At 55.3% G+C, this 52,961-nt stretch overlaps 2 protein-coding genes across 5 annotated transcripts in view; one reads left to right on the forward strand and one right to left on the reverse strand.

Moving 5' to 3' along the window:
* The window catches only part of RUNDC3A (RUN domain containing 3A), a 9,251-nt gene extending 2,968 nt beyond the window's left edge, over nt 1–6,283 (reverse strand). For 2 of the 4 annotated variants that reach the window (XM_012726310.1, XM_012726313.1), the window contains exons 1-7: nt 5,914–6,261; nt 2,261–2,376; nt 1,757–1,890; nt 1,492–1,577; nt 539–628; nt 371–451; nt 41–206 (exon numbers count right to left, since the gene is read on the reverse strand). In XM_012726310.1, the coding sequence (XP_012581764.1) occupies nt 41–206; nt 371–451; nt 539–628; nt 1,492–1,577; nt 1,757–1,890; nt 2,261–2,376; nt 5,914–6,020 (780 nt within the window). In that variant the 5' untranslated portion in view covers nt 6,021–6,261. Of the gene's footprint in view, nt 1–40; nt 207–370; nt 452–538; nt 629–1,491; nt 1,578–1,756; nt 1,906–2,260; nt 2,377–5,913 lie in introns of all 4 variants that reach the window. The other 2 variants (XM_012726311.1, XM_012726312.1) reach the window with 2 other exon arrangements.
* A 17,709-nt stretch (nt 6,284–23,992) lies between these two features.
* SLC4A1 (solute carrier family 4 (anion exchanger), member 1 (Diego blood group)) lies at nt 23,993–37,293 on the forward strand. Its single transcript, XM_004684092.2, has 20 exons — nt 23,993–24,029; nt 27,018–27,091; nt 27,208–27,298; nt 28,209–28,270; nt 29,036–29,216; nt 29,314–29,449; nt 29,783–29,906; nt 30,019–30,103; nt 30,235–30,416; nt 30,882–31,092; nt 31,242–31,454; nt 31,582–31,730; nt 31,836–32,030; nt 32,832–33,005; nt 33,449–33,538; nt 34,002–34,168; nt 34,645–34,898; nt 35,701–35,870; nt 35,940–36,116; nt 36,683–37,293. Exons 2-20 carry the CDS (start codon nt 27,077–27,079, stop codon nt 36,761–36,763), a joined length of 2,757 nt encoding a protein of 918 aa, XP_004684149.2. The 5' UTR covers nt 23,993–24,029; nt 27,018–27,076; the 3' UTR covers nt 36,764–37,293.
* The last annotated feature ends 15,668 nt before the right edge of the window (nt 37,294–52,961 follow it).

A 52,961-nucleotide genomic window follows, 5' to 3' on the forward strand; every position in this document is an offset into this window, starting at 1 on the left:
CCGTAGCGCCGGGTGCCCCCCTGCCCGACGCCTACCGCACCTTCTGCGCGTAGACGATGCGGAATTTCTGTTCCATTTTGTGCCACTTGCTGTACCAACTGTCCTCGTCTGTGACGAGCGGCAGGTAAGGGTGCTCCGGGGAGTTGTCCTCGCTCGTGCTGCTCTCGGCGCTGTGCCGCTCCTCCTCGTCCGTCAGGTAGTCGTAGCTTGGGGGGAGGGAGCAGTGGGCACCCACAACCCGACGGCCCTAGCGTCCCATCCCCACCCACTTGGGCTGGAGACTAGGATGCCCACCCAACCGCTCCCCTCCCGCCCTCCCTACCCTTCCGGGCGGTGGTCCCTCCTCGAGGGCAATAATCTGGCGGCTCACCTCTGGGTGAACTTAAGGTAGGGCGTGTAGTCGATCACCACCGGGGTCTTCCCGTCCAGCACTTCGCCCTTTAGGCAGAAGCTGGGGACAGAGAACCACGGGGGTGGGGCAGGATGAGGGGATGGGGCAGGGACATCGGCACCCCGCACTCCACCCCTGGGACCCCACCTGAAGTCTATGGCGCTCAGTCCGATGAGCATCCCCGTGAGCACCGTGGCTTCCTCCCGCAGCATGATGGCTCCCGAGTCATAGAATCGCCTGCAGGGAGTGGAGGCAGGGACTGGCGGTGCAGCTGCTGGGCCCCAGGGAGCCCCCAGGCCTGCCTCTGTTGGCTTTCTACAAACCTTTCCTAGAGGGAGGAAGTATCCCCTTCCTGCTCACCTCTCAAATGTGGATCTTTTCTCCCCATCCAAGGCTGGGGCTCACTGAGGATAGCGCCTGTGTGTCCCCCAGTTAAACATATGTACCTGGGAAGAACAGACCCCTGCGGCCTCTGAACTACCCCTTCCCATCAAGTACTTGGTGGCCCAGATCCTTAAAGTAGCCAACCAGTTCTATTCACGGACAGAGTAGGCGCTCAGAAATGTTGACATGAACCCTGAAATGTGAGGGGCAGAATGCAGTAAACACACAGGTTGGGTGTGGCCACTTGGGGGGGGGGGGGAGGCCACTGTTTGTGTCTCTGTCCCAGGGCCCAGTCTCTATGCACCCACAGCACAGGGGCTGAAGCCCTGTACCCAGGACTCTGCCGCTCACGGGAGTGAGTACAGAGGGCTGCCATTGTTTGGGGAGACATGAGCTGTGTGTTAAAGGTCATGGGGTGGCCAGCAAGTAAAGCGGCATGCTGTTGAGGCTTGTCCGTGGGCGTGTCTGAGGGCAGAGCTGTGCATGATGGGACTGGTGCTGGGGATAATGCACTTAGAAGAGGTGGTGGTGGTGCTAAAGGTGTGTCCGGGACTGTAGGCTGGCCTGACAGGACAGGCTGGGAGCGAGCCGACAAGTGCCTGCTGGGACTTGTAGTCCAAGTGCTGCAGGTTGCCACAGGAACTTACGGTTGGAGTATGTTTAGGCAATGAGTTTGCACCCTGAAACTTGTGGTTGAGCTAACTGAGAGGTCTGACCTGGTGGTCCGGGTGTCCCGAAGAGCTGTGGTGATGTACTCGGACATGCGCTTCTCCATCAGTGCCACCCGGATCCACGCCCGGCCCTGGAAAGCACACTTGTCTTTACCGGCTGCCCGAAGGGACCCAAGGGTACAGCACTGAGTGGACTTCCTGGGGCCCTTCTCCGCAGCCTCACGGGCCGTGGTGGGGACCAAAGAGCAGGCGGCCCTCTGGATCCAGAGCAGGGAGCAGCTGCCTGGCCCTGGCTGTCCCGGCCCCTCACCTTGGCACGGGCTGTGCTGATATTCTCCATGTTCTCGATGCTGCTCACACAGTTGTTGGGCACTTTGCTGCAGGCCAGTCGGATGTAGTCCCAGAAGCCCCGCTGCCCGTCTGAGCTGAACCAGCTCACTGGACCTGCTGGGGCACAGGCTGAGCCAGGGCAGGGAGGGGACTCAGCGAAACCGCGGAGACTGGAGAGGTCCATCGAACGGGCCCCACATGCACGTGCGAGCACGCTCGCCAGCGCCCACCCCAAATGCATGGGCACACACGTGCCCAGACAGCAGCTGCGGGCATAGGAGGCGGCGGGCTTGTGGGTGCCTGCTGTGTTGGGCCCGGAAGCCCCTTCCCTCTTCCCAGCTCTGACCATGAGCTTCTGTGCATGGCCCAGAATTTGAGGGCACAGAGATTAATGATGGGGTTCAGGTGGATCAGAGGAGAGTGGCTGGAAGCTAATGGCTGCAAGTGGGGAGGGTTGGGCAGCGGGGCAGGAACGTGGGCCCACCTTTGAATCGGTGGCTGAGGATCTGCTCTAAGATGGCTGCAAAGTTCACAAACTCCTCAGATGAGTCGTCGATGGGCTCCGCTGTGTACTTCTCTAGCAGTGTTTTTACCGAGAACCTGGGAGGGGGTGCGGAGAAGGGGCAGTGGGAGTTGAGGCGAGAAGACAAGACGATGGTGGTGATGGTGGTAGAGAAGGGTGTCAGGCAGAGAAGAGGCCGGGAAGGGCAAGCTGTGGTGGGAGGCGGAGGGAAGCTGGTGAGGGGTAGGTGAGGCCACCGTGACCACAGAGGCGCCGTGACAGGTAGGCTGGCAGGTAGGGGGCTAGTTGACAAAATGGGTGTCAGGAGAGATGATCACCAGAGAAAGGAAGCTTCAGAAGCAAGGCATGAGAGGCAATGAAACGCGGACCGTCAGAGCCCCTTCCTCCAAACCCGCCCTGTGGAGTGACATTGTAGGGAGGTGGGAGTCACCTAGGAGTCAAGGACAGCTGGTGCGCCTACCTTGAGCTGACTTCTGCTATTGTTTCAACCGCCCCCAACCCCTTCTGGGCTTGGGGGTCACCTGGGCCGGGGCATGTGAGTTGGCACTGAGCACATGGAGCGTGGGCATGCATGGGTGGCCAGGTGGGCTCTCAGCACACGGATGCCCCCCGCCCCCTTTCCTTCCTAGCTCAGCCACCCACACACCAGCTGTCCAGAACCAGTCAGTGCAGAGCGGGCCGGGGGAGGTGCAGGGTGTGGGCCTGACACACAGCTCAGGTGGGAGGGGGCATCGGGTGGCAGTTCTCTGGAAAGGGGCTTGGGGCATAGGCACCTGGCTTCTCAGACAGGAAGGAACTCAGGGGAGTGAATGAGGCTGAGGGGCTAGAGCCTGGCAGCCCAGCCCCTTTCTCCAAGCCTGCTTGGAACTTCGCTCCCTCTGAAGACTCTATCCTGCCATCTGCACCTGCCATTGCTGGAGAGGGTGAGGCAGGGATGAGATTGTGGCTCCCAGTGTCCTGTTGTTGCCCAGCGTGGGCCACAGAGCAGGTGTGGGCAGCTGTCCAGGGACTTGGGGGCTGCTTGGAATTCTTTTCCTAAGTGACACCTCTGTAATGTGCCAAGCACTGTACCCCATGTACCCTCTCTTCCACCCTAGCCACAGTGGAGGTAGGTTTTCCTGTTGGCATCATCACCATCCCCATTCTACAGATAAGGTAACTGAGGTTGTGTGATCTGACCAGAGCCACACACCTTGTGAGGAGTCCTGCAGGAATTTGATTCCAAAGTCCTTGCTCGCTCTGCTATTTCTTGTGGTCTCTTGGTGTCTGGCATGATTACTGAGGCCCCCTGCGCCCTCCACTCTCTGCCTTCCACTCTGCAGGCTCCAGCCCTCAAGCACTGGCCTTGGTGACTCCCGAGCCAGTGGCACAGCTGAGCCCTGGCACTGCCCTCTGGGCTCTGAGCTTAGAGTTGGTGTGACCTGAGCTCAGAGCCTGATGAGTCTTGGGCTCACCAGGGAAGGCAGCCTAGTGGAGTCAAATCGTGCTTCCTTGGGATATCCCTATGGCTCTGAACAAGTCATTCCAAAGACATTTCTCTGAGGATTGTTTTTGCAAGTGGGGACAGGAATGTCAGTACCTTTTGGTTCAGATCCCAGGCAAGACTGGGAGAAGGTGAGCGTGCAGGCCACTGGGCAGAGGTGGCAAGGAGCTGGGCAGTTTGTGGGTAGGTGAGCCCTGGCAGGAAGGAGCCTTTGTTTAAGATGTGACCCGGATCCACAGACCTCATCCTCCCTGCCCCCAACCCCCGCCTGCGGTGCTGTCCTCTGGTGACCAGGGTCAGGCCGCAGTGGGGCTGGGGCTGAGTGCAGGGTGGCAGCCATCTGCCCTCTGTCCTCAAGTGCTGCAGAGTTGGTCATTGCCCTGGGAGCCCATAGTGTGCTCCCAGTCAGGAGGTACAGTGGCTGCTGCAGGTTGCCATGGAGACAGGGAGGCCAGGGCCCAGGGGAGCCCTCGGCCTGCTAAAGGGAACTGCTGTGGGAGCTGGAGGCAAACCACGTGACAGCCAGAAGGCAGCAGGAGCCCGAGGGTTTTCTGAGCTTTTGTGGTGCCCCCCAGCCCCCTTACCTCAACTCTAAGTCTACTAATCTACCAGAACCTATGCTTCTTCAGCCTCAGTGAAGGGGAGTTCCCCCCCAAGAGGCCTAGCCTTCCTGGCGGTCAAGAGAAAGAAGAGGAATGAACCCAGGAGGCCAGGCAGGAAGGAAGGGACTAGGAGGGGGTCATCAGAGGAGACGGACTGTTCTCGAGGGCCAGGCACTGGTCGGGACTCCTACATGGATTTGTATTGCCGGTCCTTGGCATGACACATCTACCACGGGGAGGAGGCACGGAGTTCAGAGTGGTTAGGAGACTCCCCCAGTTGCATAGCTAGTTGCTGATGAAGTAAGAGCTGGAACTTTGACCATCTGGCCCCAGAGGCAGAAATCTTCACTTCACCCCCTTACTGGCTGGGTTTGGGGGGCATGAGGGTGGAAGTAGCAGCCGGTGTTTGGGGCTGGGCCATTGCTGCATTCATCCCTTTTACAGCATTCAGGCATGTCGACAGATCTGATGTGCACAGCACTGAGCCCGGCACTGGGGATATAAAATCGTGTGAGACAGATGCAGTGTGGTTGGGTGTGTGCCAGGCACCTGGAAGGAAGCAGGAGCAGGGCATCAGGTGGACACTGACTCCCGGCAAAGAGTGGGACCAAGGCTTGTGCAGGCAGCAGACAGCTGGCAAGCAGACAGCTGAGTCTGCAGGGGAGCGCCCGACCTCCAGGGTGCCTGAGGGGCCAGGAGATGCTTATGGAGAAGGCAGCTGGCTTGTGGTTCTGGAGGGAGAAGTGGACTGAGGAGAGTCCCTGAGTTCCAGGATTTAGGGCAGGGGAGGGAGGGAGGGAAGGAGAATCACTGCAGAGTTGAATAAGGAAGGGTCACTCCCAGGTCCCAGGAAAGCAGACAAATTTTCCCAACACTGCGACAGCCCCACCCTCCTGGTCCTGCTGTCCCAGGAGACCAGGGCTTCTGCGGCCAGGCCCTCCGTCCTTCCCATGGCAGGGGTAGTGCCCCTCACCCTTTGCTGGGTGGACTTAGGGGCTTTGCCACATGCCTAGTTAACCCTGCTATAGATACAGGAGGGCACCGTCCCTTCTCCAGGAATCTAGCAACGGAAAATCTCCCAGGAAACCCCACCCCAGAGAGGCCAGGCTGACAGGGGTGGGAGTGAGGGTGTCCTTGGTGAACCTTCACCCCCCATCCCATCCATTCTCTTCTGCCCACCTGCCTCAGCCCCCAGCATGGGTGCCAAGCACCCACCCCTCCCCCACCCCTCACACAATGTCACTTCCTGGTTCTCACAGGAAGCTGCAGTGCCAATTAAACACCCCTCACCCTCAGGCCCAGGCTGGGCAAGGCCTGCTTTGGCCTAGAAGGGTAGGGACCAGACTTCTAAGCCCGCTCGCTCCCTGCCCGGGCCTGAGAGGGACAGTGGACAGGCTCCTCTTAACCCTGGGCTTCCTCCCTTTCCCCTTACTGCCGGCATCTTCCCGCAGGCTCGCTCAGTCCAGCTTCCGCAGCCGGTCCCAACGTCTGCCCCTGACCACCCCAACCCCGCCGCCAGCGGCGCCCACCTGCACACGGTGATCAGGTTCCTACGCTCCACGGCCACGTTGCGGGAAGACGCTTTCTTGGAGGACAGCCCCAGAGCCATGGTGGTCTGGACAAAGCTCGCTTCCATCCAGATGTGCGGTCACTGCTGTCGCCGCCAGCTGCCCCCCCCCACCCCGCCCGGGGCCCCGGCGCCCCTGCCGGATCACGGCTGGACTCTCAGCGCGCCGGGGCCTCTCGACCCCTTCACGGCCATCCCCCCGCTGCTGCGCCCGGTGCCCAGCCCCCTGGCTCCCTCCCCTGGCGGCGATTCCAGAGCAAAACAAGGCCGGGGAGGGAGCTCTCCGAGGTGCTGAGCCGGGGCCCACCCCTCCCCCAGCTGCCCGCCCCCCTCGGCCGATGACGTCAGGGCCCTCGGGCCCCGCCCCCGGCAGGCGGGAGACCAATCCGTAGAGGGTGCAGGGTTTGGGGGGAGGGGAGGGGAGAGGACCGCGGCCCCGGGGAGGACTGAGGGGGGTCCCCGGAAGACGCAGCGATTTAGCAGGGGAAGAGTGGACATCTGGCCTGACGTCCACCCCCACGCTCAGAGACCGGACCCCTTGCCTCACGTCTCGGAGCGCCGACGCCTCTACTCTGCTTCTAACCTGTGATTGCTCCTATCTGCTGATAGGGTCCCCGGGTGCCTGGGGGCGGAGGCCCTCACCTCCCGTGTCCTCATCCCAGCCCCCCACCCTGTCAGTATCGGCGTTCCCTAACAGTCCAGGGCCAGGTCTGCGGACAGACTGGCTTCCCAGGGACTGACCCCGGAGGCTAAGGAGCGGCCAGACTGCGCTGGGTCTGCGCTGGGGCTTCGCGTCTCCGCGGCAGCCGCTCCCAGGTTGGGGGATGGGAATCCCCACCGGCGTGGAAGCCCAGCGCCTGGGGAGGAGCCTGGCCGCCCGGGGTCTGCACTCTGTGGCGGTCCCCAGCCGTAGGGCTGGTGCCCACAACGGTGCCACGGCAAATGGAGGGGGTGCCGCTGAGTGCCCTCAGAGTTCACGGCCCTCAGACCACCAGGGCCGCAGGGTCAGCAGGCCGGAGAGTTAACCCCTTGGCGGCCAGCCAGCTGCTTGGTGCCTTCAACCCACTCCAAGGCCAGGAGGGCCCTGCAGACTAATTGCATCTTTCAAGGGAAGTAGGGGAAGGAGAATGGAGGCTTCTCCACCAACTCTTTACCTCCTGACTCATCTCTCACCTCCCTGTCCACCCTAGTCCCCTCTATACATCCTGGTCCCTTTGTACCCACTGAAACCCCCAGACCCCAAAGCCTCCCTGACCTTGAGAGAGACAACACTCAGTTTCTCCATTGAGCCTCAGAAATGTGGATCCTGGGGCTTCCCTCATATCTGTTCCCTAACTCTGCCCACCTGCTGGTTTGCTCTACTCTGCTAAAGGATAGCCAGCGTCTCCACACAGACCCACATGTGTAGCCACACCTGAATATGGCCAGCAGGGAGGGCCTCTGTTAGCAGAGAAGGAGATAAAAGACCCACAGTATTCACACCTCACCCCGCAGCCCACCACCCCCATCTGACTCCCTTGATCTTGGGAGAAGGTGCCAACTGCCAGCACTGATTTCATGCTCACTTGGCCTTGGCTTCAGGGGCCTCAGACTTGCTTTCTTTTTTAAAAGTTATTTATTTATGCACACAAGAACAGGGTGCAGGCCAGAGGTGTGGAGGGTGAGAAGTTTCACCAGAGACAGTGGGGAGCAGAACAGGTAGACTGACTAAAGTACACTGCTGAGTGGGGCAGTGGGCGGGTCAGGAGAGGTTTGCTGCGCCATGTGGGTCAGCTTCTGGCCTGGGATCAAACTTGTGCTGCAGTGGCTGGTGATAGCTTGATAGCGCTGAGACTTAACCCCTTGCACCACCAGAGAGGGCCTAAATTCAATTTTGACTTGCCTCTTTCACTATTATGTTTGGGACTTTCATTTCCTTGTATACTATTCCGGTGTCTGCCTAAGCACACTAGACATACATCATATACCATCGAGGATACTCTTGGGTATCAGACAGGGCCTAGTGAGGAAATAGAAACTACATTACATATTTCAAATAGGGAGGACTTATTCCTGGGAGTTGGTCACATAAGAGTTGGAAGAACTGGGCCTTCCCTGGTGGCACTGTGGATTAAAGCACAGCACTATGAAGCTATCCACAGCCACTGCAGCACAAGTTCTATCCCTGGCCTGGGAGCTGACCTCTCTGGCCTGTCCACTGCTCCCCTCAGCAGCATGTTTCAGTAGAACTTCCTGTTCTGCTCCCCACTCTGTCTCTGGTGAATCCTCTCCCCCCTGCACCTCTGGGCTGTCTCCTAGTTCCTATATGCATAAATAACTAACTATCATAAGGTGAAAATGCACCTTCTGAGGCTCACATTATTGCTGGACCCCGGGGCTCCCCAGCAGGAGGAAGCCCCGGATGTCCCCTCTGCTAACCCACTCGGTAGCACACCCTTCATTAGCCTCCTTCCTGTCCTGTGTCACCTTCCCACTCACTCGCTGGTAGTTCTTGGCCTCATTTCTCAAACACACTCGCCTTTGGATCTTTGACTCTGGTCCTACTTGGAGAGAACCCAGAAAATATACCTGGTATGTGAAATGGACCTGGGGGGCAGATCGTCAGGAGGGGATGCCATGCAGAAGGCCACCAGTGTGTTCCCGAGGGGAGCAGGATGCTGATGGGATCAGGCGCTGGAGCACCTGTGGCCCTGGAGCAAGTCGCACCCTAGTGACCGCGGGCTGCTGGCCTGTGCCTGTCGCCAGCATTGGAGATATGAGAGAGAACTGGTAGCTAAGATTGTGGAATTGGTGATTTATTGTTAAATGCCATCCAAGCGCTGAAAAAAATTACATGCGTTAGCCAACTCTCCACTCAGTGTGCAGCATAAGCCAGAGGCCGCTGTGGCCGCATTTAAGGAAACTTACGCCCAATGTGTGTGGGGCAGACTATGCTGAAAATTGCTCCCATCATTGGGTTGAGAGTGGAGGGTTGTACAGCTCTTCTCGATTTGCGGTGGGTCCAAACGCTTTCGGCTGAAAGAGCACGAGGTGAGAGAATGCATTTACTAGCTCTAACCCACGAGACATGAAGCTCAGCCTCGCCTGCCTCAAGTCTATGAACACCTAGGTTAGCCTACATCTGGCAGCTGGACAAAAGCATCTACTGTAAAGCTTCTTTTGAAATAAAATGTTGCATCTCTCATGTAACTCATTGAACGTTGTGCTGAAAGTGAAAACAGGGCTTATGGGAAGTAAAAACAAAATACAACACTGGATATCAGTTGTTTGCCCTGGTGATTGTGTGGCTGGCTGAGGGCTACAGCTTGGAGCATTGAAGACAAATCAAATCATCCATCACCAGCCCAGGAAAAAACAAAACTCTAATTTCTAAGTCACTGCTACTGAACATGTGCTAATTTTGCGTGATAGTAAGTCAAAAGATCCTAAATCCGACCATCCCAAGCCAGGGACCACCTGTGTATTCCAAGCGCCAGCAAGTCAGGGCCCTGGTGGGGAGAGGTAGGACCCTGAGATCTGGTATAGGAATATCTATTCTGGACCTCCCCCCACCCCATTTCCTTAAATCTTTTGGGGCAGAATAAGTGGCCTCTCCTCTTGGGAGAGAACAGATTCTCCTTGCCCGGATAACAGGACATGTCCTCACCCGAGACAGAGGTGTTACCTGCGTCTTTCCCTCTCCAAGACTGCAGGGTAAACCAAGTAATCAGCATCCCCACCCGCCCCCCAACCCCCACTACGGGCACCTGGTTTTGGGCCCCGGGAGCGTGGGCGTGGGCACGCGTGTAAGTGTGCACACCTGTGCCGCGCGGCCAGGGATAAAAGATGGCGTCACGCGGAGGCGAGAGGCTGAGAACGCCAGAGAGAACATCAGAGAGGCCAGAGAAAGAGCGGGAATGTTTGTGGGGGCAACGGAGCCCCCCAGCCCTGGGCCTTTCTCCCGGCATGCAGCCTCCCTGCCAGCTGTGCCTTGGTGCCTGGTTCCCTGAAAGCGTTAAAGCCTGTAGGAAACCCACCCACGGCACCAGACTCCTGCTAGAGCCAACAATGGAACTACCCGGCCTGGGGTGGTCGTTCAACAAAGATCTGGCTTCCTCCATGAGTCCAGACCAGGAAGGACCGCAAGTCTCATGGGAGCAAAGTGGGTAAGTACAGCCCAGCTGTGGGCAGAAAGGGAAAAATCACTAAGAGAAGGCGGGAGCTGGCTGACAAGGCCTGGAGACGGCTCTGGGGCCCGACGGGAGGTGGGCGGGTGGCCGTTAGTGGAGTTTGTGGGGTGCGCTACCAGTACTGCGTTTAACATTTCCAGGGCTGGGCTGCTGCAGAAGACCTTCAGTGTTCAGGAAAAACGACACAGTACAGCAAAGGAGGCGGAGGTGTTACCGCTTCTTGGCAGCGCAGCAGAAGGGGTCAAAGGTTCAGGTTTGTGGACACACCAGATTAGAACTGTAATTGCACCGAGAACCCTCCAGCCAGCCGCGTTCCTCCTGAGAGCCAACGCCACTACCCCCCTTCTGTAAAGTGCTACAAAGTGTGCTGAGGGTGGGCGGCCTGGCCTGCACCTGCTCACTGTTGGGTAGTGGCCCCTCTGCGGGCCAGACTGCTGGTGGCAGAGCTGCTCAGGAACCGGGTGCCCTGGAGCCCGAGGCTGTAACAGGTGAGGCACTCGGTCGCCCGTCACAGCAGCAAGGCAGGAGGAGCGCCATGGCCGCAGGAGTCTCTTCCAGAGGACCCGTCTTCTTAAGTAGGATGGACGCTGAGGGTATTTTTTGACCTATGTTGTCAAAAAAAAAGGTGCCTGAACAGAAAAGACTGATTTCAGTCGCTGCAAAGGAGAGTCACAAGCCCTCACCCAATATCTAGACCCAGGCCATTGCTCAGCGCAGAGCTGTAGATTGAAGGGGAGGCCAGTTCCCCTCAGGAGAATCTCCCCGAAGGTACTCCCAGCCATCTAGCAAAGTAACTAAGTAACTGCACCCTGGGAAAGGACTCGGCTCTTCCAAGCTGTCGGGCCTGAGCGGATGCTGTTACTAGGGAAGCCAAAGGCCATCACAGACCGTTTGGAGCGGGGCAGACAGCCCGGGTGATGATAAACTTGGCCCACTCCGCCCCACGGCGGCTCCAGCAGGTGCCAGCTCACCTGGCGGGTACTTAGCTGCTCCCTGAACACAGCTGGGAGCGCAGCTGGCATCACTCTGTCTGAAATAAGAGCCAGGAGAGCATAAAGGCCAAGTGGAAGCTGCCCCATCCCTGCCAAGACAGTACCTCAAAAGCAATAAAGCACCCCTCGTAGGATGACAGTGATCACAGTCACCCCCAAAGCTGCAGAGTGGGGTCCCAGCCCCTCTCCGTGTCACTCCATCTGGCCCTTGTGTCAAGCGGCTGGGTCACTGTGGGTGCAGGGGACGCGATCTGGTGATCGCCCCACCGGGCCGCTGCGCCAGGCGCTCTGAGCTTTCTGAGCCCATCCACACAGCCATTCACGGATGAAGGAAAGGGCTTGGGAGCGCACAAAACTACACCCCATTTCCTTCCTCGAGGACTTTGAATACTGTCACCACACACTTAGTTGGCATTTCCAGGCTGAGCCTCTCAGCGCTCCCTGACTGTGACGTTCCTATGAACAGCATCTTGCTGGTGTTCTCTTGGTCTGCTCTGTAGCTGCTTTGTTAATTCATCATTATTGTTGCTGTGTCTGTTGTACAGATGGACACAATTTACTGGTCTAATCACTTGCTGATGGACATTAGAATTGAAATTCTTTGCACTGTTTCTCACTAAAGCTGCAATAATGGTATTTGATGTGTTGTGTGTGACCTAGAAGTGGAATTTGGTGGAATTCACCAGTCCTTGTGCCTTTGTTCTTAAAAAAAACTTTTTATTATTGTTTCAATTTTTGTATTTGTAACAGAACTGTTCCAGCTATCTGTTTCTTCCTTGCTGTCTTGAAAGGTTGTAGGATTCTAAAGTTGACATTTTCTTCTAAGTCGTCCAGTTCTTTTCATAGAGACATTCATAGTAATCTCTTAAGAGTTGTATTTCTTTTTGTTTTAATTAAAAAAATTTATTTTTATGCATACAAGAACTGGGGAACAGGCCAGAGGTGTGGGGGGTGAGAGGTTTCACCAGAGACAGAGTGGGGAGCAGAACAGGTAGATCTACTGAAATGTACTGCTGAGGGGAAGCAGCGGGGAGACAGTAGAAGTCTGCCTCCTGGCCATTTGGCAGGCCATTCAGGCAGGCCATTCAGGTCAGCTCCCTAACAGGAGACCAGAGAGGGAGCTGCTTCCTAGTGCTGCACTTTAACCCCTGCAACACCAGGGAGGGCCCCATTCTTATTTTTCTAATATCCTTCCATCTATTGACTTTGACTGTTCTTTTTTTTCTATTTCCCCCATATAAGATCAGATTGTTTATTTGAGACTAATTTATTAATGTGGCAGGTATTGCTATGTACTTTCCTTTAAATGCCACTTCTGGTATATCCCATAGGATCTGATAGCTTGTCTTTTCATTTTTATTGGTCTCCAGATAATTTTCATTTTCTCTTGATTCTTCATTAACCCAATATTCAATCAGAAACACGTTGAAATTTATCTAATTTTTTCTTTTGTGCTTAATTTTTTGCTTTATATCAACTGAATCATAAAGTATGTTTGATATAACTTCAGTCTTGTTTTCTAGAAATACGGAGAATCTTTGTATATTCTAAGTACAAGTCTTTTGTGAGATGTGTTGAGAACATTTTCCCCTAGATTGTGATTTACCTATTTGTGAATAATGCTGCTGTAAACATGGGTGTACAAATATCTGAGTCCTTGCATTCAGTTATTTTGGAATTGTGGATCATAGGGTAATTCTAAGTTTGTTTTTTTTTTTTTTTTTTGAGCAACTGTTTTATTTGTCTATGCTCATATTTATATTGGTTATGTATATCTCTACCGTATATCTTGGAATCAGAGAAATTTCTCCAACTCTTAGTTATTTTTACTATTCTATGATATTTGCATTTATTTCTGTTAAAATTTTTGGTTCAACTTGGTAAAACAACTGTGCGTTTGTTCACTGGGATTACATTGATACTATTAGATCAGTTTCGGGAGATTTGCCACCACCTTTAACAATAGTGAGCCTTCCAGAACATAAACTTCATATAACTCTGTTGAGGTCCTTTAAAATTTCTCTGATATATAAAAAAAAATTCTCTGATAAATGTTATTTGACTTCACTGCATTGATCTTATAAGTAGTTGTTAGATATATCCAAAAAGTATTTGTTTTTGGATGGCATTATCAACACCACTTAAATTTTCTCATTTTCCTGTCATGTGTCAGAAACACATACCCAGCTGTGGGGGCTACTTGGGCAGGTGCAAAGCAAGTTGGACAGGTGCTGACCTGCAGTCCAGGCACAACTTCTTCCTCAAGGACCCCTTCGTTTTTGCTCTTAAGACCTTCGAGCTGATTGGACGAGCACCGTTCAGCATACCTAGGCTCACCTGAGAGTCAACAGACTCTCGCCATTTAGTCACATGTACAAAATACCTTCACAGCAGCACCGAGATTAATGTTTGATTGAATAACAAGGCATTGGAGGCTCGCCAGGCTGACATGTGGAACTGGCCACGAGCCTCTCTGAGATCTTCTGACGCTTCTTTCATGATGAGACTGAGGCCAGACGTTCTGGGCAAGACCAGTCTCATTTTCATCCCATCCTATCCCACATCAAGTGCGCAAACTAGCAACGTAACTTCCGATTGCTGAGGATGAGCTTGCGCCCTGGCTGTGGTAGAGTGTGTGTGGGGGTGGGGGTGACTTCTCTGTCAGGGTACGCCTCTGCTCTAATACACTCTCTTGAAGGGAGTCATGTGTTGCCCTACTTCAACAGTGAAAAGTTATGCCCCTTCTTGAGGGCGGAGTATCCAAATATACCATTTGGAATTCTTCTGCAGGACAGATTGTCTCTCCTCCCCATTTGTGATTTTATTCAATCACTTAAATATATCAGTGTGGACTCGTGGATGTTTCTTGCATACCTTAGGCCATAATCCAGCACTACTGTTCAATGTATTGCTCATATCAATACATCTCCCACCCTTCTGCATGCATATCCAACTGATTGAACACCTAGTGTGTGCCATACCCTGTACTAATTACACAGGATTGCATGTAGTTTAGTGCATACAGGGAGGGGAGAGGGCATAGAGAGGTTACCCAGAAGCTTCGGGATTTGCACATCAGGAGGGAGTGTCAGACTCTGATTTGGGCTTCAGAAAGGTCAGTCTAGAGACCCGCTGGCTGTCTTCTTGGTGACTGGCCAGGTAGTGGGTAGGTTTCTGTTTTTTAGTAAAGGGTGGAATAGGGTATAACTGGCAGAGAGACAGAGAGACAGAGTGACTTGGGAGAGGGCCCAGTTAAGAGGATGTTTAGAGTGGAGGGAGAAGATAGCCCAGGAAAGATGAACTTTGGGGAGCACCAACATGGGGGGAGGTGACAATGTAGAAAAAACCATCAGCGAAGGTGGGGGGGCCAACTGAAAACACATATTTCCAGGAAGGAAGACTCTACATGTATCAGGTGTTACAGAGAGAAATCTAGTTCGGAAACTGGGGAATCTCCATTAGATTTGGCAACTAATTAGTGGAAGGGAGAGAGGAGCATCTGGGCAGAGACAGGGCGGAGGAGGCTCCCTATAGGGTCAGAGAAGGTAATCTGGTCCCTTCAAAGGGGTGAACTTGCATTTCTATATGGGTGAGGGGAAGGAGAAAGGAGGAGTAGAAGATCTGGATATCTGGGTGGGGGTAGACAGAAACACCACCCCAAGTGGTGTATGTGGCTCTGGGCTGGGGGCCTAGAGGTCAAGGGAGGAAGCTGTCGCAGCTAGAGCCTCCTGGAGGCCGAGTGGGGTCACTACAGCCAAGTTGACCTGCCAGGCGCAGGAGAGGTTATTTATTAAATTTTTCAATATCTGAAGACGTTGACGGGAGAGAAATCCTCGTTACTACCTGAACTTAGTTTCATGTTTATACTTTATTAACTTTCTGAATCTATTAGATGTTCAGCATCTCTACTCACCCCTGTAAAAGTTAACACTTAGGAATTTGACAAATTAAATTTCACTAAACGCTTTGGGAAATGAATTACCAAAGCAGTGACACAAATAGGTCACATTCCCCATTGCTTCTGCTGCCAGCCAGGCATTGTTTGGTGTGCTATGCATTAGGTTGGGAATCCTCACAGCCACCTACCAGGGAGGCACCAGTGTTAGAGGAGACTGAAGCCCAGGGTGGTCAAGTAATTTGCCCAAGGTCACACAGCAAATGCTATAGTTGAACTTCAGAATCAGCCATCTGGTCTGGGGCCCTCCTAATGCCCTAATGAAAATACGTCTGATATTTGGGGAACACTTTGAATACTTCAGACAATTGCCGGAACATAAAACTATTTCCAAAAGTACTCATTTCCGGCTACCAGGCAAGCGGAAGCTTCCTTGCGGTGGTTAATTGCCAATGTCTTTAAAGTACAAAATGAGAAGGAACTTACAGCCTCTGTCTCTGATGCCTGGCTCATTTCTTGCCTTCCCTGTACTCGCGCTGAGGCTCGCCCTGCAGCCACCTGTCCGGTCAGAAGCACAGTTTGGCCCTCTGGCCGCCCCATGCGCTGACCTGTGGCTTCACTCACCAGTCACCCAGGTGAACGTGTCAGCCGTCCTTCCCCGAGTTCACACAGCCGCCGGCATCCTGGGAGATTTTCTTGCTCCCCAAGACCTCCACCATCATCCTGGGGGTCCTACCGCCTTTATGCAGAGCACCTGCCACGGTGCTGAGCCCCTCTTGGCCCTCCAGAGCAGAGGCCTGCAAGCGAGAAGACATGTTGGGGTGCATGCCAGGCTTGGAGTCTGTTGGGCAGATGAGGCAGGTGTCTGGTAGCCCCTCCTGGCATCTGCCCTCGGAGCCTCCCCGTGTCTGCTGGAGAAGAGATGGGGGTGTCTGGCGGCACGTTCCACGTCCTCGCAGACATGGGGGTGTCTGGGAGGAACACGGCACATGCCTCCATGGACACCAGCATTCCAGGGCTTTGTGTACAGCTGTTTACCACTCCGCTAAACCCAGAAGGGAGGCCCCGCCACCCTGAAGGTTTCCAGCCAAAATGATGTGTGACAGGGTGCCCGGGAGGCTCCCTTGGGTCTGGGTACTGCCCTCTGCACGGCCCCAGGACCATGGTGTGAAGGCTGGACTGGGCTCAGACGTCCCAGGTCCCTCTGCCAGGGTTTTAGGCTTCTGCAACCCCTAGTGCCTAGCACAGCGCCTGACGCATTAGTGAGCGCAAAGTAAACTCCCCGGATGCATAAAGTAACTCCCCTGTCCACTCAAAGCTGAGCCTAGGCGGCCCTGTTTCCTCCAAGCAAACATTGGGGTGTGGGGAAGCAAGTTGTGCAAGGGGTGCCCCCTTTCCTAAAGACTGGCCCCAGCGCTCACCCCAAACCAGCCTGCAGCTGTGAGTGGTAACGATGGGAGGGCTGCTGGGTACCCTGGTCTTCCAATGCCCAGCCAGGGCCCTCAGAGTGGAGACTTAAATCCAAGGTCATCTGACGCCCATTGCGAGGACCATGGTGGTACGGAGGGAAGGTGGGGGGTGTAGGGGACCCTAAACAGAACCCTACCTGGGACAGGCTGGCTGGGGACTTAGCGAGGGGGTGATGTGGGGTGGGCCCCACCTTCCATGCTGGCATCAGGCACAGCAGGGCAGGGCTGCTGACCCCAGGGTGAAAACCCTTCTCCAGTCATCTCCACCTCTCCCTCTCGCCAGCCCCCCTTCTCTTAGCTTTCTTACAAATAAACTCGAGAGGTGGAGCAAGAAGGCTTGGGCACCCAGAAAACAAGCCCAGTTGACCACGGGCCCTCTCTATTAAGCGAAAGAGAAACTGCTCCCAGTATGAGCAGAAAGGTGCTTGCAGAGGTTGGCTGGGGAGAACAGGGAGTTATTGTTTAGTGGGTTCGGGTTTCAGTTGGGATGGTAAACAGTTCTGGAGACGGTGCTGGTGGCGGTGCACGGGTGTGAATGTACTTTGTGCCACGAACTGTACTTACCTGGAGAACATGGTATCTTATTTACATTTTACCACAAAAAAAAAGTTATAAAAATAAAGATAAACGGAGGCACAGGCTGACAGGCCCTCCCTGCCCTCCTCTCCTGGGCCCATATCAAGACCAGTAACTTTCCTTCAAGACCAGATGGGCTGTACTGTCCCCTGCCCAGCCTCCCAGCTGACAGTGCTGGGCTCCGAGATAGAGGCCGCCCTGCCCCCCAGGGGCTCCCCATTCCTCACCCCACCCACCCCGCCCCCTTCACTGCCACTGGCCGGTACCAGTTGAAATTAACCAGTCCCCTGGCAGGGCTGAGACTCTGGGTCCTCATTGGTGGTTTCAATTTCATTCAAAAAGAAACAAGGAGCCAGTCTGGGGAGGCCTGGGGGCTCCCTGACCCCCTCCAGGCTCCCCGAGGCCCTAGAGTCACTGAGCTAAGACTGCTGGAGTCGGGTTGGTACCTGGGTCAGACAGACATCTCCCCTGAACTAGACCTCATGCTGGGTTGGGGTGGACAGCTCAAGGTCCCCTGATTGGGACAGACCAGAGCTAGGGGACAGAACCAGAAGCTAGGTTCACGGGGCCTTGGACCGAGAGGCTTGGCTGTTCCTCCTCCCCTCAGCCAGGCCCTTGAGCACCTACCCGCATCCGCTGGGAAGCTCGGACCTCAGGGTCTAGTGTAGGGTTTCCCCCCTGGAGACCCCTTGCGCTGACGGGTTTCTCTGAATCATGGCAACAGCTACCATTTATTGAACTTGACTGTGTGCCTAGAGCTGTGCCAGGGCTGTGTGCACCATCTCCCTCAGCCCCGCCAGGAGGCTGCTGGTTGTGGATGACCCTTGGGGCGCTCAGAGACCACTGGGAACTTATTCCAGGTCACACAGCTAGTAGGAGGCCAAGCCCAGTTGGCTTCATTCCAAAGCCATTGGTTTAATCACAACTCACCCCCCCTACCACCAGCGGTGGGGACACACCCACAGGCCAGGGCCTGGGAAAGCCTGCCAGCAGCTGTCAGGCAGAGAGCCCAACATCTGGCCCAGCAGATAGGAGGGACCAAGACAGGACGGAGCCCCCACGGGCAGGGCTGGCCTCAAGCAGGCCTGGTTCTGCTCTGGAAGAGCCTCCTGACCTGAGGGATGGAGGGAGGGAGTCTTCCAGAATGACAGGTTCCCCTCCCCCGGCACAGAGGAAGGATGGATCAGACACGCTTGCATCTGACTGTTGACACCCCTAGGGTGCGCGTAAGAGACAAGACAGGAAAGATGGAAGTCGGTCACCCCAATCCATTCTCTTCCTCCAGGTGGCCAGTGGCTGTCTTGCCACACAGACCCTGAGAAAGACGGACACAGCAGGCACCTGCCCCGGAGCTCCCCTTCCCCTCTGATCCCACGCCCAGACCTGCAGGGCTGAACCTCGGTGTTCTCACTACACCTGCCTAAATGTTTAAATGGGGTGCCATCCCTTCTCCCCCATGCTCCTGTGGCTGCCTGGCTGCCCAGTGCAGACTGCCGCTGCGCCTCTCCTGAGCTTGGAGTCAGGAGCAAGTTCACAGCCAGGAGAAGGCAGAGAGGCAGGCAGAACACTGGTCAGAAGAAGGAATTTGGACTTTACCCGAGGAGCAGCTGGGGGCAGGGGGAGAAAGGAGTACAGGTCAGCCAAGCCTGGCACTCAGAAGCTTTGGGGAACACAGGGCCCACTCTTTGCACACACTCCGCCTGGCAGGGCTCCCTGTGCGGGGACCCCCGTGCACAGGAGCCCAGACAGCTACTCCTGCCCTTCCCACGGGCCCTTGGGGTGTAGAGTCCTTCCCCCTCACGGCCCTGCATTCATATGGGCCCCACTGGACCCCACATATGCAAAACTGGGCTCTTCAGCCTAGTGGATCTGGGTTGGGAGCCGAAGGGCCAGCCACGGCCTGTCCAGCTGAGGCCAGCCAGCCCTCCAGGCCTGAGTCAGTCCAGTGGGCCGTGGTTTCCGGTCTACTGCCGCCCCGCCCCGCCCGTCGGAGTCCCTGCTGGTCTGACCTCCAACTCTCACTGACCCAGAAGAGTCATTTCCTTAAGGGTTTTCCCTCCCTGTGCCCATCCCAAGTTTTGGACCCTGTCCGCCTCCTTGCAAATTCTGTTCTGACACCCCAGCTCCTGGGCTGTGTGGCCTCTGGCAAGTTACTTCACTTCTCTGTGCCCTGTTTTCTCCAGTTATTGTGAGGATTGACCTAGAATGGCCTCCTGCCCCGTGAGGGTAGGTCTGGTCTTGGCCCCTTGGTCCACAGGGTGACCGTGGGCAAGACGACCTGCACCTTGGTTTCCAGAATACGTTCATCAAATAATCATTGTGGGAGTCAATCAGTCAGTCAGTAACAATTCAGAGAGGCCTTGTGCCAGGCAGTGTGCCAGGCTCTGGAGACAGTGCGGTGCACAAGCTGGCAAAGATCTTGCCCTCCAGGAGTTTGCACTCTAACAGAAAGAGATGACGGCAAACAAATGGTGAAACTGGGACTATCAGCTGGTAGGAAAAAGAAAAGACTTCAGCAGTGATGACTGTGGCTGAGAGTGTTATAGGGCACCCCAATGTGAATTGGATTGCCTGTCTGTGGGTCTTCACCCGTGTGCTTACGATTCAATCGTATTATGGACACACTCAAAGGTTAAATAATGGATTCATTTATAAGGAGAAAGGTAAAGGAATAACCCAGGGAAAGAGGGAGAGAAACACAGGTTAACTAGGATGTCCTACCAGTTCTGCTGACTTGGACTCCACCGGCCGCTGAAAACCAACTGAGAGCCAAAACGATCAGCTGCGAACCACCAGGCCCAGAGCCCCCCAGAGCCCACATGTCCGGTTTTATCCCAACCTGGCGGCTCAGCTCCGCCCTCACGGCCCAGCGTGCTTCTCCTTGGTACTGATGGGATTTGGAGTTCCAACATCTGGAGTGGGGGCGGAGTCCATGAAACCTGTACCTGTTACAAGAGAACTGGGTGTCCTCTCACTTCCATAGTGCTCCTCTTCCTGTGAAGCATAGCACAGGGTCCGGGACATCCCAGCATGAAGACTCATCTCCCAGGCTCCCTTGGAGCTAGGTGTTGCCATGTGGCTTAGTCCTGACTAATGGGGCACCAGGAGAAGTAACACTCGGGAAATGTCCTTCAGGTTGAGGCGCATATTTCTTTCTCTGCTCCTCCATCCTGCTGGTTGGAATGCAGAGGTGATGGCTGGAGCTCCAGCAGCCTCAGGGAGTCATGAAGAGAAAGCCACCTGTTGCTAAAGACTCAGGACAGAAAGTGCCTCACCCTGCGGAGAACCCTAGAGCTCGGAGATGGACCAGTTCGATGTCACCAGTAAGAAATAAACGCCTGCCTTGGCTAAGCCACCGAGATCTGGGGCTTTCTTCCACGCACCGCCCACCCTGACCTTCAGTGAGGCAGTGGCCGGGCGCTCTCACTGGGTGGTGTGGCAGGCCCCTCACAGGAGGTAATGTCTGACCTGAGGCCTGAAAGTGGAAGGAGCCAGGCCTGAGGGGCTGGGGAGACACCTCCAGGCAGGCAGGGGCGGGGCAGCACCTCAGCAGAGCAGAAAGTGGGTGAGCAGCAGGCGGGGAGCCCGACGACGGGGTGGGTGTCACGTGTGCATCACGAAGGCCGGCCGGTGGCACCCGCACTGCAGGGGGGCTCAGGCGGGCCAGGGGGCCGGGTGAGGCTCCGGGTGCTGAGGAGCAAGAGGGTCCGTGGCCATGGGGAGAGGAGGGTGGAGTGCTAGGACGGCCGCGGCTGGAACAGGGTGAGGGAGAAGAGAGCCTGGAGCGCGGATCGGGGTGCGGAGCCCAGTGGGAGAAGCTGAGGCCGGGGGTGGTCCTGAGGCTTGTTCGTGTTCAGGACGTGGCTGAGACTCTCCGTGTGTCGCTTGTCGCTTTCAAATACTGTCTGTGCCTTTGGCACTGGGGTGAGGGGCAGATTTCCTTACTGATCCATCAGTCAAGCAGCACACAGAAACAGGCCACAGTGGCCGACTCTGGCTGGGCTGGAGGGACTGAGTGGTGGTTCCCGTCTTGGGGCTCACGGTCTATGGAGAGAGATCCGGGGCCACCGATAGGCCGTGATAAGTGGGCTCAGGGCTGAACCCCTGGGTCTGCTGGGGCAAATCCTGAAACCCCAGCAGGCCTGCGAGAGCGAAAGCTGAGGGTGGCAGTTAGGTCCGGAAGGGAACAGCGGTCAAAAGCCCCGAAGCCGAGAAGGGTCTGGTGGAAAGTGAGCCCCCAGCCCTGCCCTGAGGACGCCCCACCCCACTGGCCACAGAAGCGTGGGTGTGAGACCTGGAGATGGTCTTGCTTCAGCCTCACAGGCCTGAGCTGCATCAACACTTCATCGCCAAGTTCACGGCAAAGTCAGGTCACACAGTGGCCACCGACTCCACGTCCAGCTGGAGTTGCCGCTTGTTTCTTTGGGTCCAGAGAGAGAGATAGAAACCCTCCCGCCTCCCCGAGAACCAGCCACATCTCGGGGTGAGAGAGCCTCTTTGCCTCTTGGGGAGACGTCTGCTTCCTCACACAGCTTGTCCTCGGGGACAGCCAGCTCCCGTGGCCCAGGCGGTGTGGAAGCCGTCGGGGAGGGCGGAGCGCCAAGCAGACCACCTTCCAGGATGGGCCTCGGCAGGCCTGGGGCTCTTGCCGGCACCTGGCCTTGGCTCCTCTCTGGACACAGGGCCGGGGCCCGGGGGAGGCCAGCCTGGCCCAGGTCTCCTTAGTGCTCTAGGAAAAGGCAGCGAGAGAGAAGGACGACGGGCAGGGAGCAGGGCCCTGGCCAAGTTCGGCCAATTCTCCTAAGCACCAGACTTTCCTAGCATCAGTGCCCAGCTCAGGGACAGGGCTAAGGGGAGGCCTGGCTCTCCTGTCCTGTGCCAGGCGTGACTGAGCCTGCAGGTGAATCAGTATGGCCCAAGTCCAAATTGGCACAGAATAAGAGGAACGGTCGCTTCTTCCCAGAAAGCAACAGCACGTCAACATGATGTCGGGTAGATTTGGGGAAGCGTCCACACTCCACCAGGGCAGCCCGAATGACCTAGAACACGCGGTCTGAGCAGGAAGGACCAGATGTCGGTCTGGGCCGCCGTGGCCTGGCTGTCTGGTGGGCTGCCAGGGGGCTGGGCCCCCGAGCGGCCTTGGCACAGCACCTGCTGCTGCCAAGCCAGGTGCTGTCACTCGTCATCCTCCTCTCGCCCCCAAGTCAGCTGTCAGTCCTCTCTTGGCCCCGGGAGGTGCTCCCCCGCTGCCTCCTGCACGGGGCTGCCCCCGGCTCCTGGGGCTGGGTGCCCCCTCCGTCTGGGCTGCGGCAGGAAGGCAGGACCTCGGATTGGGCATTTGCTGCACAGGCCACAGGAAACAGTCCAGTCCGAGCTGGGGTTTCGGACGGATCCCGCCAACCCTGGCGCGGGAGGAGGCACCCCGGCGGGCCTGGGAGCTGAGAGGGGCAGGCGGGAGCAGGGTGCTTAGCATAAGGCAGCTGGCCAGGGCCAGGCACCGGGCCAGGCTCCATCAGCGCTGGGGTGAGCACCCCCGCCCCCCCCAGCCCTCATGGGGAGAGGGGGTGCCAGCGGAGCAGCGCCCCCTCGCGGGGCTCGGAGTGCTCAGACAGCGCAGGGGCTGCTCAGCGCCTGCACGCAGGTGTGGCCGTCTTCTTCTTTCTTCTACCGGAGCCCTCGTTACCTCCTCACAAGATGGGCACGTGGGAAGGGTAATGAGGCCGTGTGCCGGGACAGAAGCCCCCCCAACCGGAGCATGCTGGCCCTGACCCAGGTGCCCTTTCCTCTCTGGGCCAGGGCTGGTGCCCCCAGGCAACAGCTGTGAAGTCACATGCGTCCTTATCTCTGGGTTTAAGACTGAAGTGGGGGACCCCTTCCAGCTGGCAGCCACAGAATGGGGCTTCCACTACACAGATAAGGACACTGAAGCCCTTGGGCGGGGAGGGTGCAGGTGCCTGCTGGGGTACCCCAGCACCAGCTCCCCAAGCCCAGAGCAGTCGCTGCAGCACCCCTTCCTGTCTGCACTTGGCCCCTCTTCTTCCTGCCCAGTGGGTCACATCTTTCAGTCTCTGGCTCTTTGGCAACCAGAGCCCAGGCTGGCTTCAGCCGCCCCCAAGAGCAGAGCCACCCTGCTGGGGAGGTGGGGGGGCAGGGTGGAGGCCGAGAATGTGAGAATGCGGGTGCTCTGGCCCGGGGGCCTGGGCCGGGCTCCCCACAGAGAAGCCTGTGTACCCAGACATTGGGGCTTTGTGAGCTGGAGCCGGGACAGTTGTTTTTGTTGACCTGACATTGTTTCAGGTTGACTGAGCAGCAGCGTCTTAGCGCCCAGGGCCAGCCCTTCGGAGCCAGTCGGGGGCTTGGGGAGAGGGTGGCTGGGGCGCCTGAGTCTGGGGCATAAAGAGGAGGAGGGTGCCTGGGTCCTGGGAGCATCAGGCAGGCCCCTGTGGGCAAGGCAGCCGAGGGAGCTTGAGTCTGAGGGAGGACACCCCAGAGGAGGGAGGAGACTGTGCGGGCATCTTGCGGCCAGAGCGGACACCTGGCCGGACTGAGATGGACAGAAGAGGGACTCGGGCATCAGAGTCTGGGCCAGAAATGCTGGGAGCTCCAAGAACCCAGCCATCACCCCTAGTCCACAAAGGGAGACCCAGGAGAACCCCAGGGTCCAGGAGAGCCAAGAAGACCTCAGGGCTGGCTACCCAGGGTGGGGTGGGTCAGATCACAGCTGTCCAGATGTAGGTGGGAGATAATTCTGTTTACTGGGCACCCAGCAGGAGCGTGGCGGGGGGGGGTGAGTGAAAAGGGGCGCAGGGCCCATGGGGCGGGCAGATTAGGAGGCGGGGGCATGAGTCAGGGGTTTGTGAGCTGCCCCGGGGCGTAGCACCAGGACCTGGTGCTGTCAGAGCTGGTGTGAGCTCAGCCGGTCACAGAGGGCACCACCGCTGCAGAAGGTCTTCGGGGGACCCCAGGCTTGTGAGCAGGTGAGTAGGGCGGGAGGGGCTGGGGAGGCCCTGCACATCTGTCCTGAGGGTTTCTGCGGGTGCCTGGCCTGGATCTGCCCAGCTAGGCATAGCCACCCTACCTCCAAGGGGGCGCAGGTGGGTGGGGTGAGAACGGTGCAATGTGCTGTTACCCCTAAGGGCTCGGGCCCTGGGCACTGGGCTGGGAGAGCGGCGGCCAGCGTCTGCGAAGAGGCCACGTGGCACAGAAGTGTGTGTGGAGGGCGCTGGGGGGCAATCTGATCCCCTCCCGGTGTGGGTCCTTGTCAGGTTCTTTTCACCAGGCCTTCAGACCCCCAGACTTAGATCTCAGCTCTAGCCTTCTCTTTCCCACCAGGACGGGGGTCCCCAGACCACCTGTCTCCCACCAAAGAGAAAAACTGTCAGTCCATTTGGGACACTTCCAGGGAGTCTACAGGTGACCTGGTGCTGTCCCCAGCCCAGGGGAAGTGTCCTCAGCCCTGGAGGACTGAGAGCTAACTGGGAGGGAAGGGAGGGAGCCAGGGAGTGAAGAAAGCAAGTCTGAGCTGCCCCCGTGGCAGCAAGCACTGACCCGGCCTCGGTGTTCTGGTCGCACAGGTAGGAACTCAGCGCTCCAGTGGGCCACAGGCAGCTTTTCTCGTCACCCTGCTCTACAGGGGAGAGAACTGAGACACAGGCAGTCACTTGCTCAAGGTCACCCAGGCCACGCAGGGAATAAGTGGGCTTTGAACCAGGCTGTCTGGCTACGGAGTCCATCTCTCTGTCTTTTTTTCTTTAAAGATTTTTTTATGCATACAGAACTGGGGTACAGGCCAGAGGTGTGGGAGTTACAGGGGGTGAGAGGCTTCACCAGAGACAGAGTGGGGAGCAGAACAGGCAGATCGACGAAGTACACTGCTGAGGGGAGCAGCGGCGGGTAAGATGGGGTCCGCCACGCCACGTGGTCAGCTCCAGGGCAGGGAATTGAACTCGTGCTGCAGCGGCTGCAGGTAGCTTCCTAGTGCTGCCACCAGGGAGGGCCCAGTCCGTCTCTGAGCCACCTACTCTCACCCAACTAATTACAGTTTCCTTTCCCGGGAGGCAACTGGGCTTAGTGGGAGAGATGTAGCTGGGTTTACCCCTGCCCACAACACCTGCCTACTTGGGGACCGAAGCGGGGAATCTCCCCGTATGGAAAAGTGGGCCTGTCTTGACCCGCTTTGCAGAGTGGCGTGGGGGTCCAAGAGATAGGTCAGTACAGCTCTGTGCAGGACAGGCTGACTGAAAAGGAGGTGCTGGGCCAGCGGGAGCCCTCCCCACATCACCCCAGCCTCTTCCCAGCTGTGCTCTGCTCCCAGCTGTGCTGGCTCCAGATGCCTGCCCCCCTTATCTGGCCTTGCCCTGGCCGGCCCGCAGGTGTTTGGTACAGTTCCAGGCACAGGGCAGCAATGGGGACCCGGCTCTTATCAGCGCCCGGCAGAGCAGAGGCTACAGCTGGGGGTGCTGGGCCTGCAGGGAAGCAATCTGGGACCAGGCGTTACGCAGGAGGACCCAGCTGAGCACAGGGCACCTCTGGGCGCCGTGTCCTCTCACTGGTGCCGCAGGACCCTGGCGGGAGGCCCTTGCGGGAGGAGTGGCGGAGGCTGGGGCTGCGGCAGGCAGTGCAGAGATGCAGCCTGGGGGTCTGGCTCGGGCCCTCCCAGCAGCCCACTTCTCAAGTGGGAAACTGAGGTCACAGTTGAAGTCACACGTTGGGACCGTGGCACCTAATGCTGGACTCCCTGAGACCGCCAGGAATCTGAGAGCTGAGACCTGGGAGCAGCAGGGCCAGGAAGGAAAAAGAGGATAAAGATGGGAGCAGAGGAAGGGGAGTCGGGGCCAGGAGACAAGGAGAAAAAACGGTGCTTGCCCAGGCCCTCGAGGGATGCGTCCTGAGCAGTGGACGCAGGCTTTGGGGCCCTCTGTGGGCTTCGGTGTCTCACCACCGCTCCAAGGCTAGAGCCCCAGCTCCCCAGCTTGTTGGGGCTCGGTCTTGTCCCCCCAAGCTCCAAGGGCTTCAGGGCCACCCGTTCTTGGGGAAGAAAGGCCTCTAGGTTCCCTGCCTGCGCTCTCGCCTCCCTCAGGCTCGGCCTTGTCTTGCTCAGTCCTGCCGCTACCTTTGCCTGCCTCGGACCCAGGCCAGCCTGGCCACCCGCCCCACCGCCCTTCAGGCCCCTCCCAGCCCCGGCCAGTGCCCGGTGGAGCCCCACTCTGGCTCCTGCAGACAGCCCAGCCCGGTGCACCTACTCCTCACATCTGAGCTCCCCTGGGACTCTCGTCCCCTGAACAGGGCGTTTCTGGAGGACGGGGACCGTGTCTGTTCCTCTCGGTGTCCCACCCTCAGCCCCATGCCAGGAAGAGTGGGCAGGTGTGTCAACCTGACCCAAACCCCGTCACCAAAAGTCCTGTGCTGCAGTGAGGACAGGGAGATGGAAGTCATGGCACACCCTGGGTGGGGCCACCCCTGGGCCCCTGACTTCCAGGCTTGTCCTTAATTTCCTGGGGGATAGGTGGGAGCGAGCCCTAGAGGTGGAGTTGGGGTGGCGAGACAGGGTACCACATCACCCCAGACCCAAGAGCACAGCCCCGAACCCAGCAGAGAGCAGCGTTCCTGGAACGGAGGGTATTGTGGGGTCCGGGAAGCTGAGCTCCCTGAAGAGGGAATGGCCCTGCCCCTGGGGTTGGCTGAGCCCTGGGGGAGACAGGGAAGTTAGGGGAGGACAGGAGGAGGGAGGAAGGAGCTGGAGTTGCAGGACACGCCCTCACCCTCTTGAAGCACCCTCTGATGCCAAACTCCTGTGCCCGCCCCACACCTGCAAACCCAGCCCCTTCAAGCCCCCAACCACCTCTTTCCTCTGACCCCCTGTGTCCCAGGACACGGCCCCCCTTCACCCAGAGGCAGACCCTCTGGGAGGGGACCAGAGCGCCCCAGGCGCCCTGGGCCTTGCTCAGCCTGTGCCCTCCCTGCAGGGGCCGCCGTGGGTTATGCTGGAGGGGCTGACAGCCGACAGTCACATCCACACCGCGCCATGGGGGATTCGCAGGTGAGTCCTTTGGGGACTGCAGGCCTCCTACCTGGGGACTCTGGGCAAGGGGCCCTGGACTCCTGGGGGCCCAAGGCAAACCCTCACAGCCCAGCCCTAATGGCCTCTTTCTGCAGGAGGATTACGAGGAGGGGCTGGAGGAGATTCTAGAACAGGAGGAATATGAAGACCCAGGAGCACCTGTGCCCCAGATGGAGGAGCCAGAAGGTGAGCCCCCTCTTCCCCTCTCTGCTGGACCAGCTGCTGGGTCCCAGACAGGTACAGTGGGGAGCTTGGCCTTCTCCATAGCACCCCGAGCCCCTGCCCCAGCCCAGGGCCAGTTCTCCCACAGTCCTGGTTGATTGAAGGATAAACAGTTTTGTTTGAAATGATCACAGGAGGTGACTGGGGGTGGAGGTGGGGTCAGTCACCCGGCACAGCGCCCCTTAGACTGGAGAGAGGGCAGTGGCCCATGGTCAAGGGCACGGCCACAGGCCTCCGCCTAGCCAGCACCGGCCTCGAGGCCCGGCCTTGGTCCACTTCCAGGAATGCTGTTGTGTGTTGGGGGTCAGGGACCCTGAGGAAGGTGGCTGTGGACCCCCCCAGGGCAGAGACATCAGGAAACCTTCCAGGGCTTGTCCAAGGTCTTAGTTGGCAGCCCCAGGCCAGCACCTGTTTACTGTCAACAGGGCATAAGTGCTGGCAATTGGTACTAAAGATAAGAGGCCCCTCTGGGAAATGAGGGGTGAGAGGGTGGGGGGCAGATATAAGGGGCACCCCACCCTGGCACCCAGAGCTCAGCTTGGAGGCTGTGAGCAGCTGCTGGGCCGGCAGGACTTTGCGGCAGGTGGGGTTAAGGAAGGCACTGCCGGCAGGTGGCGGGGGACCCTGGCGTAGGCCAGAGGACTGCGTCAGGACTCGGTCAGCGAGGACCCTCCCCACCGCCCTGAGGGTGCGTCCCAGGGCCACGCCCAGTGCACAGATGGGGAGAACAGGCATGGGGGCCCGCAGCCCGGGGTAGGGGGGCGCGGGGGTGCCAGGCTGGGGCTGCTCTCAAGGCTCAAGGCTGGTGGCGGGTGGTTCGGGGGCCTCGGGGCAGGGATGTCTGGGGCCACACTAACTGGCATCTGGGTTTCAGCTCATCCCACCGAGTCAACAGCCACAGACTATCAAACTACATCACACTCGGGCACCCACGAGGTGAGGACACTGCCCCCAATATCTCCCATGCTGCCCTTGACACCCACTCTTATACCAGAGAAGAGCAGACAGCCAACAGGGTGGGGGAGTCCCACAAACAGGCTAAGGATGGGGCAATAGAAGGGAGAAGCACACCTCCCCCCCCAGTGAGCTGCAGGGGCCCCCGGATGGAGAGGAACTGACTGCTGGAGCTCCGAGCCCCCCAGCCCTCTGGCCCTGGTTGGGTGCTCTCTAGGGAAGTACAAAATGAAACACTTATTTGCTCCGGTCCCCCATGACCCCGCTGGACACCAGATCACCAAGCTGGTGAGGAAACTGGGTCCCTCAGCTAGGCCCGGGAGGAGTCACCTGGCCCCATAGAACCCCAAGCACATCTATGGCCACTCACCGATCTTAGAGGCAGGATACTGACCCAGTGACCCCAAGGATTCCCTCTCCTTCCCTCCTACATGCTCTTTGGTCTGGGATTCCGGGGTGAGGGGCCTGGTCAGGAAGTTGGGGGGTAGCGTAAGAGGCATGGGCTGCACCCTTGGGAGTACCCCCTTCTCGCCTCACACAGCACTCCAGAAAGGCTGTGACCTTCTGGGCTCAGACCTGCGGCCCAACCCCCACCGCACCCCACCGGCCCAGGTCAGAGACCTCTCAGGGCCTGGGCCCCCGTCACGGACCTCGCAGGGCCTGCTGAGTGCCCGCCAGGCCTGGGGGCCCAGCCTCCCCATGGCCTCCCGGGACCCCAGCGACTAACTCAGGCCTGTTGGGCTGCAGCTCTATGTGGAGCTACAGGAGCTGGTGATGGATGAGAAGAACCTGGAGCTGTGCTGGATGGAGGCAGCACGCTGGGTGCGGCTGGAGGAGAACCTGGGGGAGAGCGGGGCCTGGGGCCGCCCGCACCTGTCCTACCTCACCTTCTGGAGCCTCCTGGAGCTACAGAGAGCCTTTGCCAAGGGTGAGCCCTGCCGGTCCCTCTGCGACGCCGCCCCTGAGGCTTGGCGGGCGGAGGCGGGCCGTGGGCAGCCACGGAGCTCACCCTCCGCTGCTCATAGGTTCTGTCCTGCTGGACCTGCCGGAGACCTCCCTGGCCGGGGTGGCCAACCAGCTGCTGGACACGTTCATCTACGAGGAGCAGATCCGGCCCCAGGATCGAGATGAGCTGCTGCGGGTCCTGCTGCTCAAACACAGGTGCCTGCCTGCCAGGCCGGTGCCCCCCCCAGTGGGCCCCCCAGCCCAGCCTCAAGGTCTCCCTGCGGGCCGGGGCGGCTCCCACCTCCAGGCCAGGGCCCAGGCTTCTTCCATGATGGCCCCTGAGGCTGACACCGTGGAGGAGGGACCCATTCCCGCCACCCATTCCTGGGGCTCCACCCAGCCCCCCAGACAGAAACCAGCGCTTGCGTCCAGATCATCCTGGGAGGCTGGCTCTCCAGGGTCTCTCTAGCCTGGTCCCCACGGGCTCCTCCCCCGCGCGGCTCCCCTCTGCTCCGGGGTGGCGGCTCAGCTGCGCCCTGTGTCCCGTAGCCACGCCGGAGACCTCGGGGCCCTGGGGAGCGTGAAGCCCGCGGTCCTGATGCGTTCTGGGGAGCCCTCACAGCCTCTGCTCCCCCAAGCCCCTTCGCTGGAGACACAGCTCTTCTGTGAACAGGTGAGGATGTCCTGGGGTGAACACAGGGGCAAATGAGAATGGGGAGGGGAGGGGAAGCTCAGGCACTCGGGTCCAGATGTTGGGGAGTCCCCTTTCACCGTCCTTCCTACAGGGAGAGGGGGGCACAGAAGGGTGCTCACCATCTGGAATTCTGGAGAAGATCCCCCCGGATTCAGAGGCCACCCTGATACTAGTGGGTGAGAGGCCAGCGCCCCCCTTCTCGCCCCCTGCTTTGACCTCCAGCCCCGGCTCAGCCTATGTTTCCCTAACCCTGGACCCAACAGCGCCCGCTCGGCCGGGCCTGACCACTGTCCTCGTCCCCCCGCAGGCCGCGCCGCCTTCCTGGAGCGCCCGGTGCTGGGCTTCGTGAGGCTGCGGGAGGCCATGGAGCTGGAGGCCCTGGAGCTGCCGGTGCCTGTGCGCTTCCTCCTCGTGGTGCTGGGGCCCGAGAGACCCAGCACCAACTACACCCAGCTGGGGCGGGCGGCTGCCACCCTCATGTCAGAGAGGGTGAGGAGGGCTGGCGAGGGCGGGGCCCAGCTCCAGGCTGCACGGGGCGGGGGGTCCAGCTCCAGCCTGCAGGGGCCTGTGTAACTCTGGTTCGGCCATTCAGGCTAATCCAGCGCTAATCCAGCTGTGTCTGTCCGGCCAGCGGTGGCCTGGCCGGTGTCCTCTGCCTTCGCCCTGCCCCGTCTGCCCTGGCCCCGTCTGCGCCATCTGAATCCTGCTCCGGCCAGCCTGACCTGGTCTGGCCAGGTCGGCTCCAGCTCCCCCACGCCTGCTCTGCTGCAGTCCTCTTCCGCCCCCCCATCCCCCCCCCAGCTCGCTGGAGCCCCATCTGCTGCCCCAGAGCTCTTTCATAGTTGGGGGTGCAGAAAGGAGGCAAATCTGTTCCTGGCAGAAAGAGGCTAAGTGACCCTGGCTTCTCCCGGGCAGGACTCAGTCCAGGTCTCTGAGCCTCTCTCCCGTCCCCAGGTGTTCCGCACGGAGGCCTACCTGGCCCAGAGCAGGGGAGAGCTGGTGCAGTCCCTGGAGGGCTTCCTGGACTGCAGTCTGGTGCTGCCTCCCACGGACGCCCCCTCCGAGCAAGCCCTGCTCAGCCTGGTGCCCGTGCAGCGGGAGCTGCTGCGGAGACGCTACCTGCCCAGCCCCGCCAAGCCCGACCCTAGCTTCTACAAGGGTCTAGGTAGCTGCCCTGCCCAGGTTCCCTGAGCCCCCACAGCCCGACTCCCCGCTGCCCTGGCCACTCATCCCCATCAGGCACTACCCCTGCTCCCCTTTCTCCACACCTCTCCCTGTCACCCCTGGTGACCATGTGCTCGTCCTTCACTGCAGACTTGAATGGGGGTCCAGGGGTCCCCGGTGGCCCAGATGACCCTCTGCAGCGGACAGGCAATCTCTTTGGGGGCCTGGTACGTGACATCCGGCGCCGTTACCCCCGCTATTTGAGTGACATCACGGACGCACTCAGCCCCCAGGTCCTGGCTGCCGTCATCTTCATCTACTTTGCTGCCCTGTCGCCGGCCATCACCTTCGGCGGCCTCCTGGGTCAGTCCCCTGCCGCAGCCCGCACCTCTGACCCGGCCTGACACCCCACCTCCCTGTCTGTCAGCTGGTGAAATGACCTGGAAATGGTCTCCCGAACTTGCCCCCGTCCCGCCTCCTCTACCCACAGGAGAGAAGACCCGGAACCTGATGGGGGTGTCGGAGCTGCTCATCTCCACCGCCGTGCAGGGCATTCTCTTCTCCCTGCTGGGGGCACAGCCCCTCCTCGTGGTCGGCTTCTCGGGGCCCCTGCTCGTGTTTGAGGAAGCCTTCTTTTCGGTAACCCTTCTGGCTCCACTGGGCCGTAGCCGGCCCAGGCCCTGCCTGCCCAGCGCCCGCACTCTGGCCCATGCGTCTGACCCCGCTCCCTCTGGCCACCTGCAGTTCTGCGAGAGTAACAAACTGGAGTACATCGTGGGCCGCGTGTGGATCGGCTTCTGGCTCATCCTGCTGGTGGTGCTGGTGGTGGCCTTTGAGGGCAGCTTCCTGGTCCGCTTCATCTCCCGCTACACCCAGGAAATCTTCTCCTTCCTCATCTCCCTCATCTTCATCTTTGAGACCTTCACCAAGCTGATCAAGGTGGGGAACTGTGGGAGTCCAGGCGAAAGCGCTCACACGGCGTGAGCGTGTGTCATCACGCCCGAGTCTGCGTGGCCTCGGCGTGGCTCACGGTATGTGACTGCAGCCACGTCCGTACGGACCCCTGCTGTCTGTGGCCTGGTATTCTCACCACACTGCACGCAAGGGCACCTCCGTGTGCTTGTGCTCAGGCCTGTATTTACGGCCACATGACGAGTGGCAATAGGTATGTGTGAGACTGAAGTGGGCACCTGAATGCATGGTGGGGGGCTGGGGCTCTGGGGGCTCTGGAGACCCCTCCTCCCTTCAAGGACCACGGAGTGTCCTTACAGCTCGGTCAGCTGTAACCAGGCCTGCACTTCACTTTACATGGGGCGAGGAGAGACCTGTTTGCCCTCATGTTGCGGGCTGGTCGCTGTTTCTATTTCCAAGTCTTTAAACCCTCGTGAGAAGCCCCCTCGGCCCTTGCATCCGACCCTCCAGCCTCCTCCTGCCTCCTGGGCACTCACTCGCATGTACACGTGTACCCATAGCCTCCGTCGCCCACCCACATGCCTGGCCAGGTCGTCCTGAAAAACAAGTTATAGAATCAGAGCCCCTCTGTTTCCATGTCAGTTAAAGAAGATGGATGGGAGGATGGATAGGTGGGTGGGCGGGTGGACAGACAGATGGGCGGGCGGAAGGGTGAGTGAACGATGGGTGGAGAGGCCGCTGAGCAGATGACGGGCAGACGGGACAGGTGTGTGGATGGCTGGGTGGGGACAGACAACAGGACGCACGACTCCTTGTTTTTTGCTGCAGATCTTCCAGGACCACCCGCTGCAAAAACATTACGAGCACAATGTCACAGTCATACCCAAGCCCCAGTCCCCCCTGCCCAACACGGCTCTGCTCTCCCTTGTGCTCATGGCCGGGACCTTCTTCTTAGCGATGACGCTGCGCAAGTTCAAGAACAGCTCCTACTTTCCCGGCAAGGTCAGGACTCCTCCCAGCCCGCTCCTGCAGCGCCAGCCCATTCTGAGCAGCAGCCTCCCACCTCCAGTGCCGGCCCCTACCCGCCCTTCTTACCTGGAGTCCCACTGCCAATTCCAAGCCTCCCTGGCCCCCCTCCCCTTACCCAGGGCTCCACGATTCAGGCTAGCCCCTCCCTGCCCTGCATGTGTCTTTGGAGAACCCAGAGGGCAGCCAGGGATAGTTCTTAGAAGGGAGTGGAGAAGGGAGTGTGGGGCTGGAGTTGAGGCGGCCCACAGGAAGGAGGAGGGGGAAGGTGCACTACGTGCAGGACAGAGCTTGAGATGCTGACGGATCCCATGGATGGAGCCGGGCCCCCAGGCGGAAACAGGGCAGGAGCGGAGGCATGGGGGAGGCGGGAGGCGGGGGGCAACTGGGCCTGACACTGGTCCCCCCACTGCCCCCAGCTGCGACGTGTCATCGGGGACTTTGGGGTTCCCATCTCCATCCTCATCATGGTTGTGGTGGACTCCTTCATCCAGGACACATACACGCAGGTATCCTCCTCCCTCTCCCTGCCCCCCCACTTCATTTCCCCAGCATGCAGCCTCCCCAGAACAGCTTTCTCAAACCTGGAGTCCGCTAAATCTACTCTGAAGCCATCCCTGCCTCCCTGGGGGGGCCCAGGTTCTTCCATAATCCTGCTGGACCCTCTGGCTTAAGCAACGACCTGGACCATATTGTCCTTTACTCCCTAACTTGGGGTGATAGGAAAGAAACTCAGCAGTTCTGCCGTCAAACGGCTGTGTGACACTGAGCAAACTACACAGCCTCTCTGATCTCGTTTCCTCATCTATAAAGCTGGGAATGAGAAGAGGGACCCAAAGGGCCGTGTTCAGTGACTGGGTACAGACCAGGTGCTCAGTGTAAGCAGGTTCCCGAGATCCTAGGGCGTGGGACCCCCACCCCCTCTGCCCCCATCTCCCTTCCCAGGTGTTCTCACCCTCTCCCCCTCTGCAGAAACTCAGCGTGCCCGAAGGCCTCACTGTGTCCAACCCCTCGGCCCGGGGCTGGGTCATTCACCCCCTGGGCTTGTACACCCCGTTCCCCATCTGGATGATGTTTGCCTCGGCCCTGCCCGCCCTGCTCGTCTTCATTCTCATCTTCCTCGAGTCCCAGATCACCACGTAAGGGCCGGCGTGGGGCGGGGGCTGGAGGGTCTGAGGCAGGGAGAGGGCCAGGTTCCAGGAGGGCAGGGCAGGAATGGTGGACAGGTGGGTGGCGGAAGTTCTGGCTTTGTGGGACCAGAGCATACATCGTCCGGGGAGCCCTAGTCAAAAAAAAGACTAAATGAGAGCTAAAAAGTTTAGGTGCTGGTCTTGGAAGGCGCCACCTCCAGGAAGGTACCCTGCAACCTGTTCCGGTAGCTTCTGGGTGGATCTGTCTGTGGACGCTCTAGGAGGGTCTGAGACACTTCTGCTCTTGGAAGCTAATCCAGCTGGGTTCAAGATAGGGCAGGAGGGAGGGAAGCAAGGGACATCAAGGAGAGGGCAGAGGAGGACAAACCGAGGTACAGAGGGCCCCAGGTATGGGAAAGGGAGCAAGGGGCACTATGGGTGTCGGGGGAGAGCCCTCCTTACCAAGCCCCCACCCCACCCCTCAGGCTGATTGTCAGCAAACCGGAGCGCAAGATGGTCAAGGGCTCCGGCTTCCACCTGGACCTGTTGCTGGTCATGGGCATGGGCGGGATAGCTGCCCTCTTTGGCATGCCCTGGCTCAGTGCCACCACTGTGCGGTCTGTCACCCATGCCAATGCCCTCACGGTCATGGGCAAGGCCAGCACCCCAGGGGCCGCAGCCCAGATCCAGGAGGTCAAGGAACAGAGGATCAGCGGCCTCCTGGTCTCCGTGCTCGTGGGTAAGTGAGGGCTGGTCGCACTGTCCACAACACTCTGGCCCTGCCCTGGCCCCAGCCCTGCCCCTTGGGGTCCGTTAGGATCCAGTGCCACCTACAGCCCTGCCCATCTGGCAGCTGGACCACCCCACTTCTGCCCACATCTTTCCAGCATCATTTAATCACAGGAGAGAATCCTGGAGGAAATAAATGCCCGGGCTCGGATGGGCTGTGAGAGGGGAGGGTCTGCTCTGCCACGGAGGCCTCAAGGCAAGACCCTGCATCAGAGTTTATCCCACAGAAGCTCAGTGAACTCTGGGCTCCGGCCTTGTGCCGTTGACTGCATGTACCTCATGTTTCCCTATCTGCACCTTTAGGGGGTTCATAGATGCTGGAATTGCTCGACCTCAGCTGTACAAATTACAGTGCTACAGGCATAATCTGGGTTTGGGGAAGCCAGAGGGTCACAGTTCTGGAAGAGTCCAGCTGAGTTTGGTGTGGACAGCACCAGGTCCCTGCTGGAGAGGCCGGGGGAGGCTCCGGAGACGCATTAGGATTGGGGTTGGTGGAGGGGGAGGGAGGCATTTGGGCTGAGCCGAGCGACCTTCTCTGCCCTCTGCGACCCCTCTCCGGGAAAGGAGCAGGTGTTGGAGGCAGGCAGGCAGGTGTTTGAATCCCTGTTCCATCACTGACCACACGTGTGGTCACCGCTGGGGGCCTGTTTCCTCATCTCTAAAATGAGGATGATACCGACTAAGAGCACCCACATGGTGCCCATGGAGCCCCTCGTGGGGCTCCTGGGGCTGACAGTGTGGCTGTCCCACAGGCCTGTCCATCCTCATGGGACCCATCCTGTCCCGCATCCCCCTGGCTGTGCTGTTTGGCATCTTTCTCTACATGGGGGTCACCTCCCTCAGCGGCATCCAGCTCTTCGACCGCATCTTGCTTCTGCTCAAGCCGCCCAAGCACCACCCAGATGTGCCCTACGTCAAGCGGGTACCTCCCTGGGCCCAGGGGGCGGGCGGGCCACGCGCGGGCAGGCAGTGACGCCCGGCTCGCCCGCAGGTGAAGACCTGGCGCATGCACATGTTCACGGCCATCCAGATCGTCTGCCTGGCGGTGCTGTGGGCGGCCAAGTCCAGCCCCACCACCTCGCTGGCCCTGCCCTTCATCCTCATCCTCACCGTGCCGCTGCGCCGCCTGCTGCTGCCCCTCATCTTCAGGAACCTGGAGCTCCAGTGTGTGAGTGGCCGCCTCTCCCTGGCCCCACCTCAGGACCTGCGGGGTGCGGAGGGGGCAGGGGCAGAGGCCGGACCCCCAGAGCGGGGAGGGGAGGGGCGGCCGAGGGCGGGCAGGGCGCGAGGCGGGTCTCGGGCTACCGGGGGCGGAGGGACATGGTGACGTCCTGGTCAGGCACCTGCACACATCAAATCCTGGGTCCACCTGGTCTGATGGCCAGCAAGTGGCCTCATTTCTCGGTGCCTCCGGGCCTGCTCCCCTGCGAAGGTGCTCCCCTGGGTGTTGGAGGCTTAGGGGCACTCGGGGTGTGTCTGTGCACTGCGGCGGCCATGGGCCAGCAGACCATTTTGGACAGTGGCTTCTCCAGGACACAGGACCCTGCGGGGCTCTCTTCAGGGCCCCCGGTCCCCAGGGGCAACTCACCCTTCGGTAACCACCAGGGACGCAGGGGTAGGGTTAGGTTAGGATAGGTCCTGTGGGAGATGCAGAGGCAGGTGCTGCGCTGCCCCAGGGTGGTCTCCCTGGGGTGGGGGGCGCTGCTCACCCTCCTCCTTCCCCCACCCCTCCAGCTGGACGCTGACGACGCCAAGGCCACCTTCGACGAGGAAGACGGACAGGACGAATATGATGAGGTGCCCATGCCTGTCTGAGGGGAGGGGCCAGGGCCCCCTCCGCCACCCCCTTCCACACTCCCCCAGGAAAACCTGAAGTTCACGGACACCTCCCGGCTTCCCAGACTCCTCCTGGGGCAGCAGCTGAGGCCCGGAGGCTGTGGGGAGGGGATACAGGGGTGTCTGGGAAATCTTCCCCAATGGGTAGAATGGCCACTTTAGGGGGTCTGCTATGCAGTCCCTCCTGCTGCCACACTGAGGAAACCCTGTGCTGGAGAACATAGACCTGGGCCCAACTCCTGTGGCACATACGGAGCAGCAGTGAGGGTGACGTGGGGGCGCTCCAGCCCCTGCAAGCTGTGTGGCCGCGGGCAGCCCCTCGCCCCCTGCTGTAAAGCAGGTCCACTGGTGATGACAGCGGGTCCAGCACGGTGGCTGAGGACCTCGGATAAATGTGAAAAGGGGTTTGTAAACCCTGAAAGGCCACAGTGCAGTCGGCGTCACTCATCTGCACCTGCCACGCAGCTCCCGAGCCCCGCCCTGGGCTTCAGACCAGTCTCCTGACTCCACACGACCTCCCAGCACCACCTCAGGAGGCGGCAGCCCCTGGCCACTCCGCCCTCCCTCTCTGCGCCCACCTCCTGCCCCGGGCCCCCTTCTCTGGGGGCAGAGAGAAATGTCCTGGTGAGACAGGTGACAGGCAGGTGAAGGCATGACCAAGGCTGGGACTCAGGACTCCAGGTGGTGCTCCTTCATCCATGCCGCACTCGCTCGCTCACTCACTCATTCGTTCACTCACTCATTCATTCACTCATTCATTCATTCATTCACTCGCTCATTCATTCACTCGCTCATTCATTCACTCATTCATTTACTCACTCATTCATTCACTCACTCACTCATTCATTCATTCACTCACTCACTCACTCACTCATTCATTCACTCACAAACATTAACTGAAGCCCTGGATCCTGTGGACACAGGTGACAGACCAGACCCTGCCTGGGGAGGGGTGTAGGGGGCAACCAACTTACACTCTGTTTTAGACTGTGGGAGGGGAGTGGGGAGGAGGGGGGGCAGAGGGAGTGGGGGGTATTTGTAATTTATTGTGTATTTTCTAAGAGCTTTCAATATATTTTGGCTTCACACACATATATATGCCCCCCTTTAGAGACCCAGTGTCCCAACCCCAACCAAACTGAATCTTGGGGAGAATCCAGATTTAACCAAATGGTGTGGGAGATAATGGGGGCTGTAGAATATGGACAAAATCTATTTTTTTACAAAACAAAAATATAAAAAGAGTTGAAGGACCTAGAAGTGGCGAGAGAGAGTTGAAACTGAGAATCAGGGAAGACAGAAAAGAGAGGCGCCTGTGGCCCTGAGAGAAGGCTCCCCGACACATCCTGAATGGACAGCTGCCTCCTCACCCCTTCACCCCTCAGCCTCAGTTTCCTCATCTGCAAAATGGGAACCACGATGGCACCTACCTCGTAGGGCTGGATAAGGACGCCATGCGATAGTGCTTCGCACAGGGCCCGGCCTCCGGCCTTGGAGGAAGAGCTCAGTAAATGTTAGCTGCTAGATAGTCACTCTGGCGCGGAAGGGCCTGCCCGCCCCCCACCCCGCCCCGCTCCCTGGACACCAGCAAGAAAAGTGGGAACATGTTGCCCACACTGTTCACGCGCTTCCCCTTGATGCTTGGGACTCCAATTTGCCAATAAACGTGTCTGTGGTGGAGCAAGTGCCTGCTGGGTCCCCTTCCTGGAGTTGGGGCTCCAAGGGGGAACAGGGGGGACATGGGAAGTGTGGGCCTGGGAGGGAGGGCAGGAGAGCCAGGCTGGGGTGCGCTGAGCTGGAGAGGTCAGCTTGTGGCAGCTGGGAAGACAAGTTGACACTCGGGACTGCCTTCCTCGGGCACCAGCGAGACCCAAGCAAGGTAAGGGGGGCATGAAGGGGCTGCGAAGGGGCCTTGCCCCCCACTCTGAACTCGTGGACCCCACATCCCCTCATCAGCCGCTTACTACCAACTCAAGCTGGCAGCACCTGGGAGGGGACCCCCAGGGAGGAAAACTGGGTGGCGGAGGTGGGGTGGGGGGAACATGACTTGTCTCTGGTGCCAGAAGAGCAGCTTCTCTTCCAGCTTTTGCTCGCCCACATCTTTGTCCCCCTGGAGCCTCTGCCCCCGTGCCCAGCCGGGGGGCTGCTGGGCCAGGTGTGGCCCACCCTGGAGAGAAGGCCGCCAGGACGTAGTGCCTCCGCACCCCCCCCCCCAGTCCTCCAGCGAGAGGTCAGTGCGGGCCTGGCTGCCTGGATTCCTTCCCTGTGTCTATATTTACTTGCTGCCTATCCCTGGTTGACCCCCTCCCGCTGGCCAGGGCAGCCATCACGGGCCAGAGAGCTAACGTGGCTCCAGAGAGGGCAGTGCCAGCCACCCGCCTCTCGTCCGCAGCAGCTTCCTCAGACCTCAGCCGGATCCCTCGGGCTGGCCAGGACCTGACCCCCAGAGTGGGAGGGCGCTAGGGCAAGGAGGGCCTGCGGAAGGCCGGCTTCTCCTTCCCCGCTGAGCCCTGGCTCACTTTGCATCTCCTGCCCCCAGCCACGCCCTCAGGATTCTGCTTCTGCCCCCATCCAGCATTCCCTGCCCACCTACACACACCCTCACAATCGCTGCCGTTTACTGCCCTGCTCTGTCTCTGAATCCTCTCACCCCCCCCAACTCTGGCCTGTACCCCACATCTGGTATGCATAAACAAATCTTTTTTAAAAAATGAATGAGAACCCAAATATCAGAAATAAGAAGGTAACAAGTCACAGAATCCGCAGCACCTCCGGTGATCCCGTAGAGGCCTCCGTGATAAAGCTGTGGATGAGCCTTCCGCTCGGTTCAGTGTGACCACGCGATCCTGGATCTTGGAGGCCAAGGTGTTTGGGATTTTAGCTTTGTGGTTTAGTAGGAACTGGACAAAGATGCCCATCGCTGGGTTCAGTTTTCCCCACTGGAGGTAATCACACTTCACGGAGACGATCGTTTGACATCATATACCTACAGGCCCAAGCCCAGTGCTGGCATTTAGTGAGTGAAAGTTCATTCCTGTTTCTTAAGTAAGGCAGAGAGTGATGTAACTGTCCTGGTGACAGCCTCACAGACAAACACAGCACAGGAATGAGGGTTCGGGCTTGGACGGAAGGAATGGAAATGCCACAGGGGTAGAGGCACGATCAGATCCCCCCTCCGCTGGGACTTTAGGAGCAGAGGGTTAGGTTAATCATGCCTTCAGCGGGAGCAGCGATTCTCTGCTGGCGATTCTCTGCTGCTCGCCCCCTTCTTTTCTGTCCTCATTCCCTATTTCTTCCCCACTCCCATAGGAGCCACTCATCTGTTGAACGTGCATCTGAACTTGTTCTTGCAAACATGGTATTATTTTAAATTTTATTATGAAAAGATTTTTTTTTTTAGGATGTATTTATGCGGGCCCTCCCTGGCGGTCCAACAGGTTAAAGCGCAGCACTGTGAAGCTGTCTCAGCCGCTGTAGCACCAGTTCGTTTCCCAGCCAGGGAGCTGGTCCACATGGCACAGCGGACTGCCCGCTGCTCCCCTCAGCAGGGCATTTCAGTCCATCTGCCTGTCCTGCTCCTCACTCTGTCTCTGGTGAGTCACCCCCAGCACCTCTGGCCTGTACCCCGGTTTTGCCTGCATAAATAAATCTTTAACAGAAAAAGATTTTGCCTTGAAATCTCACTTAAATCTTTGCCTAAAGTAAATTTCTTTCATTGTTCTCTTTTTCCCCTTTGCTGAACAAAATCATTTAAAATCCTGAACATAATCCTCTTCATGCGTATGTTTCAGCTGTGCATGTCCCCTCACACCCCACTGGACATTTTTTTCTCTTTTTTATTTTTCGTAGAAAAACAGGAGTGTAGGCTAGAGGTATGGGGGAGGCGGGTGAGAGGATCGACTGGAGACAGTGGGGAGCAGAACAGGTGAACTGACTGAAACACACTGCTGAGGGAGCGACAGGTGGGTCAGGTGTGGTCTGCTGCGCCATGGTCCACGTTTTCTTACCTTATTGCAGTGCCATCGTCACACCCAACAAAACTAACTATAGCACCTTGGTGTTATTACCATGCAACCCATCATCAAACAACCAGGGGGTGTGATTACACATTATTAGCATTATCTTGTACGTTCCCTATGGAGAATTCTTTTCCCCAGCATGATGGTTTTAAAGCCAGGGCCTCCCTGGTGGCTTGAGATTAAAGACACAGCACTGTGAAGCTATCTGAAGCCACTGCAGCGTAAGTTCAATCCCCAGCCAGGGAGCTGACCCACATGGCGCAGCAGACCTCTCCTGAGCCCGCTGCTCCCCTCAGCTGTGCATTTCAGTAGATCTGCCTGTCCTGCTCCCCACCCGGCCTCCAGGGAATCTCTTACTGCACTACACCTCCAGCCTGCACCCCAGTTCTTGTATGCATAAGTGAAGAAAAATAAATTTTTTAAAATAAATAAAACCACCCGGTCACTCCATGAACAGAGTCGCCTTAATAAGTGCTGTGTGGTTTCCCACGGTGTCCCCACAGCTGGCATCTCCGTCCTCCCAGAAGGACACACGCCGCCACACAGAGTGGGTGTGTTCAGGGACCCCCTGTATAAAATCTGGTGAAAATCACTTTGGGTTGTATAGTTATATGGGTTTGCAAGGTTTTATGGTATATTACGTCACTTAGTTTGACTAAATTTTGTCATATTTTTCTCCACAATGTCTGCACCCATGCACAGACGGCCAGGAGGTCCCTACGTCCCCAGCGAAGGACATTATCCAGGTATTATCTCATTGTTGTTTAATTGCTGGTCATTTCTCTGATCACTAGAGGGTTTAGCATTTCTGCAAACACACACACACACACAAGTATATTTTTTCATATGATTTGTTTGTTAGACCAATGCCTTTTGGATGTTGATTGGCATGAGATCCTGGAAGATTCTGTCCTTTGTGATTTTAGAACTTGCAAAAATACTGTCCTATTTTGTCACTTGTCTCTTAACTTTACCTAGCTCACTGAAGAGAAATCTTTAACTTTTATGTAATTAATGTACCCAAAGGAAGAGTTTGAACTTGACTCAGCAGGCACCAGCGAGTCAGCGCAGATTCTTGAACTGGGAGTAACAGGATTAAAGTGATTCACCAAGAGGACTGGTTGCAAGGAGGTAAATTGGGAATCTTCCCATATAAGTGGATCAATAGCAGAGGAAGGGAAGGAGAGCCCAGAGGACCTCCAGCAGACCTGGGAGACGACCCCCGCCCCCAATATGTGTGGGGAGCGGTGAGAGCAGAGTGGGGCTGGAGTCAGGTAGGCAACGTTTCCTGGAAGCTCTGATGTCGGAGGGAAAAAGTAAGAGCTGACCCAACATGAAGAAGGGAATATCTGGGGGGAGTAAGGATGTCACTCTCCCAAGAAGTTCCCTGAAGATAAAATGGGTAGAAAGATTTGTTGGGCCCTCCCTGGTGGCAATGGATTAGGATGCAGCACTGCAAGCCTGAGGCAGCCCCGTCAGTGTGATTTCAATCCCCCGCCCTGGAGGTGACCACATGGCGCAGCAGACCTCAGCAGTGTACTTCGTGGATCTGCCTGTTCTGCTCCTCACCCTGTCAATTTTCTCTGGTGACTCCTCTCACCGCCCCTTCCCCTCTGGCCTGTACCCCAGTTTTGTATGCATACATCAATTAATCTTTTTAAAAAATTGTTTAAAGATTTGTTTACTTATACATACAAGAACTGGGGTGTTGGCCAGAGGTGTGGGGGCGGTGAGAGGATTCCCCAGAGATGGAGTGGGGAGCAGAACAAGCAGAGCTACAGAAACATACTGCTGAGGGGAGCAGCGGGCGGTTCAAGAGAGGTCTGCTGGCACCTTGTGGGTTGGATGAACTCATGTTCAGTGGCTGGCAATAGCTTGGTAATGCTGTGTCTTTACCACTCCACCATCAGGGAGGTCCTGAAAGTGGGTAAAATTTGTTCAGCAAGGTCAAGTGATGTGGTAGAAAGCTTGCTGGGTGGGGCAGGCTAATGGTGACCTCATCCCCAGGTACCTGAACCCAAAGCCAAATGACAGGAGCGAGGGAGGAAGGGCTGATAAGGAAGCAGAGCTGGGGAGTGAGCCAGGGGCCGGGAACTCGCAGGAGTGGGGCAAGTGGAGAATGCCGGGTGCCTTTTCTTCCCAAATGGACCAGGGAAGTCCTTGCAGCCTGTGCAGCCAGGTGGATAAGCAACAACCATCTAGCTCTTTCCTTTTAAATTATCTAAATGTTTTCAAATGTCAAATATTTGTACATGATAAATCACCTAAAATTACAGAACTATTGAGTGCACAAAATAAAAACCTCCAATAACCACGCCCCTATAACAACTGTAAATAACTTAGAATATATTCCTCCAGCTTTATTTATAAGTAAACACTAACTTACATATGCATTTTGAGATAGAGCATATATATCTTAGGAAAGTTTCAAATACTTGAAGTAAAAATGGATGGAAATGAATAGAGAAGTAAATCAATCCACAATGATAGTGGAAAACTGCAAGTACCCTCTCAAAATCCATAGGACAAGTAGACAAAAAATCACTAAGGATAAAAACCATCTGAACAGCACTATTAACCTGTTCAATCTAATTTATATCTGTAGAACATTCCAACCAACAATAACAAATAAATACATTTTCTTCAACTGTACACTGATCATTCACCATCATAAACCCTATTCTAGCACAAAAATAAACACTAACAAATGTAAAAGAATTGAAATCATAGGACATGCACTCTAGGCCCTCCCTGGTGGGGCGAGAGGTTAAAGCACAGCACTATGAGGCTGCCGCAGAGTCCAATCCCCAGCCAGGGAGGTGACCCACATGTGCGGCAGACCTCTCCTGTCTCCCCGCTGCTCCCCTCAGCAGTGTATTTCAGTCAGTCTGCCTGTCCTGCTCCCCTCTCTATCTCTGGTGAAGCCTCTCACCCCTTACACCTTTGGCCTGTACCCCAGTTCTTATATGCATAAATAAAGAAAAATAAATCTATTTTAAAAAATGAAGGAAATTCTGACATATGGTACAATATAAATGAACCCTGAGAATATAATGCTAAGTAAAATAAGCCAGTCACAAAAAGAAAAACAATGTATGATTCCATTTACATGATGTACTCACAATAGCCAAAAACCAGAGACTAAATGTAGTGTGGTGATTACCAGATGCTGTAGAAGGTGGGAATGGGAAGTTATTGTTTAATGGAGAGTTTCAGCTTGACAAAAGGAAAACAGGCCTGGAGGTCGGTCTTGGTGATGGCAGCACATTATGAATATATTTATACCCTGGTGCACCATTTATAAATGGTGGAAATATACGAAACCAAGAAGTCTTCACTCCCTCTAACAAAAAGCTAAACAAACTGAAAAGCTGATAACTCTCCTTAGGTCCATCAGGAAAGTGAGCTCCGAGGGCCAGCTTCTTCCCCTCAACTGGAGAGGCCAGGCAGGACCTCTGGAGGTCTCTGGAGCAGAGACCTCTGCGGGGGCCAGTCAGAGTGGGACCTTCCACGAGTTTGACCTCCAGGAGCTCTCTCAGGTCCTCAGTGAACATAAGAGAAAAATCTCCTCATGCTTCTGGCAGGGAGAAGGGAAAAGAAACCATTTGGAAATATGCCAGAACATTCTGTTCTTGACAAGACTTGCCCTCAGGAGAAATGATTTTACTAGAACCTCATCTGCTGGGGCTTTACCAGAACCTGGCTTACCCCAGGGGAGGAAAACACTCAGCTTCGCTTGCACCTAAGGGGAAAAACAGTGAGCATCACTGACCAAGTTTGCAGCCTGGGGGCACAGCTCAGCAGAAGACTGAGGCCTCATCATAGGATTATACATATAACACATCAGATCCCCACCCCTCGCGTTCACCGTTCCTTTCACTCAGTAAATTATAACTGCCTTTCAACAAATAATTACAAGACATGCCAAAAGGCACAAAAGACAAAATATATATATATACACACACACACATATATACATATATATGTATATGTGTGCATATATATTTATGTGTGTACATATATGTGTGTGTGTGTGTATATATATATATATTTTTTCTACACAGTTTGAAGTGGCATCAAAGCCAAAGTGAGATATGTCAGGAATGTTGGAATTATCAGACTGGGAAGTTTATTAAGTTATGACTGAATGAGAAAAGCAGGTGACATGCAGAAGCACATGGTAATATAAGCAGAGGCAGCAATTTTAAGAAAAATGAAATGCTACAGACCAAAAATACTATTCTAGGAATGAAGAATACGTTTGGTGGACTATTTAGTAGATTGGATGAAGCTGAATTTATAACTGAGGAAAAGTGTCTGAACTTGAGAATATGACAACAGAAATTCCACAACTGAAAAGCAAAGAGCATAATAAATGAAAAAATGGAGAAAAACAGACAGACTATCCAAAACACAAAATAAGAATAACAGAAGGAAATGAATAGAAGCAATATTTGAAGCACAAACGACTGAGAATTTGCCAAAAGTAATATCAGACACCAAATCACATATCCAGGAATTCAGAGAACACCAAGCAGAATAATGCCAAATTTTTTTTCTAAAGATTTATTTATGCATAGAAGAACTGGGGTGTAGGCCAGAGGTACAGAGGTGAGCGATTCCCCAGAGACAGAGTGGGGAGCAGAACAGGCAGATGGATGAAGTACACTGCTGAGGAGAGCAGCCGAGAGACAGGAGAGGTCTGCTGCGCCATGTGGGTCAGCTCCCTGGGAGGGAACTGAACTAATGCTGAAATGACTGGTGACAGCTTGATAGTGCTGAGACTTTAATCCCTGCACCAACAGGGAGCAGGGAGGCCCAGCAATGACATTTTAGATACAACATGAAAAGACAAGCAAAAAGGCATAAATGATAAATTGGACTTTATTAAAATTTAATACTTTTGCTCTGTGAAAGGGAATGTCAAGAGATTGAAAAGATAAGCCATAGACTGGGAGTAAATACTTGAATAAGACACATCCGATAAAGGACTATTATACAGATGTCTCACCAAAGAATATACAGAGGTGGTAACTTAGCATGTGAAGATACTCAACATCATATGCTATTAAAGAACTGCAAATTAAAACAAGATATTGGGCCTTTCTGGTGGTGTAGAGGTTGAGTCTCAGCACCTATCATCCTACCACATCATACTGAATAGGAAAAACAGAATTCTTTCCCCCTAAAATCAGTGCAAAATGTCCATTCTCACCCCTGTTGCTGAACCTCATTTTAATGTAGAAAGGAAATTTTGTAATGACAAAACAGCTAATAAGTGAGTTTGACCAGTTGTATCAAAAAATGTCAATGCACAGAAATTAATTTTTGTTTTTATGTATTAGCAGTGAAAAAATTTAAATTAATATAAAAGAATTACTTAAAATAACACCAAAACCGGGCCCTCCCTGGTGGCGCAGCGGGTTAAAGCACAGCACTGAGAATCTAAAGCCGCTTTCGCATGAGTTCCATCCCCGCCTGCCCTGGAGGTGACCACATGGTGCGGCAGATCTCTCCTGGCCGGCCCGCTGCTCCTCTCAGCAGTGTACTTCGTCATCTGCCTGTTCTGCTCCCGGTCTGCCTCTGGTGAATCCTCTCACCCTCTGCATCTCTGACCTGTACCCCAGTTCTGTACAAATAAATAAATAAATCTTTTTTAAAAAATAACACCAGGCCCTCCCTGGTGGCGCAGCGGGTTAAAGCACAGCACTGAGAATCTGAAGACACTTCCGCATGAGTTCGATTCCCGCCTGCCGCCTGCCCCGGAGGAGACCACATGGCGAGCCAGACCTCTCCTGACCCGCCCGCTGCTCCCCTCAGCAGTGTACTTCGTCGATCTGCCTGTTCTGCTCCCCACTCTGTCTCTGGTGAATCCTCTCACCCTCCGCATCTCTGACCTGTACCCCAGTTCTGTACAAATAAATAAATAAATCTTTTTAAAAAAATAACACCAAAACCCAAACACTTAAATGTAACTCTAAATATAAATCAAATGTAAATCAAAATATATTTAAAACAATAAAAAACTGATAAACAAGTCAAAGAAAACCTGCTTTAATGCAGAAATATATTGTGTTTGTGCACTGGGAGACCAAACTTATTAAGATGTCAATTCTTCCCAAACTGATCTACAGAGTCAATCTAATTCCTATCAAAATAGTCAGACTATTTTGTAGAAACTGACAAGTTTATTCTAAAATATATGTAAAAGACAAAGGCATTAGAATAGCCAAAACAACTTTGAAAAGAAAAATAATTTGAAGGGTTCATGCTACCTATTTTTTTTTTGAAGATTTATCTTATTTATGCATACAAGAGCTGAGATACAGGGCAGAGGTGCAGGGAATGACAGAATCCATCAGAGGCAGATTGGGGAGCAGAATAGGCAGATCTACTGAAATACACTGCTGAGGGGAGCAGTAGGCAGGACAGGAGAGGTCTGATGCACGCTGTGGGTCACCTCCCCAGCTGGGGATCAAACTCATGCTGAAATGACTGGTGACAACTTGATAGTGCTGAGACTTTAACTCCATTCCAACTGCTGGAACAAAACAAATTTGTAATATCAAGTGCTCACAAGGATACAGAGTAACCAGAACTTGTCTACATCACTGATGAGAATGCAGGATGATACAATCACCTTAGAGAAAAGCTAGGCAGTGTTTTATAAACACCATATACAATGTTTGATCTGTTGTTCACCTAACTGAGCTGCTGGGTGTGTCTGTGAGAGTGTTTCGGGTGAGATTAATATTTGATTGCAAAGTCCAGTGGCCTGTGTCGTGGGTGGGCCTCATCCAATCAACTATAGGTCTGAATAAAACAGGTGGCTGAGTCTAAGAGAATCCCTTTTGCCTGACTGCCTGAGACTAAGATAGGTATCAGTCTTCTCCCATCTTCCATTTAAAACTGAAGCATCTACTTCTCTTAAGTTTGGAGTCTGTCTGTGGGCTTTTAGACTTGAGCTTACATCACTGGTTCTCCTTTTTCTAAAGGCTTTGGGCCCCCTGGGGTCTTTAGCTTATAAACTGTAGATTTTCGGACTCCTCCATAATCACGTGATTCAATTTCTTACAATAAATTGTTTGTGTGTGTAATTGGTTGTTTCCCTGAGACTCTCAACTGATATATGACCCAGATCCAACTAAATATTTACTCCAGTACAATTAAAACTTAATGTTAAGCTTTTTACTTGGTAACTGCCAAAACCCAGAAACAACCTGGGGAATAGATAGACACATCATATATCCAGAGAGTGGAATACTCAGCAGTAGAAATGGACAGGTCTCTGGTACCGGCCATACTTGGTAGAACCCAGACTCCAAAAGCTACATATGATATCAAAATTATCCAACATTCTAGCAAAGAGAAACTATGTAGACAGCAAACAGATCTGAAACTGAGTAAAGGAAGGATTTTCAACAAAATGGCACAGAAGAATCTGGGGGGAGAATTGTTCAATATTTTGATTGTGGTGGTAATTACCTGATGGTATTTGTCAAAATTGGAAGATATGGACACTAAAAATGGGTGACTTTTGCTATACGTACATTATGCCAGAACTAATTTTTTTAATATTTATTTTATTTATTTATGCATACAAGAGCTGGGTGTGTAGGCCAGAGGTACAAGAGGGTAGAGATCATGAGAGGCTTCACCAGAGACATGGTGGAACAGAACAGTGGATCTACTGAAATCCATTGCTGGGGGAGACAGGAGAGGTCTGCCATGCCATGTGGTCAACTCCCTGGCCAGGGACTGAACTTGTGCTGCAGGGACTGCAGACAACTTCATAGTGCTGAGCTGAGACTTAATCCTTTGCACCACCAGGGAGGCCCTATGCCAGAACCATTAAAAAAAAAATACTTCTGATAAATAGTAGCCACACAGTTCTTCATGTTGCTTTTATTACTGAAATCTTGGTTTAAGCTCTGGATCCATTTAACATGGGATCAAATTCCCTCTCTGGCTCTTTCTAAGCCTCAATTCTCTCATGTAGAGGAATGACAACAGGTCTCATGTCAGCAGGTAAGGGTCAATGTCACCTGCCACTTTTATTTATTGTCATTTTTCTCATCAGCACCTGCAATATCTTTCTCAGATTTAACTTGGATTATGTGATTCTCCTACTGAGGAAGCATCCATGATCCCTTGTTGCCTATTAGACAAACTTTTAAAACTTTAGACTCAATGTACCCCTTGGCTGACTTCAGTTGATCTTTCCTCCACCTTCCAATATCCCCTCATACTATACAACCTCAAATCACCCCTTTATTTCCTGTGATTTACCTCTCCTTTCTCTCTCCCCCAGTTCCCTTCCTGGCGGACTCCTATTCAACCTTCAGGACCATGTGTAGTCTTCTCAGTGGGTGCCAGGTGGATACAGTTTACTCTCCCCCACTTCTACCTTCTATTTATACCTATTTACCTCCCATCAAGGACCCTTGCAGTCCCTGATCTCAAATACAATCCTCAGGAAATTGTCTACCTGGCCTAGGGGAGGCCACTACAGGACACACAGGAAGCTAGAGACAAAGTGAGCACAGGAATCTAGCTTCTTGACTGTGAACATGGCACTCCTGCCTTCACTATAGCACACCAAAATCAGGATCAAATCCTAAACTAAAGCTGAAGTTGGGCTACTGACCTTGATGCTTAGAGTAACTGGGTTTCAAGGCTGACAGTTGCCCATACTCAGTCACTACCTATAACATTTTTCTACAGAGTATCATTGTCCAGTAGATTTTTTTGGTCATGGGAATGGTCTATACTTCTCCTGTGCAGTAAGGCAGCCACTAGACATATATGGCTATGGAGCCGTTGAAATGTAGCGACTGTGACAAAGTGAGTTCTCAATTTTACTTGATGTTAATTAATTTAAGTCTAAATAGCTATAGAGGGCTAGTGGTCACTATATTGGAGCATGCATCGATAGGAGTTTTCTTAGCTTCATTCACACATCACCTTAATGATCTTTGCCAGATATGTGTACCACTGATATTATTAGTTACTTCTTCTTTTTCGCTGATTCCCTCTTAAAACCTGAAAGGATCTTAAAATGAGACTTTGTACATGAAAAGTTACTCAAAATCACTCATTATCAGGGAAAAGCAAATTAAAACCACAGTGAGATTTCATATCACACAAGGTATTGGTGAAGATGTGGAGAAACTGGAATGTGTATACACTCAGAGTAGGGAGTATTTTGTTAGATTTATTTTGGAAAATCAATTGGGACTATCTATTAATATATTTATATCCTATGATATAAAGTGTTATACTTCTGGAAATACACCAGGAGGAATGAATGCATATTTCCCTCAAGAGATGCACACAAATGTTTGAAGCAGCTTTATTCATGTTAGTGAAAAACTGGGAAAAAAACAAATACACATTAGGAATAAAAAGGATAAATTGTGGTAAACTTCTACAATGGACTATTACACCACAAGGAAAAAGAATGACCCATTACTACCTGCAATGTCATAAATTAATCGCAAACATAATGTTGAGAGATAGAGGTCTGGTGTAAAAGAGAATATACTACATATAACTGCACATATATGAACACCAAAAAGAGGTGAAACTTATGAATGGCAAAAGCTCAGTAGCCTGGTGACATTTGGAAAATTTTGAGTTTGAGTGAGTTTGTTAGATGCTAGAAATAGTATTTCGATCTGGATGGAAGTTACATGATGTATATATATGTAACATTTTACTATGTATACATATTTAAAATTTCATCAAGTTGTACACTTAAGATGTATGCATTTTACTACCTATCAATATAAGTTATATCCTGCTAAAAACAAAAGAGTAAAGTACAGTAACTCAAAAAAATAGTCTTTATATCACTATCTTAAATAAAAAAAAAAGACCAATACACATGGAATATAGAACTCTGAAAAGAATATGTTGGTCTCTATACCATCTAAAATTATTCTGTGTATACCAGGAATTCAAATGTCACACTTTGGTTAATGCATTCCAGACACTCTAGGGGTTTTATATGAGCTGACCCAGGGAAGGGCTGGGGCTCAGAAGGAAGTGTGTAGCTAGGATTAGTTCTTGTTACCAACCTGGGCTAGTGTTGGGGAATGCCAAGGCTCTGCTTCAAAGAACAGAGCAGAAAACTGGAAGGAAGGGGGTAATGAATTGATTGGTAGAGGGGAAAAAAAAAAAAAAGGCCAAGGGCAGATTCCCTCAGGCTCTGGCCCATAGCTCAAGTCCTGGGCTCTTGACCTCACCAGAGCCGCAATAAATGTAAAACAAGCCAGTGGGTTTCCAAGTGGGAAGAATGCCAGCCATGATTTTGCTACCCAAGGAATGAAAAATCAATAATAATCATTCTTATGATTCATGTCCGTCCTGTTTTATTCCAAAGCACTTTACCAAAAGGCCTTTTGGCTCAGCCAAGAAATTCAGGGCCATGAGCCAGGGCACCTGGACTCCAGATCTGTAAGTGGAAGATTTGGAACTTTCTTAGGTTCTCAGTTTCTCCCACTGTTGGGGCCAGTGACATTTTTTGGAGTAATGACAATTTTACACGCATTATCTCACTTGACCTCCAACCCCTGGTAAAGAAATCAGAGAACCTAGGGTTGCCATTATTTCTTTTACAAATTAGGAAAATGAAGTGAGGTGAAGTTATGAGAATTGCTCCAACTCACAATATTTAAGAAGGTTGGGCGAGCGGAGCGGAAGATGAGAAGCTGGGAGGCTGGCTCTAAATCCGTTTCTCTGGGTAACCAGTGACAACCAGAAAATCAGTCCCTGAATCCTCTAAGGAGTGTGAAATGGCTTGACCTATAAAATATGCCCCGTGTGTCCTAAGGACCGAGTTGGCTTTGTGGTTTCGGAATTTGTACAGTTTGGGGGTCCCCTGAACAACCCCAATTAATGAATCAAATTTAAGGACAGGGTCTTGCAGGGCCCCTGCAAATGAGGGGCCCTGGAGCTTAAACTTCATTAGCATCAAGGTGACTAGGCCTTTCCGACATGCCCTGCCCACTAAGAAATCTGGACACGCCAGGTCTTGACAGGGCTTTTTCCTCCCTGTGTGTGAAACGTGGCAGATGTGGGCTGTGGAAGTCCTGGGAAAGGAATCTCATTTCTCCCAGGAGACAAAAGGAATTACAACAGCGGCAGAGCCGCTGTGGGGGGGGACAGAGAAAGCTGTGTGTCAGGGGGAGCCCAGAGGGGCTGGCAACCCGAGGCCCAGATGCCCGCAGTGGGAGCGCTGCTGTGGGAGCCCCGCGGCGTGGGGGACCCGAGCAATGGCGCGGCCCGGGGAGCGGTGGCCCTCACCGAGGCGCAGCGCGCCTATTGGAAGCGAGCGCTCTCCACAGTCTGTGGCTCCCAGCGTCCGGATAATCCTTCCTCTGAGAAGGGGAGCCCGAGACACACGACCACGGCGGACCGCAGTGGGAGGGTGGATGGAGGTCCCCGCCCAGGCCTGTCGATCCCGGCCTACAGGGTGGTGGAGTTCGGCGGCCTCCGTGGAGGCTGCCCCTCCGCGGCTCCGGCGGCGGCGAGGCCCGGGTGCCAGGCTCCCCTCACGGCTCCCCGCCGCCGCCGGGGGTGGGGTGGGGAGGGGGCAGCGCCCGCGGCCTTCTTTCCCAGGGCTGGCCGAGCCTTTTTGACAAGCTGATTGCGTGGCGGGGATTGGCTGGTCCCGGCGTGACGCCGGTAACAACAAAGGTGGAGTTGGAAGAAATTAGATTAAAGGAGAGGGAAAAAAATTAAAGGGAGCTGGCTGAGACCGAGGGGAGATGCGCTAAGCGCGGCCTCCCGGCTCCGATTTCGCCCCGGAAGCCCCTTCGCGCAAACCTGTCTGGATTTTGCCCTCCACACCCATTCTGGCCCAGCTGCCGAAGCCAGGGTGGGAGGAATGGCTGCTGCTTCTCAAGACCCCCCCGCCCCAACTCTCACCCTAGCACCCTTTGCTACGGCCCAGGGGGAGAACTTTTTGCTTGGACGCCTCGAATCCTAAGCGCGGCAGAGGTGAGGGACGCTGAGGCCGAGAGGCTCGCTCTAAAACCCGGAAGGGTCTTGCAGGGCACTGAGATCGGACGAGGCGGGGTGCTCCCCGGCTTTGCAATGTGTTGCAAATCTAAGAGCTTCTTTCTTGCCCCCTTTTCTATTTTTTTTTTTTTTTT

The sequence above is a fragment of the Condylura cristata genome, unplaced genomic scaffold, assembly GCF_000260355.1.
Source record: "Condylura cristata isolate star-nosed mole 26May11 unplaced genomic scaffold, ConCri1.0 scaffold00017, whole genome shotgun sequence".
Classification (NCBI taxonomy): domain Eukaryota; kingdom Metazoa; phylum Chordata; class Mammalia; order Eulipotyphla; family Talpidae; genus Condylura; species Condylura cristata.

Excerpts from the sequence above, each read along its gene's own strand:
- SLC4A1 (XM_004684092.2), top strand. Across the intron at positions 28,271-29,035 it reads CACACTCGGGCACCCACGAG|CTCTATGTGGAGCTACAGGA; the intron begins GTGAGGACACTG and ends GTTGGGCTGCAG. Across the intron at positions 32,031-32,831 it reads CCTTCACCAAGCTGATCAAG|ATCTTCCAGGACCACCCGCT; the intron begins GTGGGGAACTGT and ends TTTTTGCTGCAG.